The sequence below is a fragment of the Populus nigra genome, chromosome 1 (assembly GCF_951802175.1).
Source record: "Populus nigra chromosome 1, ddPopNigr1.1, whole genome shotgun sequence".
Classification (NCBI taxonomy): domain Eukaryota; kingdom Viridiplantae; phylum Streptophyta; class Magnoliopsida; order Malpighiales; family Salicaceae; genus Populus; species Populus nigra.
In genome coordinates, this window is record NC_084852.1 from 45117895 (window position 1) to 45186783 (window position 68889).

Below are 68889 nucleotides of genomic sequence, written 5' to 3' on the forward strand. Positions count from 1 at the left end.
TGAGTGCCTCATTTGTTATATGGATAGGCTAGGAGTCGTTTGAATAGATTACAATCGAGGATACAGAGTGCCTATGTTTTTTTTTTTTTTGGTTCTTAATAGTTTTAATATATTAATGTCAAAAATAAAATAAAAAATTAATAAATTTGTAAGTAAAATATATTTTTTTAAAAAAACTATCGTGACACGGTACTGAACTGATACTTATTAAAAAATTTATTTTAAATAGTGAGGAAAATAATCTTAATATCATGCTTGCAGGCCCAATTATTGTTTAGGTTGTGCAGATCGAGCCTCATACTTGATCACTCCGAAGGAATGAGAGAATGGTGTCGGAGGACTAAATGATATGTGTGATAAAAATTCTAAACTTCTTAAATTGTATTATTGATCCATAAGTCTTTATTTTATTTTATTTTAATATTCATTATTATTAGACTTTTCTAGGTTTTTTCTATTTAAAGAAAATAATTTTTCTATTCAATATTAATATTTCTATTTTAGTTTTTCCATGTAAATGATTGTAACAGTTTCTTGCAAGTAGAGACATAAAAGAATAAAAATTGAATACTTTGGATATCTCCTTATAATTATAGTATTCTTAGTTTTTGAGAGTTTTGACTTATAATACATTCAATTATCATCCGTTATCATCTGCGTCAATTGATATCAAAGCCTAAAAAATCCTAGTGGTTTTGGTTGGAGATTGTAGAGGTCGTGCATCGAGGCTTAAAGATTCCTGGTAATTAGTTATTGTGTGTTGTTGAACAATCATAACTAGGAGATGTTACAGAAAATGATATATTTGTGTAAGAAGAGAAGAAGAGGTTCCCATAAAAAAAAACATTTAGATATTAATACTAAAATCGATTGTTGTTATTGAAAATGATGATGAGACCCACAATAGAGTGAGTAACTTTTTTATTTTTATTTTTCTATTTCATATTAATAGGGTTTTTTAGTTTAATTTTTTATAAAAATAGTTGTAATAATTCTTGACAAGTAAAGACTTTAATGAATAAAAAATAAATACATTGAATGTTTCTCCGTAATTAGGGTGCTTTTTTAGTTTATAGCAAATTTTGTTATTCTTGGCTTTTGTATACTTTAATTTCGATCAAGACTCAATCATGGACTATGATTTTTGCATGATTGGGATGCGACACATTTAAAGAGAAAATGATTTGGTGCTACAAATCTCAAGATCAAGAGGGATCAAAATCAGATAAAGAGATCCAATGATTTATTTACAGTAATGAATTAAGTTTAGTCGAAGAGGATAATAAACTAAACCTAGTACTACATCTTTAGGTTTGCGATTGTTCAGGTTAAACGACATCGAAAGACGAATTTAGTTAGCGTGGGAACTAGTTAAATGCCATGTTGAGCAAATGTTCTACACCCCTGAAACGAGAATAACATGTTCAATGTTTTATTTATAGATCCAGCAACTATTCAAGTTACACAGCGGATCCACCACTCGACCTTATTCGTTATCTACAATGATGTTTTTGAAAATTAATGGAAACACAAGTCCGTATACCCTGGATTCTGTCATGTTTTAAACAACGAGAATAAAATGAATTTTATATATATATATATATATATATATATATATATATATATATATATATAAAGTTTCGCCAGGATTATGTCATGTTTACTTGGATAAATGGAACGATTAGCATGTAAAATACAAATAAATTATGAAATAACACAGGAGCATAAACTTTTGGTAAAATAAGATATTTTTAGATGTCACGGTTAGAAACCACGACAAAATCTAATTGATATCATTGTTTATGACCACGACATGTATTTAAATTCAAGACTAACTAGTCGATTAATTCATAAAGAAAATCATAAACCATCAAACTCAAGCGCTAGTGTGATATTTTTAAAATCTAGAGATTTTGCGGTCTGCATAATAACTACTATAGTAAAAACAACATATGAAGAATCCTGAAAAAATTTAAGTGAGATTCAACAGTTGGATAAAAAATTATGATTCTTTTGAGCCATCATTTTGGTATGGTATAACCAGACGTCCTCTTGGGTCTAGATTTGTCTTATTGGTATATAAATGCTTCTACTAGACTATCCACGCATGTCCGATGTAAATTCTTATTTAGTTATGCCAGACCTACACTTAACTACTAAAAATCACCCATGAAAACTAATGCGCGAGCAGTAGCTTTTTAAGATTTCAATTAGAGTCTGTTTTTTAAGCCTATAAGTTGGACAAAAATACATATTTTTACTCCTAAAACATAGATAGATAAAAACAAATTATAAAATTATAATTTATTCGTGAAATATAAAGAATGACAAATATTTTATCATATTTAGAAATTATAATATTTAATAAATTTCATGTTTTAAAAATATAACAAGATAAAAATATACTACTTTTTTTTTTCAAATGGTGTTATCCAAAACTTTTAATTAACTATATATATATATATATATATATATATTAAATCCTGTTTATTTTGGCTACGTATCCATTTCCATACTGTGCAGAGTAGGCAAGCAACATTCGTCTTTGACCTTATAAACGTAATAAATTAATAATGTTATGACATGACATCATATGGCATTGTATAATGATTTTGTCTGGAAAAAGTTTACACGTGCTTCGAAGAAGATCTTAGAGAATCTCAACCACGTGACCAATGTGCTGGACCCTTTTGTTCATCTAAATATCCGACCCTCGCCCCGCTTCAAAACGGCGAGCTTGGTTCCCACCATCACTTAGAAAGTTGGCCCCACGTAGAGAGGCGGCTGGTGTTTGTTATGCTTTATCCTGACACGTGAACGTCGCTGATGAAGCCATCATAAATCAGTAATACAAGTGGTGCTAGGGGCGTGGAGTTGCGTGACATCTTTCCTCCCCCGTTGAGATTCAGTCGGTCACTTTTCTGCCGTTTTGGTTTTTTACTATTTCTTAGAGCGTGTTTGGTAGTGTGGTTGCGGGTGCTTTTCAAATAACTTTTCGTGCCAAAATGCATGTCAACGATGTTTTTTTATTTTTTAAAAATTATTTTTGACATCAGCACATCAAAACGATCCAAAACATACAAACCATATTAAATTTTAACAAAAAAAAAAAAAATTTCAAATTTTTTGAGAACGCGGCCGCAGCCGCGTTCCCAAACGGTGCCTTAAAGTAAGTCTTAATTACAAAATCATTACAATTAATGAGAGCTACGAACAAATCTTCTAATTAGTGATTAATTAATTCTATCATTATGATTTTGGACACGTTTAGCAAATAACATAAAAATAAATTAGAATTGTCATAGCAGCAAAATTTACTTATGGTAAAATATCATATTTTTAGATTTTACAGTTTTAAGATGTGATATTTAATTAAATATCATGTTTTTAAACTGCGAATTTAATTAAATATCATTGTTGAGAATCACGATAAAATTATAATTGATATCATGATTCATAACCACAACAAAATTATAATTGATATCACGGTTTAGAATCGTGACATCAATTAAATTCAGGACTAACTAGTTGATCGGTTTGTAATGGTCAAATAAATCGGTTGATTTGTTAAAAAATAACAATGAAAATTACAAAACTGTCAAAATCAGGGTCTCAATGCGACATTCTTGAAATCTAGATATTTGACAGTCTGCATAGCGACGTAGTGATTATTATAAGGAAAGTAACCTCTAAGAACTCCTATAAATATTTAAGAGTAATCCAATGGTCGAATTAAAAGTTATGATATTTTTAAGTTATTATTTTGGTCATGCACAACTATATCTATTATGGATCTGTACTTGTTTCATTGGTCTAAATGTATATGATAAATCATCCACATAATCTGTCTAGGGCATATCATCTTTTAGTGTGGTAGACTCACACTTGATTGCTCAGAATCACCCTTATAACAAGCCTGACTACATCATTGACACTCATAAAACACATTTGAAATAAAAAGTTTATAAAATTATAGTTTTTATGTGAAATGGTCAACTAATTCATACAATTGAATCAACCAGGCAATTGGTTAAGCTAGAGAATTGATAACGAGACTACATATTAAGTTATCGTGCTTCAAAAGCGCGACATGTTTAAACGTTGTTATTTTTAAGCGTAACAAAATAATTGTCACGCTTCAAAATAATATCTTTTAGTAAATATTGTGCTTCAAAAGCGCGAGAAGGTGAGAGTGTATTATTTCACCAATTTTTTTTAAAATTTTGTTATTATACCCAAATTTTTAAATGAATGTGATAATATCTTTTTTTTAAAAAAATAATATATGATTTTAGACTTTAGATTCTTGTGCTTATCCAATTGCTGAAGTCCGCAATTTGGAACCAGAATTTGGATTAATTAATGAGTCCTTACGCGTTCTATTATGTCATAATTACGTCATTTATCTCTTATTGCACAGGGCTTCGACTTTATTCTCCTTTCTCTTTGTGTGCATATTTGAGACATTATTTATAATAAGAATTGAATATTATTTTTATCGAAAGAGTTTTTTTTTTTAAGATTTGAATTTGGGCACTTCTTTCTTTCTTTATTTATATTTATTTTATTATTTCATTTATTATTTTTCCTTTTTTTTTATTCCCTTCCCTTGTATCTTTGAAACATTATGTCTCTATCTTTCCACATCTATATATATTTACAAGGATTTTATTATTAAATATCAAAGCGTAGTGCACTTTTCTAGCAAAAAAATAATAAAATAGTATACTTGTATAAAATTAAAAATGGTTGCATCGAAGAACTCAAATACTAGAGAGTAATTGAACAATGAGCAATAGTTTACAAATCTCTAAGAACATGCCAGATTCAGGAATGCAGGTTTGCCTTGAATGGATTTGATTCCCACAGTACTCGTGCCACATGGAAAGAGGAAATGGTTTGGGGCTTACTGTTTTGGCGGTGCCTCGTAAGAACTTCAGGAGAGCCCTGAAACAAGGTATAAAATTTCTCATGTCACCACCACAGCCAAACTTCCATGGTGTCATGAGCACGGGGTGATTTCTTTATTCGGAATTGCAGCAAGAGTCAATCATGATGGCTTAGTATCATATACAGGGAAGTTGTTAAAACATTCCTTGTCCCATTACACATTTGTCCACTCTTTGTAGGGGAAAGTACTTCTAAAACATCTCACCAATATATTTGTATGCCATCTCCGTAATGATTTCAGGGGAAGAATCCTCTAACAGTATTAGCTCATTCATGACGTAGCTGATTAGCCACCTGATTAGTAGCTGAGAGAGACCAAAGGAAATATTCCCACCAAAATAATGCACAGCCGTTCTCATGGAAATCACCATTCTCAAATTCAATGCTCCAATGTATATCCAAATCTACAACACATCCTGTGCTAAGTGAGTCTTTACGTGGGGCACCAGAATCCAGAATGCAAATCCCGGCGATCATAGCTTAAAACATCATGCATAATGAGCTTCAGTGCTGCATTTTGGATGAAGTTTTTGAGCCAGCACAACAGTATTTACAATGCCACATGGGATCAAGGTAGCCGGAACAAGATACTTAAAAGAAGCTTTACAAATTCAAATTTGATTGCAACTTTAATGCCTCACTCAAGATCAACAAGAAATTGAACCGAAGCTCTAAGGAACAACCTGTGTGACTAAGCAAAACAACCAACATTTACGTTGCTGACAACCTAGTTTAGCTATTGGACTCCTAAGAATATGACCTTATCAGACCCAGGTTATAAAGGAACTTCTCTGACCTAGATCGGAAGATATTACCCAAAGAGAATAAACCACGCTCCTGGGGCGGGGACTTCGAGTGAGCATCATCATTCACATGAAGCATAGTCAAGCCAATCTCTTTTCTAACTGCTTCAATTGTTTCATTCTTCACTGGATATCCAGATGAATCAGTGACATAGAAAACATTCACTGCCTGGGAACCCCTGGTAGTAACCTCAGCTCGGGTGACAGAAAGACCGTTTTCCCTAAAAATGCGAGTCACGTCAGATAAAAGGCCTACCCTGTCCTCACTGCAAAGTTCCAATCTTACACCCTGCATTACGACAATTCAATAAATCAAATATTGGTCAGATGACAAGATTGGAACTAGCATCAAAATCAAACTTGAGCATATTTGTACCTCAGAAGTTCTCCTTCTAATAGCAGCCTCCAAGCAATTGATTACTCTTTGCCTCTCTGCTTCGGAACTAACAGGGGAACCATCCATATGCCTTATAAAATATTCCTGTACAAGAAGAAACAAATGAGATGCTATGTAGCAATTTTCAAAAGCATTTGTTTGGTGAAAAAGATAGATTAATCAGAACAGCAAAGCCGCCGACCAAAAGAATAGCAGCTATGATGATCAGAGAACAATAAGTTCAGCAGCAACAAACAGATCAGGTGTTTGACAATGAGAAAAATTGAAAATATAATCTGACTTTTGGTAGCCCAGGTTCAGGCCAAACAGAGTCGAAGCCAGTGAAACTGAAAATTAGTAATGCATCTTGAGGTAATAAAGGATAACCTGGCAAGCTTCCGGTCCTTCAGCTATGATAGTTCCATGATATACAACGTATTGCATATCTGTTAATGTGCACACCGTATCAAATAGTAGCTTTGGCCGGTCAGGGCACCTCAAGTTCACAATAGTGTAACCCTTATCTACACAATTTTCCACTGTCACAAAAGGTTTGCGTTCGCTTGCCGAGCCAAAATCTGCATCATCCATGTCATAGTCACGATCAGCATACATCATCTGATGCAGCCGCCTCTCCTTATGAGTGGAATCCACAGATACAGCTGTATTGGCACTTCGTTTATCTCTGTCACCCTTTAGAACATATAGGAGAAGCTGTTTGATCTTAGTGAGCCTATCAGGATCATCAATTGGCAATCCAGTAGCCTCATCAGTGATGTAAACAACAGATGCCATTCTTGAATTGTGGGTCCAGACTTCTGAGGCCACCACATTACATTTGAGGTCAGTAAGAATAGCAAAAATCTCAGAAAGCAAGCCTGGTCGATCTCTTCCTGTCAATTCAATAGTTGTGTTCTCTGCAGCAGCTTGCACACCCACAGACCGTCTCAAAGACCGGAAACTTCGCCCTCTTGGTCCCAATGACTGTGACATGTAAATTAATTCATGAGCATGGCATGAAAAACACAAGGCTCCAAATATATTGTTGGAAAACTTAATGGTACAGACAAAATAACAACCACCATTTCTTCCATGTCTGTTCCTTTCATTATCTTCTTAAACGAAACTAAGGAGAATAATTAATTGAAAGGATTTTGATCTACAGAAGAAGCGCACAGTGACTTCACTGTATCTGGAATTCTATATACAACTTGGCCTGTGACATTTACAGTTCTCTCAACTTAAATTTTTTCCACTTCCTTTTATAAAGTAAAACCGGAACTGAAAGAGAATAGTGGTACTCTAGTCTAAAAATGTGCACGAAAAATGAAGCCTTGCTCTCTAATTGTTGTCAAAAATTAAGGACGAGGAGTGAAAAGACTAAAAAAATAGGGGCAGTTGCTGGAGCTAAGGCTCCATTAGGGCATAACAAATTTAGAAATGCGGTCAGAATCAAAGTTATATGCTTCAAAGTCTCTTATAATGAGAAACAAATCCGGGCTCCATTTGTGATTCCACATTGACAACGAAAGTATAGTGGAAATGATTTTGATTTCCAATTCTGGTAACAAATGGAGGACAGTTTAGCAAATCTACCTGTTGAATTCTTTCAGCCACATCATCCTCAGATAACTTGTTCCCGTGTTGATCTGTAACGTAAAACACTGCAAAAGAACCATTTCAAAACAAGAAAATCAACCACAATTAATTGAATTAAAGAGTCACCAAACGTAAATGTAAAGCAAGAACCAAAAACTAACCATCCATGAACCATTCTCCATCTGAAGAAATGTAAGCTCGTCTAATTATAAGATTCAAATCAGTCAAGACCTGAACCACCTCTAACAAACTACCACGCTTATTAGCACTATCAACCTGAACATTATCAACAAGACAAAATCAAGTTACAGACTTTAACCTCATAAAACGAACAAATAACATCCAAATGATTCAAATAAACACCTTAATCAGAGTGGCTTTCCTGCTTGAAGCATTATCAACTGTAACCCTGCAAAATTAAACACAAACTGAAAACAATATCACACACACACACACACACATATTGCCAAATCCTTAAAAAAAATCCAAATTTTGAGCTCAAGGAATGAAAATTTCGTGAAAACATAACAACCCTTTTCAATTCAAACAAAAACTCAAAAATTAAATGATTTTTTTTATATATAAAAAAACAACGGAAGGTAAATTCACCTTGGAGGGTTCATCCGAATTACAAGCTTCTCAAACTCGTCATCCATTGTAAGAGGAGACCAACAGTCCATTTTCTCTATAACAACTAGAACAAGAACAAGAAGAGGAAAATGAGAGATTTACAAACCAAAGCAGAGGGTGCGTGTGGGTGTCAAAAAGGTAGAGAAATGGGCTGGCTTTGTTTTGGTTTGTTGGCGCACTTTCTTCACATCAGTGTCTTCCGTTTTTTGTACCCCTGGATTCTGAGTTATGCTGTGGTGTCATGGTGTGTGTGTGTGTGTGTGTGTGTTGTTTGTTGGTTGGGTGGCGCTGGCTCTTGGTTTGGACGAAGAGTTTAGGAGGGACTTAACATTATCAGCACGACTACCCCCCTACAAATAAAAATACAAAGATAGATAAAGAGGAGAGAGCACGGGACACTGTCAACCAGGTTTGCAGTCGTCTGCTAACATGGGGCCTACCCACCTCCTAACACTTGGTCTTCTTCTCTTCTATGGGTTTGTGGATGAGTTTCCTTCCTTGCACAAGGCGGCTCAAAGTGTGTTTTCAATGTTTGTTTCCTGCCCTTGTTTTACAGGCTCTGTTATGTTAATAGGTTTTGTCTATGGTCTACGCTCTATACTCTCAGACGGCAGTATTGTTGTAGCACACAATACAATACAATACAAGACATTAGACAAGACACGCCTAGGTTCGTCTTTCTTGTGTTCCAATCTCTTTTTGACTCGCATGTAGGGGGTGTAGGTGCGCTCTTTTGAGTGCCGTAATCAACTCCTGGTCCATCTCAGGCTCCCATGAAAATCTAGCAAGATCTTGCTGTGCTTTTAACTATTTAGATGTCTTCCTGGATTTTGTTTGGCTTCAGGGTTACTCAGTCCACCCCCCGCCCCCTTTGTGTATATGGCAGCCTCTCCGTATCTCTCTCCTTATCTTTCCTGTTTTAGCAGGATTCCTCTACCCTGTTGGAATCCCTCTGGCTGTCGTTCTATTTTAGATTCTTCATTTAAAGAAACAAAAAAAACTTCTCTTAGATCTACCGTCCCCGGGTTTTATTGGTCTGGCTAGTTGCGGGAACATTGAATCGTCTTCACCTTTTCCTTTGACCCTCTGTTCTGTCTCGAGGAATTATTTATTTATTTATTTATTTGGTGGGTGCCGATTACTTTAACTATTTATTGTTGCCATTTTATATTAGGATTTGGTTATTGACGTAACAGCATGTTTTATTTTTAACTGTTGATCCACATATATATTTTTTATAATAATGTTTGAGATATTTTTTTCTACTGTTCAAAGATATTTTTTTCTCTGACAAATAAGAGGTTTAAATGCTATAAAATAATAATAATAAAAAAACCTTTTAATCCTCCCCTCCATAAAGGATAAAAATGATAGGTTATAAAGACTCAATGATCCTTAAAAAAGGAGGTTATGAATCTATATCATCAACTACATCTTGGATGGAAAAATAAATCAGATTACATATAAAAAATCAATTATCCAATAAATAAATTTTATTCTCAAGGTATTTGATTGTTTTGGCACATCATTATAGATATCCTTTGGAGCGGGGATATGAATATAATATTATTACACATGGGGGAGTGGTATGCTTTTGGCAGGAATACGTCACACAACACTAAACATAAATTTAATAATTAAGGTCGGTTTTTTTTTTAATTTTTCAAGTTTTAAATTTTAATGTGTTTTTAAGATTTTTCTTTCTTAAAAAATAATTTACTGTTGAAAAAAAAAACAATACAAGTCAAGTAATACAAGTAATTATCGTGGGATCAAGCTGTCATTTATTTTTGGAGGATTTTTTTCACACCATTAAATTAAATTAAATTAAATCCTATACATTCCTCTATTTATATGATAATTCTTTTATATCAAGTCGAAACACCCACGATCTTAGCCAACCATAATTTTTTTAATGTACGATGTTTAAATATTATTGGACACATACAAACTCCTCAACATGAAAACATGCACAAAGAACATGTAGGAAGGAATCGAAAAACACCATGAAATTTCTCTAGGAAAAAAAAAAAAAAAACACCATGAAGAGCAGACCGAATGATGCGTGCAATTAATGTCACTTACCATGCCGGTTTCTTGTGCACATGGAGGTTAGAGAGATTCAGAGTCGTTGAACATTTGATTGCCCCACACATTCTGGGCAGCATGGCATGTAACATGAATGAGTTAATGCTTTTATTTTTAAAATATTTCTTAATTAAAAATATATTAAAATCTTAATTCGCAAACAGCCTTCAATATTTATTTAAAGAGAATCCATTTATATGATCATATTATATGTATAAAATAAGTTCTCAAAACGAATTAAACTAGTAGCATGTAGAGGTCACCGAGTGGATCCTGTAAAAAGAATTAAGTAATTAATATTGCGTTGTTTTTGTTTTTATAAACCACACCCTTAATTTTAAAGCTGAATTCATGAATCTTCACTCGACTCGATAAATCTATAAAATTATAAATTAAATTAACAGATTTGGGTTTTTCTTGGTTCATCTACTGTAATTCCTCTTTCATTTCATTATTTATGTGACTCTATAATATATAATCAGTTTTTGCTTCTCGGGCCCTGAATTTTTTGGCTTCTTACATTTTGAGCATCAAACTTTATTTCATTGTAATTAAAACCTTCAAAGGTATGTTGAAATGGATTTGTTTGTTGTTATTTGCTTGATTTATATTTTTTTTAGTGTATGACTGGATACATGACCTGCATTTCACTACGAGTGTAAAAAAATGATGCTCAAGCGCTATTATAGGATTTCAAAGAACAGGAAAAAAAAAATCCATGACTCGACACTATAGATAGAAAGCTAAGAAAATAATGATCGTCAATTCTTTAAAATAAAATTGTTGAAGAATAAAATTAAAAAAAAACCAATGAAAAAAAATATTAAAGAACAAAACACTAGAAAAAACAAGTAAGGTTGTCAAAATCCATGAGTAGAATCAAGCAGACATTCATTATTTGATAGGTGGCTCGCAAAACGCTGTAGACCTATAATTTTTTTATTGCATAAAAGATATAGAGAGGATGCATATTAAAAAAAAAACAAATTCCAAGATTATGACCATCGACTCTAGATCTAAAAATATTAAAAAAGCAATGAAAAAAAAGGATCATGCCAAACCTAGTGAACTTGCTGAATCCATAACTCGAGACATGATACAAAGATAATTCAATAAAAAAAGGTAAATAAATAAAGAATACTAATTAAAAAAAAAAAATTGTTTGTTTTTAAACTAAAAATATTTTTTTCTTTGTATACGATGCATTAGTCAGTATATATTTGTTTTGAAGTATTTTTATGTATTCAATATATTTATGAATAGTAAAATAACCAAAATTAAGCGATTGAAACAAGGGTATTGACATCCTTTTCTCTCGGTGTTTTTTTTGTAATTTTTTATTTGATTTAGAGTAATAATATAATTTGCTATTTAATTTATAGTTTTTAAATGCAAAAAATTACTTCCACGTGCATGGAAACATTTTATGTACAAACCTTGAACTACAATTATTTTTTAATAATTATATACAAATCTAAAATGCTTATTAAAAAAAACATATTTCCATTATGGACATTTAATACGGATAAAATATCTATTATATTATTTTTATTGTATTTTTTATATGTTTTTTTTTATCAAATCTTATATTTTTTATATTTTGCTTTGAAATGATCAATTTATAATTTTTTTAATTGAAACTTGCTTTTAAAACTTTGATATGTTTTAATTAAAAAAACAACACTCCTAGTAAAATCACATGGTTTAGTTAAAAAATTAGGTTTTTCACTAGAGAGATACATTATTATTTTTTTAATTTCAAATCAATTAGATTTTTTTTCTAATTTCTATTTCAATTGCCTTCATTTTTATTCAACAAACCATAGTGTCAATAAAAAAGATATATCTTGTATAAAAAAAAAACATGAATAGAAAGAGAATTTAAATAATTGTCTTTCTTGTTAATATTTATTTTTACTACCATATAATGAAATAAAAGATAAAAAAATCACTCCCATTACTAATCAAATATTTACATGTGCATCTATCATTTGCTAAAATGAAAATCAACTTTTAATCTTAGTCTTTAATTAATGTTAATAATAATAATTATTATTTATTGATTTATATATTTTTAAATTTATTTTATAAAATATAAGTATCATGCATGTTTTTCAGTATTCAATTAAGGATTTTCATGATATATATATATATATATATATATATATATATATATATATATATATAACACATTCTATAATGATGCCATAACTTTACTCTCTTGCATTGTAAGTCGACTAGTTAAACTTAAATACTAGTTCAGGAAGTCTTGTCCTCTCTAGGTTGTGTCTCACCACATCGATGCTTCCTTCATGCTAATTGCAACAAACACCTCTGCAAACTCTTCCTTATTTATTTACCCTGGATTTGCCAAAAGCATAGTCGAGAGGGGATCACAAAGATGACAACAATTTCCATAACAAGCCGGGAGGAAAGGGATGTCAAAGGCCCACCTGCCGTAGCAAGGGAGCCACGGTACTCCCTCGGCCTCTTCCTTTACATGATTCAAGAGAAGGGGACTAGCCATTTTCCCACATGCGAATTGGTCATTGGCTGGCGGTACCTTTTCTCCTTTCAATAATATTCAGTGGCCACCGGCCAATCCTCTGCACCAGTCACCGGTGAACCAGCACGCAGGTACCACTTCAGGTAAATAAAATCTCTTACATTCATTCGATTTTGTATATTCACCACAGTTATTACATGTGGGGTGAAGTGCAATTCTAGGGGATTTGAGTTGAAACGAAGCTAACATCAAAGTTTTTCCAAGTCGATTTTTAGTGTTTAATCTGTGGATTACATAAATAACTCCACCTCATGCTATCTAGCTAGCTTTCTGCAACATTGTCCGTCTGATAACTAACATTCCACAGCATGGAGCCTCTTCAGGAACATTTCAATCATTTTGAATGACACTGAGTGGTCTAGGCAAGAAGGGACCGTTGGGCTAGAGCTTCCTTAGCTTCACTCGCTAATCAATGCCATCACAAGCAATGCGATGGAAGCACAAAAAAGAACATCATAATCAGCACTCAGCATACGTGTGATTGTGGATTCCAGAGGGAGATCCATATGACTTGACTTGCTTAGAGGGTGTTTGGACCGTGTTTAAAATTGTTTTTGAAAGTACATTTGATATGAAAAAAACATGTTTTTTTAGTATTTTTTTAATAGTTTTGATGTATTGATTTTAAAAATAAAATAAACTAGATAAAAAAAATTATATATATATTGAAAATCACGAGAAAAGCACCTCTCGGTTGGAGTGGAATCCTGCAGAGTAAAAACAAAAACATGTAAAGTTTTGGCAAGGGAGGTGTCAACGTGTCACCATCCTTAATGGACTGGATTCAGGTTATCTTTAAGTGGTCCAGCAACCCATTTGAATTGGACCACTAGCCTATCTGAGCGGCCACCTCACAACGATGAAATGCCCCCCCTTGCATCGATTGGTTCTGTCGTCTTTGGAAGGTAATAAAGTTTGTCGGCTTACTGGTTCTAGGGTTTCCATCATGATATGCGCCATGCTTTTTAGTTCTTGAATTCAAGCCGCTCATTATGCTCCATTTGAATTCATTGATGTGCAATTCAATGAAGTCTCCATGGACACACTCCTGCTCCTAGCACTTGAGATTTATTAATTTACCTAGAAGATCTTGATTTTAATTTCGTTGCGAACCATCAACCACTACTCAAGCTCATCAACCAAGCCCATATACAAAGCCTGTTATCAAGTTCAAGCCCACACATTTGGGCCTTGCAATCCATGAAAATCCCCATTTGTAGATGACAACTTCATCAGAATCCAACTAAGAAAAATATACGGTGAGATGAAGTTAAAGTATGAAAATGTCCTTTTACTTTATCAATTTAATTTACTATACCCCTCTATACTATTACTATAGTCTATTACCCCCCTCTACTATATTTTCTTACCTTATTGCGTCCTTCAGTTAAATACTACACCAACAATTATTAAAGCGCGTTTTTTACAGGTTGCGCCGCGTTGTACCTCTCGTAACACCAACGCATAATAATTAGAGTATTCAATACATCACATTCATTCATGCGAGGAGGTTGTCACGTGTCAAGATTAAATAAAAAAAATATTTAAAAATTTAAAACACAAGTCAAATATTTTTTTTTTAAAAAAAAACACAAGTCCTATATTTGAATTTGATTTTTTTAAAAATTTTCAAATAACAATAATATTTAAAAATTTAAGAGGAACACATTCAAATTTGACACATGGCAAGCTAATTGAATTCCATGTGTCCAACACTGACCATGGTTAATGTGCTAGCTAACCAAAACTCATTATAAATACAATTAAAAAACTTGGGGTGGAAATAAAGTTCATATAAAACCAAGGTTTTTCTATAAAGGAAAAAAATATAAAAAATAGCAGCATGACCCTTTTATTAAAAAGAAAAAATGAGTACAGGAACTCCAATAAAAAAACCCAATAAGTATAGGAATTGATTTTATCATTATCTTTATAATTATGAAAATTGGGATATAACTTATAAGTACTTGATTGAAAAGAAAAAAAAAGCAACCCAAGCCCTTTAATAAAAAAAAATGAATATAAGTACTCAAATTAAAAAAAATAAAAATTTCTGGTACATTTACTAATTTTGAAATCAACTCATAACTTGTAAGCTCTATTTTAACATTTTTTTTTTAATTTCTTCCCTTGCATACTAGCTTGTACCATTTTTTAATAATTAGTAGAGGTAAAAGATTTCAAAAAAAAAAAAGGGTGGGAGGTACGACTATAAAATTACCCTCTCATATAATTGGACTTCATTGAATTAGTTCATTGTTCTGCAGATTCATGGAATTGTAAGAGGGTAGAAAGGTGGAAAAGCCTAAAACCTAGGTGCTAGCACCCAAAAAAAACAAAACATTTTAGGTTGAAATTAGTGTCGATTGTCAAACATAAGCTGTGAGGTGAGCTTGTCCACCTTGCTGAGGAATATAGCACCAATTTCATACCCACAAGTCCGAGTTCCGTAGGATTGAAGTTAATTAGATAGCAATCAATTAAGCACGCATTTGTCAAGCCGTGCGAAGACCTTCGAGAACTCCTCTCCTTGGAGAAGAAGAAACATGCATGGAGTGCCTCTATTAGAAGCAGATTTGCAGTAGGGATAAAGTGTCTTGCAAGAAAATGTGCATCCTACCTGAATATTAAATCATTTAAGACTGTACCGGCATGAAAGATCTATGCTAAAGATTGCAAACTCACCCCTTTGCTCAAAATAGAAATATATAAATCGTAGCCATGTGATGCTGCAGACAATGAAGCTCAAAATTTCTATCTTATCACTAAAGATAAAATAACTTGAAGGGATGACTCAAAGGAGTTTCAAGCATGAAAACATACCACCCAACCAGCTATATGCTGCCACTCGGTCTCGCCATTTCAGTTGTGATCAATACAGGAAAGAAATAATATTGAGCTAAAGAAACCAGAGAACTTGATTTAACAAGATTCTTCAGAGTTCATGGCGGAAACTCGAGAAATGTATCTGTTGTTAAGCAGGGCAATAAACCATTCAATTGTATTTTTCATTGAAATATCAAAACTTGAAAAGATAGGCAAGAAAATACAGAAACATATAGGTCTACAGTAGCAAAAGTATTTTTCTTTTGATCATGCAGTGGCAAAAATATTTGTGACACAACACTCCCCCAATACTCTATGTGAAACAAACTCAAATGTAATCTTCAAATTTCAACCTGCAAATGACAAATTAGAAGTAGTGGTATTATTTATTGTTACAGCTAAATGAGAAACGGAGTAAATATGCTATCTTCACTTGCAGAACTAAAGACAGAAAAGCACCTGTTTTAGCAAAACTTAGATGAGACTGCTGATGAAGTCTTGCTCTCATTTCTTGTCCTCAGAGGCAGGAGAATATGGAACTTTACGCTCTACCATTAATTCTACTGATTTCTAATAGATTTTCATCCATTAGAAACTCCTCTATCTCATATTTCTACTGCCTTGATCCTTGGGAATCATCTTTATCATGAGGTTGCTCTTGCTGCTGTTCTTGATTCAACGAATTTAAGACACCACGGCCCTGCACCATCGGCTGGCAAAAGGGATTCAAAGCTTGAGGATTGAACATCCCACTATGCCCATCCTGTGAAAGTCCAAGCTCCAATCCTGGGAATTGCTGGTTAGTGCCACTAAACATGGAGTAAAAACTCATTAATCCCATGTTAATATTTGGAAACTCAACCCCATGGAACCCATACTTTGGTAAAGTAGTGGAGTTTTCATTTCCAAAATTCGATGTTGACTGACTAGAATTTGGAACAAACCCTGACCCAATCCCGCCTACAGAGGGCCAGACCCCACTTGCCACATTAGATCTTCCTAAATTAGTATTCATCATGGTCCAGTTAGTCCTATCTCTGGACCCAACAACAGCGGGTCCCAACCCTTCCATTTTTGTATGCAATCCTGTTGAAACAGAGTTCCCCTGTTCTGAAACAGAGGCCCCTGCAACTGCAAGAGCTGAAGCAGGAAAAGTCCCAGTACCAGTCGCAGCAATAATCGATGGTTCTGCTTGTTGCAACAACCACTGAATTGTTTCTCCATCAGATTTATTCCCCAGTTCTCTCGTCAGTTGAAAAATCCTCGCCGCACAAAGAGCTGGCATCCTTATCCTCCTTCCTCTACCATCCACTTTCTTGTGCCTGTCCTTGTTGGAGCTTCTCTTTGGTGCTAATTGCTTCTTGTTATGATCTCTGTTTTCAATCATAATTTGGAAATCTTTGATCTCAGCAGGCTGCTTGTTATGGTTGTTGATGTTGTTCTCTGGCATGCTTGCTTTTTGTGGAGGATTCAAGAAAGAGGGCACCTGTAGTTGATGATGATTTGGGCCCTTAGGTTCCATGGGAACAGAGGAAACTAGGAGCCTCTTTGATTGAAGAAGGTGACCTCAAAAGGGCATATACTTTCTTGTCCTTTCAATCTCATCTGTCAATATATTTGTCTCCATGTTCAAAGATTGAAATTTCCAACCTTATCGAATTTGTTTTGTCAAAAAGTTTCGGCTTAAAGTTACTACAGAATGATTAAGGCAACCGCCTTTCTCTTTCATTTGACCGAGCTATATCTTTTATTAGTCGGTAAATTTAATGTTCATCAGCTAAAATATTATGTTCTTAAGGATGAAAGATGTTATATGATCCGAAAGTTATCATTATTTTCGTAATCAATTAACATTTGAGTTCAACCTGAATACAGGTAAGGTACATAAGGTTGTTGTTATGCTTGTCAACTTAAATACGACTGCATTTCACTGGTTTTACACAATGCACATGGCAGGCACTAAGCATCTGCTTCTTGTTGTTGGTTAAGATTTAATTAAGCCACTAGAAGTTATTTTATGTTTTTGTGTTTAGAATTGTATTTAGGTGTGTTTAACATAAAAAAAATATTAAATTATTATTTTTTATGATTTTGATATGTTAATATAAAAAATAAAATAAAAAATACTTTTAAAAAACATACTAAAAATAATACTAAACACATAAGAGTTTAAACCCAAAGTTAAGTGGCAAGGAGTAAATCCTTGTAAATCCCTTAATTTCCATACGCATGACTTATTTTTTTACCCACTGAGAAGATTGATTTAGTTTTTGGTGAAAAATCTTTTAAAAATAAACTAAAATAGATGTTATAATGAGGATGACTCAAGTTCTTAGAGTGACCACAGTAGCTAGCAATGAGTTCAATGGGTCAAGTTTTTTTCTATAAAATTAACATTTTATCTTAGAAAAGAAAAAGAAAAAGAAAAACTAGTTAGCTTTCAAGAAAGTAAAGGAAGCGTGTCTTTCTCATAGCAGCTACGCTTTTTGTACACCACGCAGCGATTTATAGCAATACAAAACGTATTTCAATGAAGTCACATGAAATGAAAAGGCAATGAACTGGGAAAAAAAAAATGGCAGAAGAACGTCAAAGGGGGGATGGAAGCGAAGCAGTATGCTTTCTGTGTGTTTTTCAATTGGATTTTTTTTGTTCATTAATATTGATTGATGATCACTCATCGCAAAATAAAAGCCTTGTTCAGAATGCTAGGATCTACTTCAGTGTATTCAAGCTGCTGATCTGAAATATCTTATAAAAAAAAGAATGTCGAAGTATGATTTCACTCGAATTGGCAATTTCAACATGGTATTGTCGTCATGTCCTGCATTCTTGTCGAGGACAAAAATGTTATGGTTGGACTTATGACAATCAGAGCGTCAATTGTGCCTGGAATAAGTGAAATTAATCTTCGGCTAGTCAGTCCACTTGTGGGCTGTGTGCATGTGTGAAAGCACCGAGTTTTTTCTCTTCTGGTAGAAGAAATAAAGAGTGAAGACAACAGTTCACATGTCCCGTGGACATGAGAGATGATATTGTCATGGCCGAGTTTCTATTGGAGATGATGAGTGGGTACTTGAATCTAGGAGTTGCATACAGTTCAATTCTCTTGATCAAGCAACTGCAGTGGGCCCTTCAATTCTTTAGCTTTTGGAGCCAATCATGAAACATGGGCTAATGCAGAAAGTTCCATCTTCCTGACAAGCCAGCATGATTGCTTATGCAGTGTGTGCGCGTGAGATAGAGACTGTTCCTCTCCGTGTAAGCATGTATTCTGTAAGCAACAAGCCCGATTTAACGAGCTTGGAGACTCGTCTGCTGCTTAGAAGTTCATACAGGAAGTCTGGAAATAAGAGTTTTGTTTTTAAGTTGATGATTTATGTATGATCTATACTCTTAAAAAATAATGCTAATCTTATAGGAAAATGTTTTATAAAATCATTTTCTAAAGAAAAGAAGAAAAAACAAACAATTTAATTTATCTGATTGATTGAAAAATAATTTTGAAAAAACCGTTCGAAAAACTAGTATCGTTCCTTTTTAAAACCATGCTATAGTCCATTGTGGCCCAATGATATTGACATTCCATAATTAATAATAAAACTCCATTCAATAATGTCATCACTTTGTTGACATTATCAACGCATGTTCATGTGATGCAGCTAATTAAGGAGTGCGGAAATATTAATTAAGTATAGATGGAAATTTAATCCAGATGCTGTGGGTATAGTTGTCGCCTGATCTAAATAAATAAGTATTTTTTTTTGACTTGATAAATAATAAATGAAATATAAATATTGTTAAACTTGACTTGAAATTAACTACTTAACCTGAAATATATATTTATATTTATATATTTATAGAATATTTAGATTTTTTTAGTACAATATGATATATATACATATCTTAATATTAACATAAAACACAAGTGCGCACCCATACATATATGAATAATATTTATCGTTTTATTATTTAATATATATATATATATATTAACTATTTTATTTTTTATTGATTAATAAATAATAGTAGATAATAAATACCCATTAGATGCCCAAAACCCAATAAATATTTTATAAATATCTAAATTTTTCACCTGATAAATAATGATAGTATATGAATATCAAGAAACCCGATCCGCGGGCACCCATGATTATCCCTAATAATAATAATAAGGTGTAATTGCTTTGGCCAAAGATTTTATTTTGCATTCTAAAAAATGAATTTACATTAAAAGTAAATGGTAATTTTAAAAAAGTTAACTGAATTAAATCTCTTAATTTTAAATTACCTCTATATATATATATATATATGAAAATCTAATGATGCATAAAAAATAGCAAGTACGTAGCAAGGAATGTATTTTGACACAGAAGTTTATATTACCCTAATTATATGGAATGCTATTCTTCTTGTGGGAGGGAGGTATCTTTAACTACAACCAATACTATATCATCTTAAGATATGCATGCAAGAAGCTCCCAATTTGAAATGTAATTAAGGAATGGAGAATTACCCATCATATATTAAGAGAGGGAAATGTGTGTGCGTGTTCTTTCAATTACCTGCCCACGCTTTGTGAGGGAAATTATTTTACCTTCCCTCAAATTGCCTCCCAACGTGATTTTGAAGCTTGAAAGCTAGTGCATATGTCAATCACATCGCAGCTGTAAGATAGACTTCCGCAAGTAGAAGAGCAAGCAGATGATGATTGATGATAATGGGGTAGGCCATGATTAAAGTTTTGGTGCATGCAGTACTGTTCTTACCATATCTGCTGCCCATATTGGGAACATATAGGACAAGCCTTCAAAAGTTAGCTATCGACATATCACCAAATTCACTTAACTTCAAAGCTTTTATCTAGAGTACTCTCTCAACTTTAGTAGGTTTCAAGATGTTTCTTTCATAACTCATGAACCTCTAAAATCCCTTTGAAAAAAACCTTATCTTTGTGAATCAGAACGGTGCCATCAGTCAAATACTTTTGAGAACCAAGAAAACCAACCAAACCTTGACCATTTGTCCATCGCCTCTTTAGAAAAACTTTTTGCTAATTAATGACACAGGTCATAGCAGATCTCAAACTTGATACTATGGTGGCTGGTCTTTTGTTAGTCAGGTTTCTTGCTTTTATGTTGGTCCACTGAAGTTTGCGGTGATTTGCATATCTCAACTCCCTCCTCCACCAATTCACAAGAAGAAATAAAATAGCGACCCCCCCGGCCTCCCTTTTATTTTTTTTGGTTAGCTTGTTAAAATTAATCCATCGTCTTCATTACCGGTGCTGAACCCTATTTTCGGTCTCAGTGTATCCTAGCTAGGCGAGGGCCTTAAGATCACGTGCCGAACAACACAAATTTCAATTAAATAGTAACAATCTACCAAGCCTCGTCGTCCTTCCTACCTCCTAGTTACAGAAGCCTTGAATTTAGGATAAGGAAATTAGTTCGAGGGTACGGACCATTTAACTTCTTCTCCCTCCCCATGTCATGTATGTGGAAAATGCAAAGGCTCTATAAGGACAACCTCAGATTTTTGTTGGCATGTTGAAAAGGGGGCGGTGGAAGAAACCACACTCTCCATATTTTTATCTCTCTTTTACTTGTCTCCTGAAATGAATTAGACGGCCTCATGAAGCAAATTATATATAGCATTAAAGATAGATATGTATGTATGTTACACACACAAACAAACAAAAAAACGTCTATAAGCACCTCACGTTTAATCCCAAGAGTGGCTTAGACATTGCAACCACCGTGATGATTCCATACGGGACAATACCCTCGTAACAGAATCGATATGATCTACGTTGGATTGGAGGAAGCGAACAAAACAACTTTAAAGTGTGTCCTAACTGCGTACCAAGCATATGCATTCATCCAATTAATTTTCATTATCCATGTTTCACGGGCGACATCAAACATCGCGTTTGAAAATACCTCTTGAAAGATGATATTATTGAAAAAATATTTTTAGATATAATTATAAAATTATCATTAAAAATTAAAAATCACTATTTAATATTAAGGTTACTAGCATCTGTTTTTAAGATTATTAAAAAAATTTATAGTTTGCGAGAGTTTGAGTAAAAGACTAGTTGTATAAAGAAACGACGCATCACTCTTAGTGTATCCTATTTAAGATAAACTATGTTGTTATTTGATTGTTTTTCTAGGTTATATTTCTATTCGTTGATCTTTTTTAAAGATCTAATGCAAATTTCTCTTCATGAGAAAGTTTCTATCTTGTTGGGTTAAGTTCTAAAATTTAAATTTCAACATCACATTCATTTTTTGTATCTTTAATATCTAAAGGTATACTCTACAACGTAGTTTTATACCTCCAAATACTAAAATTTACAACTAATTAAATATAAAAAAAACAAAATGATTGGTAAAATTTTTATGACCAAATACCAAATACCTCCATTAGACATGACTCTTTGTATTCCTCCAAGTTGAGCTAACACCTTTTGTTTACGTACAAAGATGTTACCAAAAACTCTTATGTTCAATTCCTTTCACTTAACTGTCATCATGTTTAGTGAAGATGTCAAACCTCGATCATTTTGCTAATTTTCTCTTAAGAACTCTGCAAAATTTTCTTAAGTGGCCCACGCTGCGTCAAACCGAAAAGATTCACTGGAAATTTGCATCCTCTTGTCTGTGCTATTCAACTCTACAAGAATTGGGTGGTGGTCTGACTTAACTCGAGGCAGTACTTTAACATAAGCTTCAGAAAACTTCAATCTCCAAGCATGATTACCAAACCCTCTGTCCAGACGTTCATAAACTCTTCTATACCCTCTTCTCTTTTGCTCTCTCTACGTGTACTTAGGACCTCCACTGTCAAGATCAATTAATCCACAATTTTGTTCCCATTTACCAAAACGAAGACATTTCCTCACCAAAACAATTTCATTGAGATCCCCTATCATTAACCAGAGGGAAGCTATAGAGTTGGCTAACAACCCAATCTCCTCAACACACTCCTTCAACTAATCTTTTGGATTCATATAAACAACAGTTCATGTCCATGATGAACCTCTGCCATCATCCATTAAAGCATGTATAAAATAGCAAGAGGATTGTAAGACCCTTAGGTCAACCATATTCCCCCCCCTCCCCCCCTCCCCCCCTCCCCACAATAGCCATAAACCACCAGACTTTCCTTGAGCTTCCACCCTAAAACTACTAGTAAAACTAGGCTTTTTTATAAACTTATCAGCAACAATGCCGCTTACCCTTGGTTGATGGTTAAGCTATTGCCAAAACATCAATTTTGTATAATCTTTTGTAATCCTGCATAATAGAGCAGAATTAAAATTTTGACCATAGTTCACGCTGGTGAAACTTTTCAAATCATAAAACTTTATTCTTATTTTTTTAAAAATAAAATTTTTAGGAGCCATCTAGTGATAGTGATTAGAGATAAAGTCTCTGTTGATGCCATTCTAACATAAAAAATCAATTTTAAAGTTAATAGGTTCCATTAGAAGTTTATCCTAGATGTTATTTGACCATGAGTTTCCCTATATGGTAGATATGAGCATGGGTTTTTGTTTTTGAATGAATTTTTGGGTTGTTTAAGTTCATATATGAGTTAATCAAGGTGTTTAGGATGATTTATAGGTGTTTTTAGTCAAACTGAGTTGAAAAATAGGTTTTCAGATTAAAAAACCATCAACCTTAATTTTTCGACCCCTACAGTGACTGAAATTTAGAGAAAAGTAGGTGGTATATTGTATGCTTTTATTTTTTTTTCAAACAATTATGAGGCAGATAACATGTCGCTCACTCTATTTTCAAATAAAAAAAATAAAAACATATGAGTGCGGACACTTTCAAAAATAGGTTATGCGAGCGATCCTGACTTGCTAGACTCAACAACAATTAACCTCTTTTTTTTTCTAATTGATACCTTCTTTTAATATGTATTTTTTTGAAATAATAAATTAACATTACTTCTCTCAAATTTTTTAGACTATTTATTTAATATTTTTTTAAAAAAACTTGGTGTACAAGCCATCCATGCAAGCCCCGCGCTCTTGAATCTTTTGTTTTGGTTTAATTGGTTTCTAGAAGATATGATTTAATTTTTATTTAGTTCATAAATACATTTTAAATTTTTTTAAAAAAATAATCTTAGGAGGCATTTTTTTTTTCTGTGAAGCCTTAATTTTAAAAAAGTTCTTTAATTTTATTAAATCAATTTTTATACATTTTTTTATTGTTGTTTCATTAAATAAAACATTGATTTCAATAAATAATATTATTAAATACAATCAAGTTTATAGCTCGTGTTTTAAAATCAAATATCTATATCCACATTTATCTTTTAAATTTTAAATTTATTATTTGTTTAAATATTACTTGATTTTTATTTGATTTTTACATAAAATAATAGTATTTTTTTTCTAATATAAAGAGCATTATATTTTTATAATCAATTTCATATGTGTGTTTATTTTTATTATTATTTAATTAAATAAAAAAATATTTTTAATAAAAAAATCATTAAATGACTCATATTACAAGATCAAATATATTAATTTATATCTATTTATTAATTTTTTCAGTTTTATCTTTAATTATTGTTGACAATTTTTATTTTTTCTAATATAGATGGTTCTTGATTTATCTAATTAAATGCATGTAGCATATAATATTGGGAATACAATCAATGTGTGTTGTTTTTTCTTTTTTCCTATTTTTCTTGAAGAACAAACAATACATGCCAACGCAAGATAAAAAAGTGATGATTCAAATCACAAAAGGAAGGATATTCCTTTTCTTCAATGGTAAATTCTGCTTGCTTGCACCAGTAACTGGCATGCTCCTTGTATCCCACGAGTTCAAATACAAGAGCTCTTTCGTAACCCACGGAGATAAGGAAAATTATTTTCAGCACCCTAACAAATGACAGCAAAATCACAAAGCGATATGCTCTTCTTATCCCGCTACGCTATAAGTGTCAAAACCTCCCCGTGAGTTATTGCTCTATACCAAGGTCGCCCCATCTGACTTTGTATCTTGCTGCAAGATAGTGAGCCCCAACAGGGCCCCGACTACCATAAGGATAATATTCGGGGATGATCTTCTTCTCTTCAAGCTCCTTAAGAACAGGAGTGAAGAGAGCCCAAGCTGCATCCAGTTCATCACTCCTGATAAACAATCTCCTTTCGCCTTCAATTGCATCCAGCAGAAGCCTCTCGTATGCATCTGGAATCTCTTTTGAATATCTACAATGGGGGCACACCAAGTTGATTTGCAATCAAGGCAATTGTGTTAAATAGACCTTGTTGCATATAAATAAGTCTTTTCATGTATATGATTCAAATGGTCTTAAATTTTACCTTGCTGCGTAGTGAAGATGTAGATTGCTACGGTCCAATCTCATTCCCAATCCAGGAACCTTGTTATTGATCTTCAGATAGATAGCTTCATCTGGTTGCACTCGAATAACAAGCTCGTTTGTAGCCCGATCAAGATCCGTTCCAAAATTCCGGTTGTATAAGTTGCCAGGCACATGCCTGAACTGTACCCTTATCTCGGCACTGACAAAAATAAGTAAATTGCATGTATTATATAACCTATTACCCGGTCCTGAGAGAACAGGTTAGTTGCATGTATCTAACAACCTGTTACATTTTGTTATCAGTGTAGTGTGCAATGCTCACCTCTTATTATGCAATGCTTTGCCAGCTTTCATTAGAAAAGGCACTCCATCCCATCTTGCATTGTCTATGAAGAGAGCGGCTGCAGCAAATGTTGGAGTTAAGCTGCCTTTTGGCACAGTGTTGTCATCAGTGTATGCTGGGTAAGTGACTCCTCCTTTTGTGTGATTCTTGTACTGCCCAACAACAACATCTTCGAGTTGTAAAGGCCTCATTGATCTTAAAACTTTGACCTGCAATCAGTAAGCAATAATATTTAATTAAGAATAAAGAAAACAAATAACTTAATAAATTCCCACATTCATGCAAGTAACAATAACCTTTTCGTTTCTGATGTCTTCTGCATCCAAACTGACAGGTGTTTCCATCGCAAAGAGGGCTAGTATTTGAAGCAGATGGTTCTGCATTATGTCTCTTATTATTCCGTAATTGTCAAAGTACCTAATTTAAACCAATTCAAAAATTTTAGCCATAAGCTGTTAGATAGAATGTAGAACTGTAAGCTGTATTCTCATCTCAGAATGCAAAGTACCCTCCACGTCCTTCAGTGCCAAAATCTTCAGAGAATATCAACTGTACGTTTCTGATATACTGCCTTGACCACAAGGGTTCAAAAATGAGATTAGAGAAGCGCAGAACAGACAGGTTTTCCACAAGCTCCTTTCCCAGATAGTGGTCTATCCTGAAAAAATAAGGAATATCCATCTGATCAGATCGTGCTCCAATTTCCTCAATAAAAGCTGATTAATTTTAGAAATCTTCTACCTGAATATTTGATCTTCATCAAGGTATTGCTTGAGAGCTTTTGTCAAAGCAGCCGATGAATCTGAATCTCGGCCAAAGGGTTTCTCAACAATGACCCTGGTCCAGCCAATACCAGATGAAGCTGATGAGCTTGCACATTTTACCGCATCTATAAATATATTTGGAGGAATTGATAGATAGAAGAGACGATTAGAAACTCTCGCACCCTGCACATGCAAATTTCATTATCAAACATGATCAGATTATATAAATGCTCAAGTAGTAGAACCTTTCATAGAAAATTGTAAGGAACCCCCATTCTAGTTATCTTAACCATATAAAAAAAACAAGGCATTCTATGATATTCTAACCAACAGATAAAATACTAATCGTATCTCAGTTGCTGCATAGTTCACCAGCCACTGAAAATAGTACAGAACAATGATAATTACAATTTAAAAGTGAAATCATGAAAATCATAATGAAGAATGGTGCTAAATCCTTGCAATATGTACATGCCACCAATTTGCATGAACAATTGCCACATCCATAGTTACAGTGACTGGTTGTACAAATCATATGACCCATACATTAATGACCAAATACTTCACTCATGCACTGCAATACTGCATGTGATTACTAAACACATCCCCCCAAAAATTATACCCGCTATCACATCAAAACCTCTTTCAATCAGCCTGGAAATGGTAAATGGTAACACCAACATAGTGATCCAAGAATATGCTATGTGATACAGCAGTGTGCACTTACCACAAGCTAAGGTGCACAAAATCTGGGTATTGGCATAAAAATATCTTAAGTGCAAAACCTCCCTACCACCCATTCAGCCCAGTTTATGCACCTTACTAGGAATGTCTACAGATAACAATAAGGCATAATGTCCAATTAACTCATAGTCAAAAGTGATATTCTTATCAACAAAACCCTCACTTTGATCCACAAACCACAAATGGAATAAGAATTTTGTTAAATGTTCATTTTACATGCCAAGCACCAATAAGTTATCCACTACTAATAGAGATATTCCATTCTGCTGCAATGCTAGCCCAGATCCCCATTACCTCATGTTCTTTCAGCTTCTTGTCTAACTCAGAAAAGTTTTCCTGAGAACCGTATTGACCAGAATGGTAGAAACATCTCTTAAGAAATTGGTCCATCTTTTCATCACATTTCTCCCTGAAAATCCAGAAGCAGCAATACATATCACGTCCCAACCTCCAAATAAATCACAGGCATTTATAACACGTAAGCTTCAAGTCATGGCCAAAAAGGAAAGGACTAAAATCACCTCTTATCAATTCTGCAAGTAAGGGTCTTGCTAACCATGTTTCTAAGTTCAGCATCAGTCATCTTGCTCCGAGCATAACCAAAGATAGTAAAATGCTGCAACCAAATAACTTCACAACTTAAAATATGAATATGATCATAAACTGAAGAAGAAGACTTTAAAAACAATCAATCATTGAAATCAAGCTTTCAAGTGTAGACGGATAACAGAAAAATCCAAAATTGAACCTCCGGGAGACAACCCTCATAATAAAGAGCAAAAAGTGCAGGAAATATCTTTTTCTTTGCAAGGTCACCAGATGCTCCAACCACAGTGATACTGACAGTCGACTCATCTTTATTTACATCAAAACTAGCTGCTTCTTTAATTTCCTCAGTTGATGGAACTGAAGACAAGAACCCATCTTTCAATTTCTTAAAAGGAGTCTCATTTTCAACTGGGGTCACTGGAGTGGCCACTGCACCTACAATCAGTTACCATTCAAATAAGAACAAACAAGAGAGCATAGGTATTCATTTTTTCAAAAAAAAAAAATGACCAAGTAATATCTCAAAAAATGACTTGCGAAAATATTAAAAGCTGAAAACTTTTCTCTGCTTCTATATTGTTTTTCAGTTTCTAAAAGAAGAAGAAAACAGAACTTATCACAACTGAAGCTATACAGATCAAAGGGCATCTTGTGGATTTTCAAGCAATAAAACAGAAGACAGCCAAACATTCGGCAATCAAAAAGCACAAAACGGTACATGTAGACAGTTTAAGCAAACATTTTTGTCAATATACAAATAAATCAGCTAAACAATTCTTACAACAAATGAAAAAAAATCATCTTTTTCAGAAAAAAGAAATGAGAACAATAAAACTAAAAGGACTAACCATCTTGCATGAGAACCACATTTAAATGAAAATTTCTTCGAGAATGAAAAGAGACCTTAACAGGTAAAACCCTTTTAGCAATACAAGAAGAGAAGTTTAGTCGTTGATGGTGATTCTGCCCGTTAATTGATAGTGAAGAAGAAGAAGATGGTGTTAGAGAATATGAAATGGAACGACATGTCGTCGAATAAAGGGTAGCCATGTTTTTAGAAAGATAACAGTTTCTCAGCTTTCTGTTTTAAAAGAGTTGGTGTGTTTTGGAAGAATCAAAGAGATCGGTTTTGAGGGAGTTGGTGATGGTGATGACTGGGGCCTAAAAACAAACTTCGGAAACGTCGAGGGGTAAAGGGCAAGGGCGTAAGGCCCTTGAGATCTCCGAAAGGCTGCTCTTTTGTCTTCACCAAACAACACCTGTCTTGTTTTTGTTTTTGCTTTTGTTTCTCTTTTTAGAGAGAGACACAGATGAAGGTAGTGTTTTACATAGTAATTAAAGTTATAAAAAATGTTTGTTTTCAATATAATATGAAAAATATAATGTAAATTTGAATTGTAAAATTATAAAATTAGATGTAAATTTTTTAACTTATTATATATTAATAGTTTTATCAAAAAAATTAAATTATATTAAAATCTGACAAAGAGAGTCAATAATATTATAATTAATGAGTAATTAATAACATAGATTGTAAGAAGTATATAAAAACTTGGTGACAACTTGATTGTTCTTATCACAATAAATTATTAATCAATAAAACTTCAGATTAAATGAAAACCAAATTTTAGAAGGAAGCACACAATGTGGCCTCCAAAAATTAAAGATTCTTTTCACCTCTTCAAACATTTCTCATATCTAGTTTGATGCTTATTTACATGATATGAATTGTAACATAATTAAATATTTTTTAATAAATATGTTGCAAATATTAAAGAGTTTTTTTAATAAATGTGAGGAAAATATAAAAAATATAGACACATAAGAATTTCATGCTATCTTTTGACAAAAGTTTTTTTTAACAAGAAGAGTTTTTCAAAAGAAAAAAATAATTTAATCTAATGATGTGAAATATAAAATAAGACTATAGCTAAATATCCCTTTTAAAAAAAATACTAAGATCCAATTTAATAATATTTTAAATTTTAATGTAACTTATTATTTTAGAATTGTAATTATATGTCGAGCGATAGAAATTAAAAATATAGACAAGATATAAATGGTATAAATTGTTTTGTTTAAATGAGTTTTTTTTAATATTTGTAACTATAGTAAAAAATAATAAAAATAATTTTATAATTCTTTTAAATTTTTGTAACTATTGAGTCAAAGCTAATTCCAAAAATCAAATTTAGTAAATGATTTCGATATGTTGAAACCCAATAAAATGTCTTGTTAACTATGCTTGTCGCAAGGCGACATTGAATAGCAGGCTAAGCCTCTTGAGAGTGTGTTGAAAAGGAAAGGCGACATTGAATAGCAGGCTAAGCCTCTTGAGAGTGTGTTGAAAAGGAAAGAGGTTTGGGTATAATTATAAAATTATGATTATAAGATTCAGGAGTTGCCACCTGGTATTAAAGTTACTAGGAAACCTATAGTCTGTGAGAATCCGAGTGAGAGACTGGTTGTACAAGGAGAAGATGCATCACCCTCAATACATCATACCTAAGGTAAGTTGCATTGTTGTATGATTATTTTTCTATGCCATCTTTCTATTCATTGGTCTCTTCTAAGATCTAAGGCAAATCTCTCTTCGTGAAAGAGTCTTTACCTTATTGTGTGAAATTATAATTGTTCTAAAGTTCAAATTCAGGGATCTTCTTGAATTTATTTGTGGTCCCTCGCATGTTTTTTTTCGATGACTTTACTTAGTATTGGATTGTAAACTTATACTGTAAAAATGTGAATCTGATATAAAATATATTTATCTTTTCTTTTTCTCTAAAAAAAAAGGCTCCTTCAATGCAAAAAAAAATATATTTTTCTTTCAATTCAAATTTTACTTATTTAAGCACTGGCGCTAGAGTCAAGAATATTCATATTCACTAATGCCAAATTGAAAATACTCTCGGTATTCACTAAAGTTAGAGTTAGGAATATTGAAACTAGGGCTGAGAATCATTCTGAACCCCCTAATATTCATTGATGTCAATATCAGGCATATATTACCTTTTTTTCTTACGTAATATTTGTCAATGCCAGTGTGAAACCCTGAAAAAAAAAAAGTGATTAAAATAAATGGTTAAATCTTAAATAATAATAATAATTCTCATATTGACTAGTTTCATGCTATTAAGCAGAACGCTCAATCCGACAGTTAGATTGAAATGAAATTTTATGAGAAATCTCATACATATAGTCCTACATTCGATAAAATTTTTATGGCAATCCGAGTTCGAGAAGATATTTTTAAAAATGGTAATAGTCGGATAGGAAATAACATAAAATTCATCAATGGTAGTTTTGTAAATAATCTGATGAGCCGACAAAGTCCAGCAATTTATTCTCCCTTCTTTTGACGCCAAAAACAAAAGAATAAAACAGAAGGGTGAGAAAAGAATGAGGGAAAATGCTTGAAACAAAAATTTACCTTGAGAGAAAGAGTAGAAATTGTGTAAAATCAAGGATTTAAAAGGTGTAAAACAACAAATCACTCCCTCAAGCAATGATTTAAGAAGAAAAACTAACTGAGGGAGAAGGGAGAGAAAGGGGTTGTAAGTAAGGGAAGGAAAACATCATCAGGTTAGCTTTAAAAGTTCATTTTAGTATTGGGTAATGAGTTCTAAGTTGTTTAAACAAGTTTGGGTGGAAAGAAATAGATTTAATGCATTGTTCTTAGATTTCTTGAATTACAGTTTTTAGGAGAGAATTTAGAGGGAAATGTGAAATTGTTGAAATTGATACATTGTGATAGAATAGGTTGATAATGATGCAAAATAATGAAGGATGGGAGATAAAAATTGGGTGTTATGAAAAACAAAAATGCCAATCACATTTGAAATAAAGAAGGATGAACATGGAATGTAATAAAGCTTGTATAAATTATGTGTGATTGTGGTGTGTTGATGTATAAATGATTAAGTTGTATATAGGGATATAATAATATGTGGAAAAGTTAAGTAAATAAATGGTTAATGTCAATGCATGCTAATATATAGAGGTAAAGAATTTAATATATTACAATGCAAATTATTAGAAAGAGTATTAAATTATAAGTTCATGAACAAGTTAGTTAATTATGAAGGTATAAGGAATGGTGTGAGGATTTATTTGGATGATCATATGACATAGTTATTTTGTCATGCTTAATAATATCAAATATAAACAAAAAAAATTAAATTAAGGAGTTATGAAAAAGAAATAATTGAAGTATGAAAGTGTAAATCAATGAGGATTGAAGGTATTTATTACCGATAATAAAAGATGCATTTTAAGGAAAATTAAGTTAGGAAAATATGTATTTTTGATAAGAAATATTAATAAAAGAATTAATTAGTATGAATGAAATTAATGTTGAGACGAGAATTATTGGAATATGTAATATTGAAATATATAACGTGACAATGAAATTATGTGCGTGTTACAATTCTGGATATGAATATTGTAACAAGAATACCTTCCTTTTATTTATAGGAGGATCATTCGTGGCTGGAACTTTAGCAGAGCGAGCTCGAACACCTGGAGCTGCAGGTAGGTGTTTCACTCTTTAACTATGTAAAGTTATTGTAGTTGTTCTTTCATTTTCTTTTATGTGATTGGGTTGTCTTTGTTATACATGTTTGATAATTATTAGAACTGAACTGTGTCATGGTTGTAAGAGAATTATGAGAACACATGGTTAAGAATGAAAAGAATTATTCGATGAATGAAATTAATTAATATAAAAGATAATGTGTATGACTTGGTTGTCTAAATGGTCAGAAATTAAGGAGATATAAACATTTGATTTTGACTTAGTTTCCAAAGGAGTGGAAAGCTAAGATGAATACTATTTGACTTAGTCATTCACAGAGGCATGGCTAAGGTGATACGGACAAATGACTTAATCATTCGTAAGAACGGAAACTAAGGTGTGGTTATAAAACTTAGTCATCTATGTATGAAATGGCTAAGATAGTAATGGATTTGATTAGGAATTAAGGAAGACCTGAATTGTTTATGTGATTACTTGGTTTCCATTAAGATGAGGACCAAGGTGGTAAAAGGAGTAAACTTTACAAGCCAACTATGAAGCTTGGTAATGGAGAAGTCATTTCAAGTAACTAAAGTTGAAGAATATGTCTACAGAAAATTTATTAGAGATTATGATGTTAAAAAGAAAGAAACATTTGTAAATTATATCTATGTGTAAATAATAATAAAAAACTTAAAATTGATGTCAGGATTGTTAGGGATCAGGGGTTATAATGTATATATATACTTATATGCACGCAAAAAAAATTCCTAATTTTGCAACGAATATGACATAAATAAAATTGAGGGTGTTACAACAAGAGTTGGAAATATTTGTAGTTAAATATTTAGAAATATTATAGTCAAACCATCAAAATCATAATACAACAAATCTTTAGCAAATTTAAAACAAAATCAGTACTGTAGCTTACCTCTGGTAGAACACTTAAAAGATTATATTAGCTTTTTTTTTACGTAATCAGTCTCGTACCATGGAATATTTATTGACCAGTTAGGGTTTCTAATAACCATAATATTAGGTGACGACTCTTTAAACTAAACCTCTTTTCCCTCTAAGAATAATATGTCAAATATTTTTTTTTTCTAGAAACATAAAGGTTGTCGTGATGTTGGGTGTGACAATTCCAAACCAAGATTACCATTATAAACAATCCAACCTATATAATCCAACATTCCATAATATATACACTACATAATTAACTTTAAAACACATTAGAATTTAAATGAATCATAATATGGGTAGTTCTTGCTCATAATAAAAATCATTCAAGAATAAATTGTAAGAAATAATCCAATTTTTGTTAACCTTCTCCATTTCCCCCCTCTAACTCCCAATTCCACCCTTTTCTAAGCTTAAAACCCTTTTTAAAATTTTTCAAATCTTCTTTTAATTCATCAAAACTCCATTTAATTCACTAATCTAACTTTTTTCATATCGCCAGCCATTGACCAATAAACAGCTATATTTATAGTCCTAAATTTATATTATTTGCAAAAATTCTCTTATGTTGAACTTCCATATTTTATTTTTCATTTAACTGGATATTTCATCTTGGTTCACTTTTAAAACTCCTAACATAAAAGTTTTATTCCATAAACCTTTTTTATAATTATTCAATATTATTTCATTTTATTTTTTTATTAACCTACTTTATTATCAAGTTAATTTAATTTAATTAATTTTTTTAACACCAAAAAAATTTGTTTAGGGGTTTACAAAGCTAGTTGGTTTTCTTTAATTACTAATGATGTTAATGAGACACGAAGATAAAAAAAAATGAAAAGATTATTATCAAGGTCATAAACTGGAGCACAAAGAAACAACACCCTCCCATGAAAGCCAACAACACACTCCTTTGAAGAGCTTTTAGGGCAAGGCAAGTCACCCTCCAACAAGTTATCCTATAAATATTAAAAGAGAAAAAAAAAGGAAAGCTAAGAGAATATCATACTAGGCATAATTTGTTTATTGTTTGTTTATAAATTAAAAAAGTTATATTGATGCGTGTAGGATTTATCATACTAAACCAGTTATAGTAAAGATCCATACATTTTGAACTCTAGTCACTATCTAAATATTATCCTAATGGAAGTCTAACAGTTAAAACTCTAAATTCTCTCTCTCTCTCTCTCTCTCTCTCTCTATATATATATATATATATATATATATATATATATATATATATATATAAAGCGGTATTAAAGTTATTAATGCATTTCGGTAGGGCTTCAAGTAGAGTAAAACATTATTCATACCTAACTTGAAACTCAAAATTTCTACCTATTCAACTTGGTTCGAGTTAATATCCATCAAGTTTGGATGAAATTGTCACCCCTAACTATAACTCTTCGTGTCACCATCTCAATTAACCATGACTTTATTCAACTTGGTTCGGGTCAATATCCATCAAGTTTAAACATTGTATGTATACCAACTAAAATAGATAAAAAATAATATAAGAAAGATAACAATAATAAACAACACAAACTCTACCAAATAAGGTCACTATATCAAAACCTCAAATTCAAAACTTTATTTCTTAATAATTCATCAAGTAATCTCATTTTTAACAGGTTTACAACTCCTTAAATAAACCCACATACAACCTAAAGAAACTAAAAAAATCTAAAAAATAAAGGAAAAACAATAAAAGTCTTAATTTTTAAGCATAGCATCTAATTTTCTAAAATACATTGGAAAAAATAAAAATAACTAAGGAAAAATAATCTTCCTTATAAACCTTCTACATCAGTTTACCCGAATTTAAAAGAACATATCCTCGAGTGTAAATCACTTTTGACTCGATCTTATGAATGAATTCAAGACTCTTCAACCTATTTTCTTTCTTCTCTTTGGATGTACAACAATTTTAGATATCAACTTCAATTCTTTCATGTTAGATTTTACATAAAAAATATCAATTGACAAATAATACCTCTTGTACTGGCTTTTAGAGTAATGGATTACAAACCTCAAACTTCCTTCATCATCATGTGTTGTATCTATATAAACCTTGAATAAATATACATTTTTTTATAATAGTCAATTTATAATCAAATGGATCAACATAGCTTAAATTAAAAAATTTCTTTCATTAAACACTTTTGTGTTATCTTTGCACTTAACCCCTAACTTATTAATGAGGACACCATTTATGACATTATCATTTTCATTATTTATGGTGTCATTATCAAAATTATCATCATCAAAATAAACATCATAAATTGATGGAGAATAGCAATCCATATCTATTTCATTATAAATGGAATAACCAAAATCTCCATGATATTTATCCCGATCAAGAAGCTGCCTCCTCTACTCATGCTTTTGAAATGAGTTCTCATAATTGGTCATAGATCCATGATTACTCTCCACATGATCCTCTACTTTTTTTCTTCATATTTGTTAATCATGATAATTCTTCATCTTGCCTTTACAATTTTATCACCGTTAACTGACAAGTCAATTTTGCAATATGTCTTTGCATGTGCTATATCACCAGTTCCTGAACACCCCTTCTCAAGGGAGAAATATCTCATCCCCTCGTAAGTGAGCACATTTTGTTATGCGAATACATCTTCCATCCATGGTTATTAATCACCAAGAATTGTTGGGTTTTGATACCAACTAACACAGACGGAAAACAACACAAGAAAATATCAATAATAAACAACACAAAATTCTAATGAATAGGTCACCATATAAAAAAAAACCTAATTCAAAATCTTATTTTTCAATAATTTATCATCAAGTAATCTCATCTTTAAGAGGTTTTTATAACTTCTTAAATAAGGTTCAAAACAACCTTAAAAATAATAATAAAAGTCCTAAATAAACTAGAAAAAAGTAAAAATAACTAGAAAATATAATTCTTTTAAAAAAACTTCCTACATCACATTGCTTAATTATTAGATGCCTTCAATTAAAAACAGGAATTTAGTGAAGGTATATCACCTAAAGAATAAATAGAAGAAAAAATGTACTGGTTCGAGTTTCGTGGCAGACTTTAATTTTTTTAATATTTTTTTGGTAGCATATTAAGCAGGCGTTTCTTTTTATTCTTGTTCCTTTTCTTTTTTTTGGTACCATTTACAGAAATGAGTTGGACATGGTGCAGAGAGAGTACATGAATATCAACTATCAAAACTATTTATCAAACGAGATTAAACCGTTTAAAAATGGGACTAAATCAAGCTCCATTTCCTTCTCAATTTTTTGTTTTTTATCTAACTCTCCTTTTTTGTTTCCCATAATTCCCCGTTCGCTTGGACTTGCTGCTTTCAAATAAAATGTTAAAGATCTCATGGATGGATACCTGACAAAAATCAAAGGAGCATAAGGCCCTGGTATTCTTAGCCTGTATACCTCTCTCAGCTTGCCTGAAAAAAAATACAGCCGGAAAGGGTCTGGGACAGGGCCCAATTCCACTTTACAACCCGTTCTCAAAATAAGTAGCTTAACAGCTCAGGCAACAACTTTCAAATACCCAAAATATCCTTATGATGATGTGGGTATTGTTCTTAAAAAACATAAAATACTAGCTGGAACTTGGCAAATAATGCTGTTGGTTTGAGTTCAAGAGTAGGTACATTTTGGTCAGTTTAATGGTTTTTAACCAAGAAGTGAATTTTTTTTCCTAACCTTAAAATACAATAAATTGCTCTCGGATGGAGGACGCAATTGCAAACTACGTCGATCAATAAATAGAAATTGTAAATAGGCAAGGTTTCAAACAACAGGTTTATGAAATTTAAGTGATTATTTCATTATTCTGTATAAGCATAGTATATATGATGCAAGCGCAAGCACAAGCACAAAGACAGCGAAAATATTCATAGAAAAACATATTTGAAAAGCAAAAATGGTTGTAAACTTGAACTTTAAATTTATTATTTCATTTTAAAAAAGTTTACAATTCTTTTAAATTGGTTTAAAAAATTGATTTCTACTCGGTAATAAATTAGAATTATAGAAAAAAAAACAGTATAAAATTTACATAAATAAAAAATTTTCAAACAAGATGTCTTGAGCCTAGTTTAAGGATTTCTAGTTGGAGGACAGACAGCAGAGCCCAATCCGATAATTGAATCAAAATATAGTCCTATTTTTTTTTTGGATGGGAAAAAACTCCTACCGTCCAATAAGTAGCAGCCTCACGTGCTGCTGGGCATTGATGGGAAAATGGCCCGACCCGTATTGAAGCACGGGAACCAAGGTTAGTTAAAGACTGTATTTCTCATGCATGCAAGTCGTAACTTCCCAAAAGTCTTTTTTTTTAGCTTAGAAAAGGTGTCTAGGCTGAGCCCCGACTAATTCCAGAGTTGCATAGGCCTTCGACAAGGATTTTTCCGCAAATACACCGCGGTTATTTCATGATTTTACCCAGATCCGATAACTTAATGGAATTGTTTGCACCGGCAAGAGTAGAATCTAGGATCTTGAACAAGATCACACTGCCAAGTTCCAGCTCTTTTCCGCTAGGCAACACCTTGGGATTCCAAAAGTCACCCTGTGCTTGTGAACACATTCACCATAAAATCCAATTTAGTGAATCGAGTGAGCTGGGAAGTGGAAAAAAATCCAAATGCTATGTGATGGTTATTGATTTTCCGGTTTCTTTCCTTTTCTCTTTTGAGATTTAAAAGTTTGAAACACAAATTTCGAAGAATCGAGATGAGTGTTAAGAGGGTCTCGGCATCAGAGTATAATTGTGGGAGAAAACAGAGCTGAATTTGGTGCCCTGAGAATCTCATCAGATCAATCAGAACAGATCGAATCACTGGAGATTGGTTGAGCAACTGTTTGGTCCAACGCTGTTAAAACAAAGAAGTAGGCCTTCCAATTCTTCTAAAATAATAATGCTATATATATATATATATATATATATATATATATATATATATAAATAAATAAGAAATTCCTTCTCATAAGCTATTTTTTATTGAACATAAATTTATTAAAAAATCCAAATCGATCCAGACTAAACGGAGACTCGGACCCATCACGAGGTAGTTTAACAGTGACCTCCTTCTAACCTATTCTATAAACAGGACAAAGGGCAGGGGAGATAAAAATTCGAGACTGATATCTATTAATATTCTAATTATCACAAGTAATTCATATACTTCATTGTTCAGACACATTTATTCATTCAGGTACTGTCTGGTTACATTAGCTATTTTTTAAAGTGTGATGTAATTAGAAATATATTAAGATAATACTTTTTTTTTAAAAAAATATTTTTAATATTAAAATATCAAAATAATTTGAAAACACAAAAAAATTATTAATTTAAAAAAAAATAATTTTTTTAATTTTTTTCAAAAGTATTTTTAAAATAAAAAACAAAAAATACATAAATGATAATAAAAACATGGTAAGAGACTTTTAAGGTGAAAATTTATAATCATGATTAGAATCATTTGATCGTCTGCGAAGAACCTACATAAATGATTAAAATTCATGGAAAAAGAGAGGATAATCATTATTACTGAACTTGGTGAGTAATCAATGTAGTTTACATATGAATAGCATATGAAGAATAATGTTGTTTACAATTCAACTTATTACACTCGATCGGGTGATTGAAGACAATTTTATTAAAAGAGACTATGTTTAATCAGAACGAACTCAATGGTTGCCCTCTTTCCTGTTGAATTATCATACTTGTGTGCGAAGGAAGGAATATGAGCCATGGCTGGCCCCGAAAATACTCCCAGGATCCAAGGAGTTCCCATTTGAAAATTGAAAGAGCACTATCTCGCCTCCTAAAAAAGCAATATTATTCCCCTTGACATTTCAAACCCACCACCTAAAGAGACAGCAGAAACAGCCGCCTGTCTTCCATGTCTCGTGACCAAACTGATCATTGAAAGTGTTTTATGACTGAATTGAGCTATCTGTAACTCTAGCAAGAAGTGCCACATGCTGTCATATTTATTTGCTTATTTTGAAATTCTGCAGTTCATGGTTCGAGCTAAAGAGGGTATTAAATGCCCATTTGGGATTTTTTTTTTCCTTTTCTTTTCAACTCGATACGATTCCCAACGCAGACATAGCATTGTGCTTTTACTGTTACTGCAGCAAACCATCAAAACTCAGTATGCGAAGAGAATACTTACCTCTTCTGGGAGTCATTATCTACCTTAAGCCATCAGAAGTGCTGTGACTGGTAACAGAACATTAACTATACAAAATTTGTCGTGCACCAAGTGGACAAAGAAGTCCCGTTTTTCTTAGACGAGACAAATAGTGGTGATTTGAAAAATTACTAATTTATGTTTATTGATCTCCCTTGCTTGAAAAACCATCGCGGAACCCAGCTGCGAGTTGCAATGGCGCTAAAATAATCAAGTACCGCAAGCTTTATTAATAAAATCATTATATATATATATATATATATATATATATAGTTTAGTTTTGTGGTTGGTTATATGATAATTATTGGAAGCTTATATGATTATTAATTTTAAAGCCTGTAAAATTAGTCGAGATACGCGTAAGCTAACTCGAATATTCATATTAAATTAAAAAAAAACATAATATATCAGCATAATAACATGTTTTGTTTCCTATTCAACTATGTCGTTTTCTCCCCATTAGAACGCCAAATCTTCCTTTACATTACAACCTTGATTCTTTAAAAAAAAAAAAAGTTGACGATAGGCGTGGATGCAAAATTGCAAAACGCACCAGACCAATTAATCTATTAATTGTCAATGTTTCTATACAAAGCACCAGAGCATTTTTTTTTGTTTTTCTCTCAGTGAAAAGTAAAAATTTAAAATAAAGAGTCCATTATTCATAAACTATTTATCAATAGAGATGAATATTCATAATTAAGTAGAGTTAATCACAAAGCCCTTCTTCTAAGTTCCAAGTGCAGAAAAATGAAATGTTGACAGATTTGTGCCAAAAACAATGGCCATAGCAATAAGAAAAACAATATTTCCATGAATTTATTTACCCCACTTTCTGATGGCACAACAGTGTCCTAAATCCTAATAATTACGACTTACAACAGACTAAAAACTGGCCTTCGAGCCACCGTTGCTTATTAACCCTTGCAATGAACTCTTCAACTCTTCTGTTTAGTTCCTCCGGAGGCAATCCACTGTCTTCTTCCTCAATTATGTCCTTCTCCTCATGCTGATCATCTTCCACTCCAGCTTCTTCATGAACATCCTTATCTCCTTCGTTGGTTAGTTCAGTAACTTCTTTATCATCTTCTGCCTTCACCACTACTTCTTTATCTTGAATATTAGTCTGTTGGTCTTGGTCAACCTCCGGTTTGCTCTCCTCTGACTTGTCTTGGTGAGTTGAGACTCCTCTAAGACTCCTGCTCCTCTCTACATAGTCATCATAAATTCCGCCTACTGGAGATGACTGTGACCCAAAAAGCCTTGATTCTCCAACAAGAAAGACAACAATTACATTTACCAGTATAAACAAGCACTTGGGGCCAAAGTAGGAGGAAAGCTTATTTGGGAGAGATAGAAACAGAAAATGCTTCATGGATGAACACAGAGAGGGAAACCAAAGAGGAGAGGAACAAAGCAAACTACATGTCAAGGCAAGGAAAGAATGAAACATGAGATTGTAATAAAACTGATTCTTGAAACTGTGCATAGCTTGAATCTTTTTAGCCTTTCTTATAGAATCCATTGTTGAAACAGGTTTAACAAGCAGACTAGTGGGGTTAATTTATAAGCGAGTTTAGAGAGGTTTTTTTTTTTGGAAAGTCGTGGAGAACTTAGTTAGAAGAGGCTAATTATCGATGAGGACTCACATCTGACAGACAATGAAGCAGTGGAGACAAGGACTTATATAGAGAGGCTACTTTCTTGTTGTTTAAGGGAATAGGAAATTACTTTTGTGAAAAGGCATGGGCAGGTTGAGAATGCGTTCGTTTGGTTGCTTTTGTTTTATAGCCTCCATTGCTTTCCACTATTTCTGTTGATGGTTTTGAACACTCCATCTAAATCTTAATTAATACGTGTTTAGAATCAGCAACCTGTGATGACCCCTACTCGCTGGATTCAACTATCCAGTCTGTGAAATCAGACCTAGTGGCAATTTGGCATAGGATAACTATGAACTAGGCCAAAAGTTCAAGCTATGCATGCATGTAGCATATATAGCAATGCGGGAATGGTATACCGGTTCGTTATCTCTTTAATAATGGTGTTATGGGCTTAGAGGTACAACCGTCCTGTATGTTTTCAGTTAATTATTGCACTAAAATGCTTATTATTATAAGTACTGTGAAATCTAATCCTTAATTTGCTGCTCAGAATCTTTCCTCCTCTAAATCTTTTAGATTTATTTTCTTGCCCCTGAATATGTTATGCATATTCTTTCAAGAAGTGCACGTGATTTCTAACTGATAATTGCTTTTTGGCTTTTGAACAGAAGAGAACTGTGGTGGAAATGGACATTTATTTTCTTTGTTTTTTTTATTCTTGTTTTCCATGCTTTTCCTCCTATAATTGAAGCAGATGGCAGCACATTTGTTGAATGGAGACACTAAAGGAACTTGTGAAAGAGGTGCAAAGGTCATTGTCAAAATAGTTGTAGGTCGGCAACTCTTTTACTAGGCAAAGCAAGATTCCAGCATAAAACCCAGCACAATCCACAGCTTTAGTATCTAAACTAATCATCATGGCCATGCTTTGATTTTATAGATGAGAAACCTAAATTATTATGGCCTACTTGACATTGATTTCAATATCGACAGTAAAGGTCACACGTTGTGAGGACTTAGGATCGAGTAGTGCACTCCTAAATTGTGATGCGAGAGAAACTCATCCACATCCAAGATTTTCTGTAGTTTTAACTTGGTCGTATGAGTTCGCCAACAATTTTTAATTGCACAGGAATGTCTTGCTAAAAACAATTGTTGCTGGGAGTATAGAATACTTGGAATTAGTTGTTAGCTCATGATCCCAACCTAGCTAGCTACAATATACAGAATAGTAAGTATTAGGAAGGCTATCAGAAACTCGAGCATAACAATTTCATTCACCATATACTTCTATTTTTGGGAAGGGGAAAGTTTAAAAGTTTGAGTAGTTTCGAGTCACTTCTGTAGGAAATAGTAGTGGCTTTATGAAGAGAAGCTACCACAATCAAATCATGCGTGGATGGTGGATCTGGTTTGGTAGATGCTATGATTTTTATTGATGTCAACCTTGAGGGGTTATGTCAAGTTACCAGCGACAATAATTGGAGCCTATGTAAGGTAAATAGTTATCTTGGATAAATTATAATTGAGCTGTTTTAAAATATTTTAAAAATACTTTTTTATTATTTTTATGTATTTATAACAAGTAAGATCTTGAGCAATCTTCATTTGTATTTGACATTTTTTTAAAAATTTTATAAAGTATAATTAACAAATATACTCTATTTATTCTTGAAGTTTTTTTTTTTTTTTTAAGTGGAAGCAGTCTTGAGCTATTATCCAAGTTGTTGTCTTATATGTCATGGTCGGCTATGACAATAACCCTCTGCGGATACAACCTTCCTTCCTCACAGATACAAATGCTAGACACCCTTTTTTAATTTGAAGAGTCCTGTAGGCTGTAGATTCAACAAATTGGCATGCACTTGCTTTTGCGAGCTGGAAATTTCCTTAATTCCCCAAGGAACCATGTTTACCGTAGGGGGGGGGGGGGGGAGGAATTATGAAGAGCTTTAAAAGAAAGGATGACGCGCAAAAGTTGATGGTTTCGTCTCCAAGTACAATTTATTTTCTGGAGACTTGGCAAAAGCATGAGGGCTATGAAGATATGCCTTTATATGCTTCAAGGGGAGAAATTAAAGCAACTATTGCTGTCATGTATCAAATCTTTGAATCAGTGTGTGGTGCTTCGAAGAGGCGTCCCTTATATTGATTAGACTAATAATCAAGACCTCCTTGTGAGGCTGATTATTGCAATCACAAATTAATCAGTGAATATCACAGTACCTTGGAGAAATTATAATTATATTGCTTTTCTTCCAATGTCTTGCTTCATCACGCAACATCACAGCCATTCATAGGGTCTGTCACATCATGTACACTTGCTTTTTAAAATATTTTTTTATTTATAAATGTTAAAATAATTAATTTTTAAAAAAATCAAATTTTTTACAGACACCCGTTTCAAATTCCCAAACGGAATCTGAATCTTGCAGAATCGTGGGTGATATTCTGAGCTTGAGTTTTTATTCACACTACATTCTGTGAAAGCACCACGCGAGGGCCAGTAGAGAAGGATTTTGGCTAATGCAATAAAACAGTACTAATATGGTTGATCTGGTCCCACGCAGAACCAATTTTGACACTGTTCACTTCGTTTCCATAACCTGAGTTTTCAGACAATAAAGCTGTCATCATAGAGAAGGGACGGGAAAAAAATCACTTGTAGATTCTATCATTGAGTAGAATCGATCCAGTTTACGATACACCAGAATGATACTGTTCCAGCTTTGGACAGAAACGCACCAGATCATACAACCACCCCCTCTGAAAACTCAAGAATAAAAATAAAAAGCCGACAAAACCAACTACGAGTACTACGAGAATGCTCAAGTGCAGGCGGTGAACCTGCGAGTCAAACGATCAATGCTAAATGATCTTAAAAAAATGAGTGTCATGCGCAAGCCTCCTGATGATCTGGGAAAAAAAAATCAGGAGAACAACATTGCAAGCCGAACACTATGGAGAAAAAAGAATGCAGCTACTCCTAAGTCACAAAACAGCAGGACTAATGCCCTCCAAGTACTACAGCAACCTTCTCCTGTGAAAGATGTGAAGATGGATGAGCAATCAAAGGCTCATAGTGATCAGCTCCAGCACCACACCAGCCTGTATACAAATGAAAATTTAATTCTATAGCCAATAACTAAAGTAGCCAAAATTCAACAAAATAGTTGATCTTGGGTCATATATTGTTTTTGTGTGGCGCATATTCATGGAATATCCATAACAAAATTATGTTTTCCTGAACATTCAAATAGATTATGACAATTTCATTACCTGTTCCCTTCATAAAGAGAAAGAAGGGGGGTTCACAAATTTCACTCCTAGGTCGATGTGGGAGAAAGAAGACACAATTTTCTTCTTCAACCATTCCATCGGATCCATGTGCTTGCACCTGTAAAATGTTTGATCGGACAAGAGGGCTAAATCAGAACAAAAAATAACCCATTACAACTGAGACTCTCTAACAATTACCTATGATACAAAGATTCAATAAACTGAACACAGTCACGAAACAACAGTGGTACATACTTGCAAATATATATATATATATATATATATATATATATATATATATATTACCAACTCGCCATACAACTTTATATCCATCGACAATAGAAAGTAGAAATAAAAAGACATTACAGACAGGAAGGTGATATTGGAATAGCAGAAAAACTCCAAAAGGAGTAACGATGCGATGGTCTCTGGCAGCTTGCTCATCAAACACACATGGATTATACAATAGCTATCCAACCAACAGACTATCCAGTAGTATCTACCTACATATCAGTGAAATAGTACATACTCTATCATATGGATTAATGCAAGGAGGCTATTGCAATGATGACACATTCTACATAAATGGTTTCAAAATATCAGACTTGGAACCTATATGTAGTCTATCTAAATCACTACTAGCATATGGCACACATTATGATACTTGCATATATTCTGCAGCATTATCTAAACCAAAATCAGGATAAACAATCAAATAGATATGTTGATTCAAAAGAGTGACACAGAGAGAGAGAGAGAGAGAGAGAGAGAACAAGTTTAAATAGTCCTTACCACATATATTTCACGCTTGAACTCTGTTGCAAGACACTCTATTGCAATATCATCACCAAAAGCTGCAGCATGACCTTTTCTATTCTCATCAATGTATAACAAACCTTCCTCAGTATACTGCAAAGTGATGATATCATACTCATCATCATGCGAACCGGAGATCGACATGTATTTTGCCCAACTCGGGCCATCATTCACCGCCATACACCTCTCTTTGTATATTGACTCTGCTGCCATTTCTCTTCAAATCACGAAGTAAATTCAAATAAAAAAGCAAGCAGAAACAATAACAATCATCTGCAATATAACCCTCATTTCAATAGCACATTTCGCTTTTCAAAAATCAATAATCAATGAAAACTAGAAGAAGAAAAAAAAAAACTATTCATTGTTCATATTTTGAACCTAAACAGTGATGATTCATTTTAAATTACTTAAACCCCTAATTTCCATTAAGAATCAGAAACAAACAAATCTAGTAAAATGCATTGGCAAAACCCTTGATACTTCATTTTAGTCGTTTTACATTAGCTAAAAACCCTAACATTTTTATGCTCTTGTTAAGACAAAAATCACAAAAATAAACAAAAAGAATTAGAAACAATCATCTGCAACAAAATCCTCCATTAAATAACACCCTCCATTTCTTTCAAGAAAACAATATAACATTAAACTTCAGAATTACAAACGCATATCTTTAACTAAAACAAGACAAAAGAACCTTTCTTTTTTCATTTCTTGAACATAAAGAAAATAACAAAAACAGATCCAATAAACAGAAACAGTGAAATAATTACCTTTGCATCCCTAAGAGAACAAGCTCATCGATAGCAGAATCCAACGCAACACGATCTTCTTTTTTGGCTAAGAGCTTAACCTCTTGAACGACATGTATCCCCCACCCGTTCTTCAGATCCGGCGAATACATATGCTTTATAGCATTATTTATCGCCTCCCTTTCTTCCCCACTCACAGATCCAAAGTCCTCTACAAACCTCCTCGCCGTCCTCCTCCTCAACTCCCGCGCGTCAATCTCACTCGCCACCATCGCCCTCTGCGACGCCGTGAACAGGCAGTTCCCGTCCGCCGACACGTCTCCCCCGTGCGACAGCTTGAATACCACCACGGGATACGACTCATCGTTCTTGGGATGCTTCCATAGCACGCCTTTGGATTGGAGCCTCTGCAAGTGGCGTCTTTGCTGGTCTTCCAAGCCAATCACGTCCTCCCACGTGGTTTGTTCGGAGATGGTTAGAGTCTGTTCCGAATTATCTACGGTGACTTTTGGATCGTCCCTCCAGTGAACAATCGGTGATGTTGGTGTTTGAAATGTCGTTTCGGCGACAGTTGTTGTTGAATCGCACAACAACTTCCCCATTTAATCGAATTTCTGTTTTTTATTTTCTTTAAATCAAGAGCAGAAAATTCTTGATTTTTCTTTTCTTTCTCCTTTACCTTCTTCGGTGAAGAGGAGAGTTGCAGAGGGAAGAGAGGAGGAGAGAGAGAGGAGTTGGCGTTAAGCCGGTGGACCATTACGGCCAAACCTGAGACACAAATATTATACTATATGTGTTTGGGAAAACTACAAATCAGTCCCTTAACAATAGAAACTGTTTTCACTTCAGCTTCCAAAGTTCTAAGATTCAAATACAATTATTTTAACTTATCAATTACTAGAAAAAATCGTAATATAATTTCAAGTGAAACAAATTAATTATGTTTATTAGATGTTTTTTTTATATATAGCTAATTCCTGATAAATTACTTAAATACATTTGAATTAATTTATTTATTTACCACTACTTGTTATGCAATTCATTGATGATGCAATTGCTTAATTTTGAAAGTAAGAAACTCACATGAAATCACAGTGTAATTGGAGGGCTGCATTGTGGTTTCTCCATCTGTATAAATTTATTCTATGCTCTACTAGAGGCAGTTGTTGGTGGCGATAAGCTGGCATGTTTTCGGATTGGGTGGTAGGTGGATGCTGATGTGTCTACGAAGAGCAAATCGGATTTCGCCAAGTCAGCAAAGTGGGGACCATTTGTTTTGGCTGTCCAATGAGGGTGCTCAAATTTGTTATGTGCCCGTGAGGGAGCACGTGCGTGTGCGGCTTCTGCCCGGCGTTACTTACGATTGTGGTAATGAAACTGAGGTTGGGGCATTCAAAGCAACGGTCAAAAAATGACGTGGGATTATCTGTTAGTTTTTTTCTATTTTGATGTCGTTGTCTCGTTGACGTTAATCACCTCAACGGCTCTTTATCCATGGAGATTACCTAAAGTTTTTCCACCAACTGAGCGATGAGATAGAAAGGCAGCAACTCCCTGGCATGTGTGTTTGGGAAAGTTATTGCTATTGATTTTTATTATGATTTGAAAACTATAAATTATAATTTTAAAAAATAATTATAAAATTATGTGCGGGAGAGATTGTGATATAAGCTTTTAAAATTATGTTGTATTACAATGCTCTTCTAATTTATTTATTTTTATTGAAAGGAAATAGGTTTTTTAGTTTATTTCAGTAAAGTTTTTTAATTTTATTTTATATAAAAAGTTCTGATAGTTTTTTGACAAGTAAGATATTAATAAATAAATCTTAAGTATTTTAGAAGTATGTTTATGATTAAAATATTTTTAGTCTTTGAGGGTTTTAACTTATCACATCCCAAACCCAAAAATCATGAAAATACTCCTCTTGTATAACAACGTCAAAAAAACAATGCAATAAGACTAAAAAACAAAACGATTGTGGTAATAAAAAACACATACCAAACTAAGTTAATAATGTTCATACAATTCAAAATTATACACAATAATAAACATTTTATTCTACAATTTTTTAAATTTTAGTAATTTATCAACAAAAATAATTTAAGATTATGGATGGAACTTTCAAGAACTAGAAATTTTTTTTAGTTTAACGTGGGTGTCCGGGTTAGTTTGCGCGCATCTCAACTAATTCCACGGGCCCTGAAGTTAACGACCATGTAAGCCTCCAGTGGCCATTATATGAGCAACTACAGGATTCGAACCTGAGACCACAGAAAAAGTAAACCTTTTGGTCTCAAGCTTTTATCATTGGACCACTATATAGATGGTTAGAAGTAGAAATTAGTTGAGAAGGTTGTTGTAATCAAGAAAGCAGTGTTATAAGACTTTCGAAAACAAAGATAACAGTGACGGTGTATGGGTTCACAAATCGTTACCGTTAAAGATAAAAAAAATAAAAATGGATCGGGCTTATCTCCTTCTAATCTTCACTTCTATGTTAGTGGCGAGAGTAATCGTCACCTGCAAACAAATAAATCATTAACACAAAACAATTGGTTTTTATCTTTTCTCTGGATTTGATTTTTTTGTTTCACTAGAATGATATTCTTATTTTTATATTTCAGAGTATGCAAAGTTTACAACTTATGCTGATGGTTTACAACTTATGCTGATGGTTTAGCATCAAGATCCTATACTATTGCCTATGATATTTATGAATAAAGAAACTAATAATTAATTAAAGATTCAATTACTGACTAAGCTAACTGCCTATTCTGTGCTTGATTTTCTTTTAACACTTTCTTCGTCTCTTTTACATATGGATGACGTGGAGAAGAAAGAGAGTATTGGCCGCTGGAGAGATAGAGTCGTGGGTGGCTTAAATAAGAGATGAGAAGTCATTAGTGGTGGTACTCACGGTGAGTCGGTGACGATGCTGCTGGAGCTGTTATTGTTGGATTTGGTACTGGAAGAGGTTTCTATGATGTTGAGGAGCTGGTGGCTGAAGCTAGTGGAGTTGTTTTGGCCGAGAGGAACACAGAGAGTTGTTGTTGTGAGGGAGAATCCGTCGCTGCTACTAGTGTTGAGGGTTTGAGAGAGGGCGTTGCTCATGGTGGTGGTTGAGGTTAGGCTTAGAGTGAGGGGAAAAAAAGAGAAGAGTGAGTCAGTTTGTTCTCTGATGGAGAGAAGGAGGTTAATGCTATAGAGGTGGGCTTGTTGCTGGTATTGGTTAAGAAGCTGACTGAAAGAGTTCTTGGCAGTTGATAATGGCACGTACAAAGAGAGAAGAAGCAAAAAAATAACGCATATGCATCAAACATGTATTTTTTGGATTTTCTTGAAAAAATAAAAAAGGATAAAAATTTATGTATCTGAACTTTTATTCCTCTCTGAATGCTTATTCTTCCACACATGGTTAGCGAGAGGGACATGAGAACTTGCGGTGCATGGTTAATGAACTGAATCACATGTACGGGCGTTTAAACAACGTTTGTAAACGTAATTATAATGGGGGAAAGGTGGTTATCGTCCTCTTGGGCTGTCAGCAATATGGGACACGATCGAGGAGACATGGATGCACAGGGACCTCATTGAATTATAGGATTTAGACACCAGCCATAAAATAGATCGCACTTTGTCTTCTTTTACGTTTTGTATTCTGGTTGACAGACAAGAACAAAGAAGCTCCCACCTTGCGCAATGGGTGCCGTCATAGTTTTTGTCTTTATTTCATAGAATATTCTGGATGCTACGCTGGCCTGTGTTGGGTGCGGATAGATTGATTTGTTTTCTACTTCGCTACATGATCTGATTTGATATAACTTTGGAATTATGACTTTTAAATAATTTATAATAAAAATGAGTTAATATATATAATTTTAATCTATAAATATGTTTGGTAATCTCTTGAACAATCTCTTTGCGTCTGTTCATGCTCAACCCTAGAATTGCAGGTGACAGAAAACTTAAAAAGTTCAGTAATCTAACTTTATCATTATCGAGACATGAAGCACAACGTGCAGAGCATGGAGTCGTGTGGTTCTAGAAACTGGGAATAAAAGAACGCATGCACGTTATAAACACCCACACCCACACACACCATATCAATATCCCAACAAAGAAAGACAAATCTTGAAGTCATCCTATGTTCCGCCATATATATATATATTACAAAAACCAATCAAGCATTAAAAAACACAGCACTGTGTGCATTTGCTTTCAATTAAAAAAAGAGTCAAGAAACTATAAGATATAAAAGACCTGAAAATGTGTAATAAGCAAGAAAGGGTTCGTTTATTTTAGAAAACTCTGTTTAATATCTTCTATATTGAACTTGATTTGCTAGTCTGGAGAATTAAATTCATGATGATATTTGTACATTGTAAGCAAGAAGCAGTCCACTTTAAACATCATTTAATAGTTGCATTTAGGATATTTCTATGTAAAGATCTTAGTTCAAACCATAAAATTACTAGTTATGATGTCCATAAACATTCAAATAGTCTAGGAATAGGATTCTGTTTGGATAATAGATTAATTAATTGATCATAGTAATCTTATCCATTCTTCGTGACCAAGATGATTGATAGTTTATACTTGATACTTGGTAGATCAAGATAACTTGTGGTAGTATCTGCAAAAGATCTTTTTGGATGGAATTGGTGACTCTCTAATGCTTAAATAAATATCTTTTTAGAGAAAAAAATACAATAATAATATAAAAAGAGATGATCTGAAAAATATATATGCAGTAGAGAAAAAATATCATGAACATTTGACTTGAAGAATTCACTGTGTATTTATAATTTATAAATCTTATCCTTTTGTGGGGAGAAGGGGCTGAAAATAATTTTATTTTTATGATATTTTAAGTTATATTTTATTTAAAATAATACTTATTGGATCAATATAATATATTGAAGGACTCGCATGAGGTTCTAGAAAAATCTATGACAAGTATTGGGCTCAGGCTACCATGCCCAAGCCCACTTTTCTTAGACTCCATGATATACTTTGGGCTTGGGATACCAAGCCCGAGCTCAATGTGTCTTCTTGTTGAGCTTATTTTGGAGAAATCGTTTGGATTTTTTTTTGGAGGGTTTTGGGTTCATTTTATTTGGATCTATCAATGAATTATAAGCTATGGCGTTGTGCCAATCCATAAAGTCCGGTTTATTTTATATAGTATAAAATTAATTGATATATAATATGTTTGGTATGAAAATAAAATATATTATAAATAATAAAATCATATTATATCATATAGTAAATATGCAGTTTTAAATGGAATTATATTTTCTCATTATCATTCTTTTACATTGTATATTAGATATATATTTATATGAAAAGAATATTTATTGATGTGTTCCTAATATATATTTTGATGGATTTATGAAACCCTGGTACTGGAATCATGCATAAATGACCGAGAAATTATAGTGATATTTTTTATGCAAACATATCATTAAAAATAAAGAAAAACAAAATTCTTGTTGTATTTATATATGAGAAATCAAGTCTCAATTTGTTAATTTAAGAACTAAATTATAAACTTATATGTAAAAATATTTATTTAAATGAAATTTATTTTATATTACATCTATCTAAGTAAAACAAGATTTAGAAAGCTATTTATTAATTGAAATAAATTTTTAAAAATTCATAAAAAAATAAACTCATTTTGTAATTAAAAGTGTTTGCTCCCTTTCAAACATTTTATTAATGTTGTAAAATCAAATGTTTTAAGTTCACCCACATTAGAGAGATTTAACGGTCCATGCTCATAGTTCAATTATAATTTCTTGTACGCAACAAGTTTACCTTATTTGGCGTCTACCGAAACGGTTAATGGATTCAATCAATTTCTACCGACAGCACTACAAAGATATTTTCCAGGGAATACTATGCTAGTCATAGAAAGGGGGGTAGTGGCTGCTGGAACGTGGATAACGGAAAAAATTAAATTAAACGAGGTTGTTTTTTAAAATATTTTTTTATTTAAAAATATATTAAAATAATATTTTTTATATATTTTAAAAATTATTTTTAATATTAAAATAATTCAAAAAATATATACAAAAATTATTTTAAATAAAAAACAAAATTTTAAAAAATATAATTTATTACAAACACTATTATAAATGACTCATCAGCCACTATATGACCTGTGCATGGAATGAATTGAGAACTGAACATCAATCTTGCCATTTAAAATATATTCTGTTTGGAAATATATAAAAGTAATATTTTTTTATTTTAAAAAATTATTTTTAATATTAATATATTAAAATAATCTAAAAATAATTTCAAATAATTTTTATTTAAATAAATTACAAAACGTTTCAACCACAGAAAGAAATGCAACTAAATTTACCACTTTATATTCCATATAATGTCCCCTTCCGGATGAATAGACGGGCTGTGTTGAGATCTACTTGAGAGCACAGTCCTGAGCCAGCCCTGCAGCAGCAATTCGAATCTACCCTAAAAATAGTTGATTGACAAGTGTAAGGCTGACAGTATCCCACGTTCAAGAGCAGCCACCTGGCACGCTATGGCAATTACACATGCAGCATAGTCAGCGCTGCTTTACATTTTTAATAACTCAACAATATCCACTCCACTCCGCTGGTTCATCCATGATCCTTTCTATTCGGTGACCATACTTTTGAATGATTCTTTCATTTGTATCTATAGGTGAGATCTCTCTTTCTATCTTCTTGGTTTCGAACGAGCAATCCCTTTGTTTTAAGGTTCTTTTGTAAGTATTGTTTCATTTCCGTGGTTTCATTTTGTTTCTTCAGAGTGTAAAACCTCAGTGCTATCTTTATCAGATGAATATTAACTTTTGATCTTCGTGTGCTGCTTTGCATGTCAGTAATGTTAAATGTTTTTTTAGCCTGTTTTAGTACTTTTCTTAACGTTTTAGGATGGATAATTCTCCAATTGTAGCTTGGGTTGCTGATCATATATTAATAGTCGTTTTTCTATTTAATAAATCCCAGGGTCAGCTTCTTTAATTTTAATTGATTTCTGTACAGACAATCATTTTTTATCTGATAGTTCATCGACATTTCATGCTAATTTTGCTCAAGACATGTTCATTGCTTCCATTCTTTACATGCCCTGTTCTTATTCCGAGTTCACAAACTTATAATACAGAGAAATTTATACCAAGCTGAAGGAGGAATGTCGGGTGTCTCTCTCGCTGTGACCCCACCACGTGAGTCTGATGGAACCACAACTTCAGCAACGAAGCATCAGCAAGAGGTTCCGCTTAAACAACAGCTACAGCAGAATTCTGTGGTTGGAGGAGTAATGGGATCATTGCGTGCTATAGAGCTTCAACTTGTAGCTTTTATCATGGTTTTCTCAGTTAGTGGCCTTGTCCCACTACTTGATCTAGTCTTCCCTGCCTTTACCTCTGCTTATCTTTTAGCCCTCTCGCGTTTTGCCTTCCCTTCATATGGCAGAACCTCATCAGAAATTTTCCAAGGAAGCAGATTTTTTAGGTTCTACGTCATTTTGGGAACTACCATAGCGCTTTTCTTGCCTCTATCCTATGTGTTGGGTGGGTTTGCAAGGGGTGATGATCATGCAGTCCGGTCAGCAACACCCCATTTGTTCTTGCTCTCATTTCAGATTCTTACTGAGAACATAGTAAGCGGTCTGTCGTTGTTTTCACCACCTGTGAGGGCATTGGTACCCTTGCTTTATACGGTCAGGAGGATCTTTGTCATCATTGATTGGATTAATGATGTGTGGCTTAACAAAACTCTACCAGCAAATGCTCAAGTTAAGGTGAATAGTTCTTAATTTCTTTTCCATAATACAGTTTTAACTTGGATGAGAGTTAATTGGCTTAACACAATTCATGTGGCTGATTCAGGACATTGCGTGGTATTGGTTTGGGAGGAGTCTAGCAGTAGCCAATCTAGCATATTTCTCAATCAATCTATTTATCTTTTTGATTCCGAAATTCGTTCCACGGGCTTTCGAGATTTATTTCAGGGAGAGGGATGAAATTGAATCAAAGATGGCAGAGGACAAGCGTTCTGCAGCTGCAAGCAAACCCAAATCATCTGCATATAAGAAGGCTGCTTAGCTCATTTCTGTTTTTTTTATCGTAACACTTGGAGCAGTTCTTTTACTTGTTTAAGGATTTTTTGTTGGAGAAGGACATGTTTTTACCAGCAACTAGACTTTTATTTCTTCTATAACCTCTTGGACTTGAACATTGCAAATCTTGACTGTTGTGTTTATTCTTGATGTTTGCTAAATTAATGAATTCCTCTTTTGCTTCAAGAGGCCGGGCAAGCTATTTATATACCACCTATACTCCGTGGCTCATTCTTCAAGAGTTCAGCCCCATGAGCTCCATTTCGTAAGGGAAAACTGTGGCCTCGGGGTGTTGGAAAAGTGTACCGTAGCAGTTGTTTAATATGGCGTGTTCAAAGCGTACATATGTACACACATGATAAAAGCCAATTACAGTAGCCATATCTTGATGACAATGTATCGCTTGTTTTATCCATGATTTAAATCCCCCACTCAACGATATTCCATAATTCTTTGATTGTTGAGAGGTTAAGAGACATTAGTGGGAATAGGAATCTTAATTTTCCTTGTTTTGGGCACCAGTTATAATCTTACACTTGCGAATTCCTTGATTCTTGAGCACTGCAAATTTCTGGTTGGAGTTGGAAGCATCCATCGAGCCGTTGTGGGCAAATGTCTTGGCTGCTTGTGCTCTCGAAATAAGTAAAGGCCATTCTGAATTGGCATGTGTCCGACCCATGCAATAACCAAGTTGGGCGATCCCATATCTTTCAAGGCTGCAACTGAATATCCCACTATTAGGAAAATGGTCCTTGGGGCCTGGGCTGATAAATTTGCCTAAGTGCAAGCCTTTGTTGGCAGCAGCTTTCCCTTTTTCCATTCCGCCTCTTTTCAACAAAAAGAGGCAGTCTGAGGGCAATTGTAGCATTGAACTTGAAAGGCAAGTTGCCACATGATTGACAGCGACATTAAGTTCATTAACTACTACTCGATTAAGCATGTGATGATTATGGGAAAGGCGAGGTCGTGAGGGCTTTATGCCAAGAAAATGGAAGATGAAAGAACGATTCCTATAATTCGATTTTCTTTCTTCAATTTGAGGTAAAATATTCAATACATTTTGATTTCCCACGTCAAAATGCTTAATCGACCTTTTCTTTTCTTGAACGATAATGGACCTTTTCCATATTGCATTTGCCGTGGAATACAACTTTGCATCTTGTTGTCCATTGTCCCTGGCTATGTAGAGCATGAATCTTGGTTTTTGCTAACTTGGTCGATGAGTTGCTTGAGGTAAGACATTAGACATACTCGCTAAATTTTTTAAATTTGAGGTTCAAGAATCTTTTGGTCTTTTTATGTTTTGCAAGTATGACAATATGATTATATTATTTTAAAAAATAAAAAAAAATAAAACAAATTTTCAGGAGCTTCTTCGTAATTTTATCATGGTTTTTTTAGTTATAAAGAGGGGTTTTTTTTCTTTCTTTCTTTCCCGAAGGAGCCTTTTTCTACCCATCCTCTTTGAAACGATATCAAATAAATTTATCTTGGCAGCCTAAGACCATGCATTCGTTAATTCTCAAATAAATAAATAAACAAATAAAACAAAAATATGTGCTGATTTTCCAGCTCATATGGATCTCCGCATGTATAATTAGGTCTCTCCCCCTCTATGAACGGGGGCACCTCTTTCTATTAATTGATATCACAGGGTGTTTCTGCTCCTTGTTAGCTGTTGTTTAATGAACTTGTAATATGTAGGAGAGATAAATATGTGTGTATAAACAACAAACCATTGAGCTAATTCTCTTAATCCATCACTAATGCTGCTCTTACAAGAATAAGACAGATACATGTAAAATAAATAAAAAAACAATTCAATAATATAATATTCAAGTAATTTTAAAATATATAAATATAACTCATCTATTTATTTATATTTACATCATCTATTGAACAATACATACTAATGTTTGAACAATACACTCTCATTAGTAGCACAACTAATGCCTTGTTTGTTTCCAGGAAAATGAATTCCTGGAAACTATTTTCCTCACTTTTCCATGTTTGGTGTACCCAAAGAAAATTGGTCAAAGGAAACTTAATTCTGGTCAAAGGAAAACAAAAGCCTTTATGTCAGGAAAGTGTTTTCCTTTCCTTATTCTAAGGAAAACACTTTCCTTTCTCTTTAACAAAACGTGCACTCTCCTAAAATACAACAAATCCTTAAACTCTCATTCTCTCCCAAATAATTTACCCAGATCGATTGGAAGCATCTCTCACAGCTTTCTTCCAGGTAAATTTTTTTCCTCAAATGTCTATTTATTATCTTATGTTTTTCATCTTTTTTATTTTTCTGTTGTTATAATGGCATGTCTTGTGATATATTTGTTGTGTTTTTTTCCTTGTTTATCTTGTTAATTTTACTGCAACCCATGCTCTCATGCTCTGTGTAAATTCAAACCCGTGGGAAGCAACCCATACAACAAACCCAAACCCCTGGAAAAATCAGCCACAGCAAACCCAGAATTGTTGCCAGAAACCAAACAGAGGACCCATACACAGAAAACCAAACCATTCCTTCGTTTCGCCCAAACCATTCCTTCGTTCTGCCCAAACCATTCCTGTGTTTCGCCACTGTTGCTAGCACAGCAAACGCAAAAAAACCCATTATTTTGTTAAGCCAAAGGCGCCCTTCAGCCCCGTTTCCTTCCCTGCCGATCCACCTCTTCGCCAAGCAACCCATACACAGAAAACCAAAACCCCTGCATTTTTAACAGAAACCAAACACAGCAAACCCATACACAGCAACCCATACCCAGCAAACCCAAACCCATTTTTCTCATTCTATGCTATTTTCACAGAATCGGGTTTCCTATGTTTTTTTCACAGAAACCAAACAAAACATTTTGTTTGGTTTCTGTGAAAAAAACACAACAAACCCATGCTCTGTTTCTCCTTTTGTGTAATCGATCACATATGCTTTCAATTCCCCTCCATCTCTTCATCTTCATCTCCTTTTCTTCAATTGCTTCTCTTCCAGTAGAACCCGACCCACCCGATGTGATTTTCCTTCTCTGTTGATGAGTTGATGATATGTGTTTCCTCTGCTTTGTGCGTTTCCTCTGCTTTCTAGGCGTGATGTGTGTGTGTGTGTGTGTTGATGATGAGGCACAGTGATGTGTGCGTTGATGATGCTGATGATGAAATGGGAATTGGTTTGGCTAAATCTTGACTGTGAAATATTATACCCGTTATTGTTAGGTAGAAATATTTGACAGTGGTTAAGCCGGGTGGAGATATGGGTTATAAGCTTGATAAGTGAAGAGTATATGGTTTGACTATGTTTATCAACGGTTGATGATGCTGCACAGTAGTGAAATAGGAATTGTTTTGGGTAGAAATATTTTAGACAGTGAAATATTATATGTGTTGATGTTGGGTAGAAATATTACACAGTTATAAAAAACTGATTTGGCTTGGATAGAAAACTTGAGGCTATTAAATATTTATATACAGTATTTATTAATAAATTATTATATTGTTTGTTTTGGGATACAGAATTCATTATATAATTATTTCTTTTAAGATATTGTTTGTGTTGGGAATCAGCTTTTTTGAGCATAATTTATTATATTGATTATGTAAGTATTTTATATGCTTTTTTAATGTTTATTTCCCCAAATTTTTAGGTTTTGTTAGCAGAAAACTTCAATTTTTTGTTATGGATAGTAAGATTATTCATGCAGCATGTATGGGAGTAGCTGTAACTGTGATAGCGACAGGGGTAGCTATTATTGAACAAGAAAGAAATAGAAATTATATACCAAGAGAACCACGTATAAATGCCATTGCTCAACGAGAATTCTATATGGATAGCATTTTGAATCGAGGTGATAGACATTACGTTGAACAAATTCGTATGAAACCAGTTGTCTTATATAAATTGTGTGATGTTCTCACAAGTCATGACTTATTAAGATCAACTCAAAATGTGTCTATTAGGGAGCAAGTAATTGTGTTCTTACAAATTGTAGGCCAAAACCAAAGATTTCGTTTTATTAGTGGTATATATTATAGGTCTGTTGAAACTATCCATCGTTACTTTAGAATTGTTTTAAAAGCAGTTCTTAAGTTATACAAACACCTAATTAAAGACCCAGGCGATACAGTTCCCGCAGAGATATTGAATAATCGAAGATTCTATCCTTATTTTAAGGTATGAGAACAATACCAATATTGTTATACATTAATTAATTACATCTAGAAAAGAAGGTTATAAATTATTTTTTCATATTTATATAGGATTGCGTGGGAGCAATTGATGGTACCCATGTTCCTGCAAATGTTCCTGTTGAGATTCAAGGAAAGTTTCGAGGTCGAAAAGAAGGAACAACGCAAAATGTTTTAGCAGCTATAACTTTTGATTTGAAGTTTATATATGTTTTAGCTGGCTGGGAAGGAAGTGCACATGATTCACGGGTTTTAGGCGATGCATTATCAAGACCTAGTGGTCTAAAAATTCCAGAAGGTATATAATAAAGTATTTATTATATGCAATAAACATATAAAATGTTTAATTAGCTAAAGATAGTAATAGGTTTTTTTTCTAATTTGTAGGGAAATATTATCTTGGTGATGCTGGTTACGGTATTCGAAAAGGAATCATTTCTCCTTTTCGTGGAGTTCGATATCACTTGAACGAGTTTACTGAACATTCACCAGAAAATGAAAAGGAGCTATTTAATCTTCGATACTCTTCTTTGAGAACTGCTATTGAGCGAGGGTTTGGTATTTTGAAGAGTCGTTTTAGATCAATTGATGAAAAGTCTTTTTGGTCTTATGAAACACAAGTAGATGTTGTGCTTGCATGTTGTATTATTCATAATCACATTATGGGAGTTGATCCAAATGACTTTCTTATGGAAGAAATATGTTCGGAAAGTGAACCAATTAGACGAACAATCAACTTAAGTCAACGGGAGGAGAGGGAAGAGAATAGGGAGTGGATAACAAAAAGAGAAATGATTGCATCAACCATGTGGAATGATTATAACACTCAAAGAAACTAGTAATTGAGTGTTAATTATATATGTTTATTTTTATTATGTCTTGCTTGAGTTTGTATTATCTTTGTTATGTATTTGGATTGTTTGTTGACTTTATTATAATTTCTTATGTATTTTATGTATTCTCTTTTAAATATTAATTGTAGTTTTTATATTTAATTTATTAAATCTAAATATTGAATGATTATATTTTGTATAAATTTGTAACCTTTTTTTTTTTGTAGAAATGAGTACCACATAGAATGAAAAATGCAAGGGCAAGCACTTTACATGATCTAAGCCTATGCCTCACATGCTACTTGAGATATTAGCTGAGGAGGCACTTAAAGGAAACAAACCTTCTTCCACCTTTAGAGCAGAATCTTTTGTTAAGGTGGCTACCGAAATTAGTCAAAAGTTCAACGTTCAATGCGAGCCTAAACATGTTGACAATCATCTCAAAACTGTGAAAAAAGAATGGGGAATAATAACCAAACTTAAAAATAAAAGTGGCTTTGGTTGGGATGATTGTTTGAGGATGATTACAGTTTCGAAAGATGTTTATGATGAAGAAGTGAAGGTATGATAAATATTATACTCTTCGTAATTTTTATATTTACTTTTGTTTCCAAAATGTTATACAAGGAACTAAAAAATTTCATATTCTAAACTTTATGAACAGACACATCCCAATCATGACAAGTATCTCAATAAAAAACTTGACATGTACGAGGCAATGACAATTGTTGTTGGAAAAGATATGGCAACCGGAAATTATGCCAAATCATATGCTGATGTCAACTTGGAAGAGAACACTGAAGAGCAATCAATTTCAATTGAAAATGAAGGGGAATATGAAGAAACTTCTAAGGGAAAAGAGACATCTTCCTCTAGTACACAAAAGAGGCAACATAGGAAGAGAAATCGCATGTATGAAGATGATGGTGTTGAAAAGTTGTCTAAACAGATTGGAGATGTAGCACTTGCAATTCAAAGCCTCAGCAAAAATCAACTTGATGTTAATGCATTGTATGCGGAAGTCATGAAAATTGAAGGCTTTGATGAGATCACTCTTGGGGAGGCATTTGATCATTTGGTCCAAAATGAAATGTTGGCAAAAGCATTTATGGCAAAAAATGCTAATTTGAGGAAAATTTGGGTTCAGAATTTTGTGAACCAACACTACTACAGGCCTGCTTGCTAAGATGGTTTGACTCTGTTTAAAATTTGAGTTCAGACTATGTTTGTTATTTGACAAGTATGTTTACTTGTTTAATTCGGTCTAGCATATTTATGTTTGTAATTTGAACTAATATGTATGTATATGACATCGAAACTTAATATTTATGCATGATTTTGTTTGATGTTAGATATTTATATTTATTTATTGATGCTTATTCGATATATATTAAAGGGATATTAAAGGGATAATTGCCTTTACTCGTAAAAAAAAATATTTATCCAAAAAACCCATCAAAATATTTTTTGAATCTATTTATCTTTTTTAAAAAAACTTCATACCAAAAAAAAAATACCCCAAATATATAACTCTCACCATAAACTAATTTGGCTTTCTTCATATGAAAAAAAAACTTATTTTAAGCTTTTAAAATTGAAAAAAATATAGTAATAGGTTTTACTTAAAAAATATTTCACAAGCTTATTTCTATATAATATGATATGATATATTTAGTTATATTTTATAAAATAAGCTATGTATGAATATATATTATAATAAAAAAAATTCATCATTATACTTTTTAGATTTCATTCTTTTATTGTAAGTGATTAAATATTTATATTAAATATTTTATATATATTAGATAAACTTGAAAAAAAAATTAATTAATTAATAAATTATTTTCCAGTTTCTTTTCCATAACATAACCAAACACTGAAAAGTGTTTTCCAGTTCATTTTCCATAACACTACCAAATATCGAAATTCACTTTTTCAGAATTCACTTTCCAGGAATTTACTTTCTCTGGAATTCATTTTCCAAAAGGAAACAACTTTCCTGCAAACAAACGGAGCCTAAATTAAACACCTACTCCTGCCTAAATAAGCACGTTCTTTTTTATGGTATTATGAAGAGTTAAACTCTCTTTAAAGTTTTTAAGTTTAGTGGTGCAAATATTTAACCATCAAGATTTTCAATATAAAAAAATAATAAAAATATCAAAGGATTCTTGGAGACAATGTCTATATTTAAAATTTAATTAATGTTGCGTTGTCTTTTAAAATATTTAATAGATATCATATTTTTAAAACCCCACCAGATCAAACTATAACAATTCATTAAACATATTTCAACACAACATCATTTTTTTTTTTTAAATTCACTGTTTTTTTTAACGAAAGTACAGTTTACGAAGCAGCGACTGAGAATTTCAGCCTACACTGCAGAATTAACAGTAATCGAGGGGTTGGTTTTGCTTTTCAACGAAAAACTAGGAAAAGCTAAAACAATTTTGAAACATTATATTACGAAAAACTACGAAAAACTAGCCTTCCCTATGTCAAAAACAAGGACCAGAAAATGGAGAAATAATTTTGCTCAAGGTTTAAACAACCACTAATATACCCTTTACATTACCTACTACTATATATAACGCACTTTTATTGTTTTTTATTTTTTTTAACGGATATCTAGATTAGTTTATAAATATCTTAATTAATTTTACAGATTTTAAAATTAATAACTATATAAATCTCCAATGACCATTATATTAGCAATCACATAACTCGAACCTAAAATGATAAGAGAAACAAACACTTTGAAACAACACTTTGTATTTTTTTATATTGCTATTTAAGTTTTTTAAATTATGATTAAAATTCATTATAATAAATAAATTTATTATATTTAAATAACATTCCATTTGTCTGTAACTTTTAAATAAAAGTTAATTTAATTGACTTAAATTTTTTTATTCAAAAACATGCTACTAACAAAAAAATGTTTTAGTGAAATAAAAAATTTATAATAGAAAAATAATTTGTATAACAAAAAATATTTTTTTTTAAAAAAATTAAATCATTACATAAATCTCAAGAAACTGACTCACAAATAAATAACTAATGCATCTTTAAGTATCTGTGTAACAGTGTAGTTAAAATTGAGTGTTGTTTCTATCATTATTTTAAAAGTGTTTCATTAAGTAATATATATCATAATTTTACATGGATTTTACTGATTTTTTTAAAAATATAATTATAAAAAATTATAATTTATAACTTTTTTTTTTCTAGAATCCATTTATTTTTACTATCAACTTCGTAGTTAACAAATAATACCTTCAACCTGTTTTTATTTTATTTTTTAATAACCGTAAAAACTACAGTGATATCAAACACCCAATTAAATTTTTATGCCGTTTTTTATGCTCTTGGTCGGTTGTCCTTGCCGAAATTCCAGCCCAAGGAGATACAAAAAGACTATATTAACCCTCAGAACGAAAATTAAAAACATCAAAAGCCGTACCAGCAATGCCAGCTCTGTCATAAAAAAGCTTGTGATCCGTGGCTATGAGGTGATGGCCAAATTGCTTCCGCCACTCGCATCATAAGACAGTGTGCGGTCCATCATCTCTAATAAATAGTGGCGGTGCCAAATCATTGCTCCCCCCAGGGATAGAATTGCCTTTTCCTCCCCCGTGAATATACAGCCCGCTTTTTACTCGTTGTTAAGTTAAAAGAGACAAGCGAAGATGAAGAATACACGATACTACTTTGAAGATGTCTTTTTTTTTTTTTTTAATTCATTCTTGATATTGATATAAAAAAATTAATTTTTTAAAAAGTATAATATCACCACAAAAATAAAAGTACCATAAAACAATCTAAATGTGTCATTGCATTAATTGAGTGGAAAATGATTGCCACTCCAAAAACACATCTTATTAAATAGATAAAACAAATATAAAAAAATTAAAAATTAAATATTTATCGTTAATCACATCTTATTATTGTGCACATGTTATATATAGGATGATCATTTTCAATTCGATTCACATCTTATTATTGTGCACATGTTATATATAGGATGATCATTTTCAATTCGATTTGGTTTTTATAAAAAAAAAATTAAATTAATTTAAAAAAAAACAGAAACTGGTTCAAACCAACTGATTTCGATTTGGTTCGGTTTATTTTTTGGACAAAAACTGGTTTAAACCGGTTTGGCTCGGGTTTTTTCCTGTTTGACTCGGTTTTTTTCCGATTTGGGTTTGGTGAGGTTTCATACTTATAAAACCGAAACCAAACCGGTCAATTTTTTTAAAATTTTAATCGGTTTAATTGGTTTTTTTCATAATTCGTTTTTGTAATTATTTTTTTTATTTTCTCAATTTAATTAATTTTTTTATTTTTTTTTCTATCCTGGTTCCATATTAATGTTCACTGGGGATTGTCTCGACGGAGGGACCCAAAATTAACAGATAGAATATCAATCGAGATAATTACTAGTAAAAGGATAGCATAAATAATATTTTGGATTTAACTCCTTCCATAAACCTCCCCTTTGATGCAATTTGACAGCTTGGAAAACACGCGCCTACAATGGAGCGTTTAATTAAAATGTACTGTACCAAGAGAGCAGGATAGCATAAATAACCTGGAAAAATAAATCTCCTCCTCTACAAATAATCCCTGACGCAGTACCTTTCTCTTCCTTGGTTTTCAAGTCAAAACACAAACCCTACTCTCTCTCTCTCCTCACCAAATATCACCAGAAAAAAAAAACTTTCACCTATGCCCACCAGTCACTCCACCTAGAAAGAGAGAAAAAAATCAAACCAAATTCCAAAAGAGACCAAGAAAAGAAAAATGAAGATAAAGAACAAAGGTAAAGTTTACCCTTCTCCATCATCTTCTTCTTCGTCTGTTGGTGATAATGGAGATAGAGATGTTCTTTCTGTGTTAAAGCTTTTACCTGCTGCCATTCTTGCTCTAGCTTCTGTTCTTTCACTTGAAGACCGTGAAGTTCTTGCTTATATGATTACTAGGTCCTTAAAAACCACCACCACGAATAACCCATCTCCATCTCTTCAAGATTCCAAGAAAAAATCCTCCAAGAAACCACAAAACAACAATAATAGCCAGAGAAGTAATCATGTAGCTCCAATCTTTGATTGTGATTGCTTTGACTGCTATATAAGCTACTGGTTCAGGTGGGACTCTTCTCCTAACCGTGAACTCATTCATCAAGTTATTGAAGCCTTTGAAGAACACTTGACCAGTGATGAAATGTCAAGGAAACATACAAGAGGTAAAAGAAGAGACAAGGCGGGTCGTCGGGTCGGTGAAAAATCGGTTCTTGATGTTCCGGGTCAACCCGAAATGTTACCGGTTCTGGAGACCAGTAATACTACATCCCATGAGTCTTCATCTTCTTGTTCTGTCGCTGATGTTGTTAATGTCAATGTTGGTTGTCCGGATAATGGCTTATCCCCTGAGAAAGTGGCTGAGAGGGAGGAAATGGAAGAGTGTGTCAAGCTTTATGATGAAGTGCCTGAGGAGGTGGTGGTAGCGGAGACTGCAGCGGCGGCTCATGGGGTCGCGGTGTGTAGCCACCACAAGGGTTTGGCAAGGAAGGTATTACCGGATGTGCTAGGGTTACTAAATTCGCGATTATGGAATCTTTGGAGTCCAAATGTGTAAGTTCCCAAGAAAAAGAAGAAGAAGAAGAAAAGAAATTATTATAATTATAATTTCTTTCTTTCTCTTCTTTTTTTTTTTTTAAAAAAAAGTTTGGAGATAAATATGTTTAATTTTTTATGGGTAGAATATATCGGTATGATGTCCCCTCTCGATGGAAACTATTTTTTAAGTAGCTCGCTTTTTTTCGTTATCATTGATTAGTGATATTTTTAGCTGGAAAGTATGTAAACTTGCCGGCACCAAGTCATTTTCTCGGCAAGGAATTGTTCGATTGTTTTCCCGGAAAAAGTGTTCATAATCTTTTTGATTTGGACGGATTAATCTTTTTGCTTAGGAACTAAGCATCGTGATTAGGTGAGGATAGTTACTTGGGGTAGGCCAAGAAAATGAGTTTTTTAGCTACTTAGTGGAGAACGGAGATTATACTATATTGTATATATAGGGAAATCCATGAAATATGAAATTTGCATTATTTTATTCGGTGCTCCCTTTTCTTGGATGTCATCATGTAATGGGCGTGGCTTTCTATGTTTTCTTTTGATTCCTTGGGCTGGGAATCCTTCCAAGTAATAATGTCTTCTAATTGTTCTTTTCGTTGATTTATCGCTTTTCTAGTCCCACTAATTTGGGTTTTAGGCGTCCTTAGTTTCTTTGATTTAAGGGTTACCCTAAGAAAAGATGAGGCCATTGAAAGCCCAAAACTACCCTTCATCCCCTGCCATTCCTAGGGCTGCCTGTGTGGATAAGTTTGCAGGAGAGTACAATTTCTTGAGATGTTAAGTCATAATATAAATTATATTTTTAAAATTATTTAATAATTTAAAATTTTAACTGACATGGTTGGCTGATACGATATTAGAGTTGTTATGTGAGATTGTGTTAAAGAATTTAGAATTTAAGGTCAAATGTAGTTGTAATTGTGGATGAATTGAGATGGTTTTTTGAATGAGCTGTAGAATTTGAGGTCAAATGGAGCTGTAATTGTCAAATTGTGGATGGGCTATCGATGTTACGACGGCGACGGCGACATGTCCTGTTGGTTCTGGCCTTTGCTCAGATGCGTTTGTGTTTCATTTATGGCTGCTGCAGCAATAATAATGGGTGCTTTTTTGTTGTTGTTGGAGGGACTGAAAAGCATGTTTGTCTACCAAGCTATATCTGACCTGGAATTCATGAAAGCAACTGTTTACCTCCTGAGGGTTACAGTGTTATAATCAACCAACCTAAGAAATAATAGAAAATGACCGCCAAAACTAGTGAGTTGAAAGTTACTTTAGAACCACACAAGCATTTAATTCTGCGTAAATAAGTTGCTATGTGCTCTTAGATATGCCCCTCAAGCTTTGGCCTACCTCCCAAATTTATGGATGGGGTTGGCATTGATATGATATATATTTTTTGGTTTTTTAACTTTCTTTTTTAATGTGTCATTTAATTGCAGATTTAGTACCAATTACTTCAAATTTAATTCTGCGTAAACAAGTTAGATGGGGTTGGCATTTGATACATATATATATATATATATATATCAATTTGGAAAAAGCATTGAAAATAGGTTTTAAAGTGGACATAAACACACTTGAATCCTCCCATTTATAGAATTAGAATTAGATCTCTTTTGGGCCTCATGTTTGATTTTATGCTTTTGGGTGAAGCTTTTAAGGTTGATAGGTTGGTTTTTAGATATTGTGAGGGTGTTTATGGACAAAAATACTTTTGTCTTGCTTTTTCAGCCACTACAAAGATGACTGAATTGTGAGGGTGTTTATGGGCGACATGTTATCTGCTTCAGTCACCTGATTATTTTTTATTTTTAAATGAAAGTCATTCGCCCTTTAAAAATATTTTTAAAAAATATAATACCATGTGCTTGGTCCTGAACTCTATTTTTAATAACCCTAAATGCATTGGAGTGTTTAGCACGCGCACCTTGGCTTTTTTTTTCAATTCTTGTTATTCTTTATTTTGGTGGAACACAAATTTAATAATAAAAAAAACCATTAGACTTAGTTGAGTCCTTGGCATGGATTGATGATTTGACATGTAATCACATAACATTTAGGGTTTTTTTTTTAATGCATCCCTCCTGTTATTTTTAATTTTTAAAAAATACAATTTAATCTTTTATTATCATTTATTCTTTTTTTATTTAACTTAAAAAAAAAAGCAATTTCATCATTTTTCACACTTACCTTGCAAAAGTTATGCCTAATTGGAATTATTTTTTTACTTGGATTCTAAATTTTATATGTTAAGTAAAATTGACTAAAATCAATATAATATGATATATTTTTAAAGTTTTAGCTTAAATTCTTTTATAATTTTTTTTTATGCACATCTAGATTTAATCTGATTTGTAATTAATTAAAACTCAATGAAGACTGATTTGTAATTAATTAAGACTCAATGAAGATGCAACCGGAAACAAATTATCCAGTCGAATTAACTCATTAGGATTATATTCATTATCCATGTTGTAAAGTTTATGTGTTAATCATCATCTTTTCTTTCAACTCCCTCAAATTTGTTTTTCTGATTTAATTTCTTAACAGTTCTTTGTTATCACATTTAAATTAGGGCTAGATAATATTAAAATGACAATTATTTTTTAAACTAAATTACCATTTGAGCGAGGCAAACAATTTGTTGTTTACTTGTTGTGTTGAACAAGTCACCATTATTTTTAATTATCATTTTTAATATTCTATTGCATGTAAATAAAAATAATAACATTAATTATATAATTTTGATTCGCCCCCGCGACACAGCACGGGACAAGAGTCTAGTTGGAGCATAAAGTCTGTATCGGGGTAATGGCAGTGCTGTCCGTGCATTTGGGCCACAAGGGTGCCCATAGGGTGACGACGAGCTGTGGCTGTCCTTTAGGACAATTATTGGATGCTAAACAGGCCTTATCCCTGTTTAGATACAAGTTGTTGGGGGCATGTTATGGGTTGGGCCCCATCAGAAACCCAATGGCCGTCAGCGGTAGAATTGTCTCTTTCCATTTTGTTTGCTTCGTGATCTGACAGAAGCACTGAAACTGAAACAGTCTACAAACTGTTAGATGTTGAGATCTCTAAAATAATTTTTGCTTATCAAGTGTGGTAGTATATCACTGAAAGTTCCTGTAGGTATCCAGTCAATCCAAGGGATACATTAATTCTTGATTATTTCGAAGCCATGATGATTAAGTAATGAATGCGATGTGCCTTCAAGGCTTCTTACGTTGATCAGCATTTAAGATTATTTACATTGGTGTCTTACTCCAAAAGATTATTTTTCTTTCTCACAGGAGCCGAAGACTTTTTGATCAATAACTTTTTATGGTTCATTGGACCTTCAGCTAGAAAACAAGATTTTTCAAATTCCAAGAGCAAGGGAGACTGGATTCCAAATTGCAAGCGACTTCAACAGCATCTAGCTATTGCCCACTAGCTTAACAAAATATCAGAGCTAGGGAGATGCATATGCATTATTATTTTGTTTCAGCTGAAGAAATACCTAAAATATTAATTGTTAGGTTGGTTGCCATTAATGTGCAACAATCATTGACAATTGCAGCAGCCATCATTGTCAAAGAAGATGGCTGCAATAGTGGGTTGTTGGTGGCAGCCAACAACCATTGTCTAATGTCAAAGTTTGGTAAGTTTGACAGCCACCATTATTGACAAAAGAACAAGTGGAGCAGTACCATGAAATGCCTATAAATAGAGGCATTATGTGAGAGCAAAATGTGAGAGTGAGGGAAAACGTGAAGTGAAAAGAAAGTGGAGCTGCTGCCATATGCAGCAGAGTGTGTGAGCTGGGAGTTGAGTGATCCTCCTCCATATATTTATTGTATTCTTTCTCTATCCTAAATAATATGGACTCTCTCTCGTGGATGTAGGCGATTTGCCGAACCACGTAAAATATTATGTCACAGTGTGCTTAACCTTCCTTTGAGCAACTATCAGAACATCATGGGGAGCCGGGAATCCCCAACATTAATGAGTGTAGTTGGCATTGAGAAATAAATGAGTGCACAATTTCCTCCGGTTATCTGGTGCAATTACTTCTTGATTATTAGAGCACAAATCTTTGAAATGTAAATTATGCTTAGATAATATTTTTTTGAAATCAACCTTAACCCGAAATCAAGACTCCTTACAGAAAAGATTTCCAGACAAACTCAAAGGTGACAACACTGGATTGAATTAATCATGATAATCTGTCACTCGCTTCCTTGCTTTATTCTGTTCAGAAGCATATGAATCTCGAAAGGCCCCTAGTCTCGAAATCAAGAACAACATAGAGACCATTGGTGATATAGCATGGGCTGTCTCGACGTGTTTGCTAATTGTGGTTGATCAGAGCCCGTCACTCCCAGCCATGATTGGGATAATGCCTGCATT

The 68889-nt window shown here is 33.0% G+C and overlaps 6 protein-coding genes across 9 annotated transcripts; 2 read left to right on the top strand and 4 right to left on the bottom strand.

Annotated features, from left to right (window-relative positions):
- Positions 1-5524: 5524 nt before the first annotated feature.
- On the bottom strand, positions 5525-9407 carry LOC133680796 (ACT domain-containing protein ACR4-like). Of its 3 annotated transcripts, XM_062103790.1 has the most exons (8): positions 8803-9407; positions 8338-8422; positions 8092-8137; positions 7890-8004; positions 7726-7793; positions 6517-7113; positions 6130-6234; positions 5525-6042 (listed from the first exon to the last, which is right to left on the bottom strand). In XM_062103790.1, exons 2-8 carry the CDS (start codon positions 8406-8408, stop codon positions 5698-5700), a joined length of 1347 nt encoding a protein of 448 aa, XP_061959774.1. In that variant the 5' UTR covers positions 8409-8422; positions 8803-9407; the 3' UTR covers positions 5525-5697. The 3 variants fall into 3 exon arrangements, with proteins under 3 accessions (XP_061959774.1, XP_061959772.1, XP_061959775.1); XM_062103788.1 differs by having other exon boundaries at positions 8338-9406; XM_062103791.1 differs by having other exon boundaries at positions 8092-8156; positions 8338-9403.
- A 6592-nt stretch (positions 9408-15999) lies between these two features.
- Positions 16000-17538, bottom strand: LOC133699106 (transcription factor TCP20-like). Its single transcript, XM_062122248.1, has 2 exons — positions 16298-17538; positions 16000-16191 (listed from the first exon to the last, which is right to left on the bottom strand). The coding sequence occupies exon 1, from the start codon at positions 17358-17360 to the stop codon at positions 16452-16454; it is 909 nt and encodes a 302-aa protein (XP_061978232.1). The 5' UTR covers positions 17361-17538; the 3' UTR covers positions 16000-16191; positions 16298-16451.
- A 7064-nt stretch (positions 17539-24602) lies between these two features.
- LOC133680797 (glucose-6-phosphate 1-dehydrogenase, chloroplastic-like) lies at positions 24603-28863 on the bottom strand. Its single transcript, XM_062103792.1, has 10 exons — positions 28447-28863; positions 27798-28033; positions 27571-27665; positions 27344-27458; positions 26283-26488; positions 26050-26199; positions 25838-25958; positions 25521-25750; positions 25197-25397; positions 24603-25082 (listed from the first exon to the last, which is right to left on the bottom strand). The coding sequence occupies exons 1-10, from the start codon at positions 28646-28648 to the stop codon at positions 24833-24835; spliced, it is 1806 nt and encodes a 601-aa protein (XP_061959776.1). The 5' UTR covers positions 28649-28863; the 3' UTR covers positions 24603-24832.
- A 14661-nt stretch (positions 28864-43524) lies between these two features.
- Positions 43525-46487, bottom strand: LOC133680801 (uncharacterized). Its single transcript, XM_062103796.1, has 4 exons — positions 45744-46487; positions 44947-45187; positions 44155-44272; positions 43525-43983 (listed from the first exon to the last, which is right to left on the bottom strand). Exons 1-4 carry the CDS (start codon positions 46322-46324, stop codon positions 43883-43885), a joined length of 1041 nt encoding a protein of 346 aa, XP_061959780.1. The 5' UTR covers positions 46325-46487; the 3' UTR covers positions 43525-43882.
- Positions 46488-52264: 5777 nt separating this feature from the next.
- Positions 52265-54029, top strand: LOC133699089 (uncharacterized). 2 transcript variants are annotated; one of them, XM_062122230.1, is made up of 3 exons: positions 52265-52421; positions 52887-53525; positions 53614-54029. In XM_062122230.1, exons 2-3 carry the CDS (start codon positions 52914-52916, stop codon positions 53827-53829), a joined length of 828 nt encoding a protein of 275 aa, XP_061978214.1. In that variant the 5' UTR covers positions 52265-52421; positions 52887-52913; the 3' UTR covers positions 53830-54029. The 2 variants fall into 2 exon arrangements, with proteins under 2 accessions (XP_061978214.1, XP_061978222.1); XM_062122238.1 differs by having other exon boundaries at positions 52346-52485.
- Positions 54030-63462: 9433 nt separating this feature from the next.
- Positions 63463-64972, top strand: LOC133691359 (uncharacterized). Its single transcript, XM_062111831.1, has one exon. It carries the CDS (start codon positions 63662-63664, stop codon positions 64493-64495), a length of 834 nt encoding a protein of 277 aa, XP_061967815.1. The 5' UTR covers positions 63463-63661; the 3' UTR covers positions 64496-64972.
- The last annotated feature ends 3917 nt before the right edge of the window (positions 64973-68889 follow it).

Bases quoted from the DNA above. Each gene is read 5' to 3' on its own strand.
- LOC133699106 (XM_062122248.1), bottom strand. From the start codon at position 17,360: ATGGAACCTAAGGGCCCAAATCATCATCAACTACAGGTGCCCTCTTTC.
- LOC133699089 (XM_062122230.1), top strand. From the start codon at position 52,914: ATGTCGGGTGTCTCTCTCGCTGTGACCCCACCACGTGAGTCTGATGGA. The intron at 53,526-53,613 runs GTGAATAGTTCT...TGGCTGATTCAG, and splicing joins CAGCAAATGCTCAAGTTAAG to GACATTGCGTGGTATTGGTT.
- LOC133680801 (XM_062103796.1), bottom strand. From the start codon at position 46,324: ATGGGGAAGTTGTTGTGCGATTCAACAACAACTGTCGCCGAAACGACA. The intron at 45,188-45,743 runs GTAATTATTTCA...CGTGATTTGAAG, and splicing joins GTTCTCTTAGGGATGCAAAG to AGAAATGGCAGCAGAGTCAA. The intron at 44,273-44,946 runs GTAAGGACTATT...AACATTTTACAG, and splicing joins TCAAGCGTGAAATATATGTG to GTGCAAGCACATGGATCCGA.
- LOC133691359 (XM_062111831.1), top strand. From the start codon at position 63,662: ATGAAGATAAAGAACAAAGGTAAAGTTTACCCTTCTCCATCATCTTCT.
- LOC133680797 (XM_062103792.1), bottom strand. From the start codon at position 28,648: ATGGCTACCCTTTATTCGACGACATGTCGTTCCATTTCATATTCTCTA. The intron at 27,666-27,797 runs GTTCAATTTTGG...ATTTGGTTGCAG, and splicing joins ATGAGGGTTGTCTCCCGGAG to CATTTTACTATCTTTGGTTA. The intron at 25,751-25,837 runs GTTATTGTTACT...TACTGATTGCAG, and splicing joins AAGACATCAGAAACGAAAAG to GTCAAAGTTTTAAGATCAAT.
- LOC133680796 (XM_062103790.1), bottom strand. From the start codon at position 8,408: ATGGACTGTTGGTCTCCTCTTACAATGGATGACGAGTTTGAGAAGCTT. The intron at 8,005-8,091 runs GTGTTTATTTGA...GATAATGTTCAG, and splicing joins GGAAAGCCACTCTGATTAAG to GTTGATAGTGCTAATAAGCG. The intron at 6,235-6,516 runs GTTATCCTTTAT...CTTCTTGTACAG, and splicing joins AAGGACCGGAAGCTTGCCAG to GAATATTTTATAAGGCATAT.